This window comes from Aplidium turbinatum, chromosome 1, assembly GCF_918807975.1.
Source record: "Aplidium turbinatum chromosome 1, kaAplTurb1.1, whole genome shotgun sequence".
In the NCBI taxonomy this organism is placed as follows: domain Eukaryota; kingdom Metazoa; phylum Chordata; class Ascidiacea; order Aplousobranchia; family Polyclinidae; genus Aplidium; species Aplidium turbinatum.
This window is the reverse complement of record NC_137472.1, coordinates 11,438,730-11,510,818: the sequence shown is the minus strand read 5'-3', so window position 1 is coordinate 11,510,818 and position 72,089 is coordinate 11,438,730. Positions and strand designations below refer to the sequence as shown.

At 35.9% G+C, this 72,089-nt stretch overlaps 2 protein-coding genes, 1 long non-coding RNA gene and 1 other non-coding gene across 4 annotated transcripts in view; 2 read left to right on the top strand and 2 right to left on the bottom strand.

Moving 5' to 3' along the window:
• LOC145777438 (calcium channel flower homolog) overlaps window positions 1-5,300 on the bottom strand; it is a 7,000-nt gene extending 1,700 nt beyond the window's left edge. Inside the window, exons 1-4 of the mRNA XM_082588813.1 lie at window positions 5,134-5,300; window positions 4,161-4,236; window positions 3,351-3,476; window positions 1,011-1,118 (exon numbers count right to left, since the gene is read on the bottom strand). Coding sequence (XP_082444939.1) covers window positions 1,011-1,118; window positions 3,351-3,476; window positions 4,161-4,236; window positions 5,134-5,236 — 413 coding nt within the window. The 5' untranslated portion in view covers window positions 5,237-5,300. The remainder of the gene's footprint in view (window positions 1-1,010; window positions 1,119-3,350; window positions 3,477-4,160; window positions 4,237-5,133) is intronic.
• Window positions 5,301-14,241: 8,941 nt separating this feature from the next.
• LOC145775068 (uncharacterized) lies at window positions 14,242-56,401 on the bottom strand. Its single transcript, XM_082586266.1, has 39 exons — window positions 56,294-56,401; window positions 55,898-55,992; window positions 40,099-40,221; window positions 39,122-39,342; window positions 38,470-38,658; window positions 37,158-37,280; window positions 36,188-36,253; window positions 35,507-35,546; window positions 34,829-34,926; window positions 33,875-33,901; window positions 33,386-33,481; window positions 33,119-33,142; window positions 32,503-32,565; window positions 31,815-31,877; window positions 30,052-30,081; window positions 29,165-29,251; window positions 28,662-28,733; window positions 28,400-28,444; window positions 27,837-27,927; window positions 27,269-27,387; window positions 26,700-26,762; window positions 26,439-26,474; window positions 25,782-25,871; window positions 25,241-25,282; window positions 24,840-24,938; window positions 24,549-24,611; window positions 24,036-24,071; window positions 23,585-23,602; window positions 23,174-23,209; window positions 22,758-22,784; window positions 21,845-21,886; window positions 21,508-21,570; window positions 20,078-20,123; window positions 19,550-19,602; window positions 19,248-19,367; window positions 18,593-18,840; window positions 16,706-16,790; window positions 16,254-16,366; window positions 14,242-15,751 (listed from the first exon to the last, which is right to left on the bottom strand). The coding sequence occupies exons 2-39, from the start codon at window positions 55,977-55,979 to the stop codon at window positions 15,535-15,537; spliced, it is 3,156 nt and encodes a 1,051-aa protein (XP_082442392.1). The 5' UTR covers window positions 55,980-55,992; window positions 56,294-56,401; the 3' UTR covers window positions 14,242-15,534.
• On the top strand, window positions 50,269-52,738 carry LOC145777773 (uncharacterized). The gene is made up of 4 exons (XR_014290359.1): window positions 50,269-50,482; window positions 51,099-51,287; window positions 51,513-51,631; window positions 52,605-52,738. It is a non-coding gene; the product is annotated as an uncharacterized LOC145777773 (long non-coding RNA).
• A 9,648-nt stretch (window positions 56,402-66,049) lies between the features above and the next one.
• LOC145785095 (U6 spliceosomal RNA) lies at window positions 66,050-66,152 on the top strand. The gene has a single exon (XR_014291122.1). It is a non-coding gene; the product is annotated as a U6 spliceosomal RNA (small nuclear RNA).
• The last annotated feature ends 5,937 nt before the right edge of the window (window positions 66,153-72,089 follow it).

Sequence of the window (72,089 nt, the reverse complement as noted above, 5' to 3'; positions counted from 1 at the left end):
AGCAACACCACAACATTTTCGTTAAATTCCGTTTGAGTTCATTCATCTTTCTAACACAACATTATAGCTTTATTTGACGGAATGGCCCGTTTCGGCGAGTTCCCTATTCGGCGAGTTTTTCAAATTTTTAAAGGAAATTATCGGGCGATTTTTGAAAGGTTACCATTGCCGTATTTACATCGTTTTAACGTCGCTAAACGTTGAAATCGTGCAGAAAAAATTACAGTAAATGTTTGAACTATTAAATTAAAATTCGTCATGTTTATGTCATTCGTTTATGTCTATAGGTTAGTACTTTTGAATAGTTCAAATGATTACTTTGGATCAACAAATGTGTGGACAGGTTAGCTTGGATTGAAAGGAAATTATCGGGTACCGTAGCCTAGTTATCCCGACCAGCAAAAATTTGTTGCAAGAACCCAGTTAGCCTAACAGTTCATTTTTACAATGTAGTAACAGAATGAAAGTTAACCTAATGGTTCATTTTTACATTGTAGTAATAGAATAAAAAGGCTAACCAAATGTGTGGCCTACAGCTTGGATTGAAAGGAAATATCGGGTACCGCAGCCTAGTTATCCCGACCAGCAGAAATTGCCGTTTTTACATCGTTTTAACGTCGCTAAACGTTGAAATAGTATAAAAAAGAGAAATTTTGCTGACTAGGATACGTTGAAACTGAGAAACATTCACAGAAACCCTTCGATTTGTTCCAAGAACCCAGTTAGCTTAACAGTTCATTTTTACATATTGATCCAATGTCAATCGTTGGATTTGCAGAAAAGCGTCGTTGGATTTTCAAAAACTCGCCGAATAGGGCACTCGCCGAATAAGGCTCTCGCCAAATAGGGAACTTGCCGAATCGGACTCGCCGAATAGTAGCAGACCCTTATTTGAAGTTAATATAGATCCGTAGATGAGGATTTCAGCATAAAGAGATCATTCCATGGGCGTACGTGGGAATTAAAAATGCATGAAATTTTACATATTATATATATCATACTGCACATACTTTCTGCCAAGTGACATCAAACCATAGATAACTCCGGTGGCAAACGGACAAATGCAACCGATGAACGTCGTTACGCTGATGCACATCACCACAGGAACAATGGATATCCTGAAAATAATAAACAAAACTTTGTTAGTTTGTTTGAAGCGGCCAGGTATGAACTTAACATCGACATTTCGCACATAAAATGCCTAAGTGTACCAGTACTGTACATAAAAGTAATTTTCAAGTGAATGCATGTAAAAATATTGAGAAAGGTAATATAATGCAAGAGAACAACTGCACGCCCAGCAAGCTGGTGCTAGAGAAAAGCCCAATCACGGATCCATTGAATGCACTACCTGATAATTATATATTCAAGAAAAATGTACGACGAGTCCAAATTATATCAAGTTATCTTGCTGGGCATTGCGATTTCGAATATTAAATTCTCTTCAGCACAACTTTATAACACTCAATCATAGCAAAATCTTCAGTAGGTCAGTTCAAGGATACAGCAGTTAAGTTTAGAAAGAAATCAACAATAGTGTTTTTCGGTAGTTAATGCATGTAACCATGTCCCTTGGGTTTGGGATTTGTGCTAAACATTGTTTGCGTTTGTCTTTTATGACGTGACCTGCCTGTGGTCCATAGGCATTTTCACTGTATAATCGCTTCTGCTGCCTACCAAAGGCCATTGTGTTGAAACCATGTATCTTTTCGTGTTGGAAAACCAGTACTATTTGTTAACAAGCAAGAGGATGATAAGCCGTCTTCCCAGACATTTGTGATATTAGTTTGATTTATATTGTATCATAACTATATATATATAAAGAGTAAAGTCCTTATAAAATGTGTGAAAAAATAAAGTTTTTATTCCTAATCGCAGACTCAAGTAAACTAAAACATAAAGGATTCGAAGTTATGTGTGTGGCAGTAGAGCGAGCGAGGGAGAGATTGTAGAAAGGCATCAAGTCCCTACTCTTTATAAGAATCAAGAATAGTCCTACTCATTGAGTTAGCTGCTCTTAATTGTTGTGGCATGGCATTAAGCGGCTTGCGGAGACGCAGCGGTGTTAAACATACGTTCTTTCCAGTGCATGCAGACATGGCTCAACACTCGGCAATGCAGCTAAAATAAGTTGATCAGCTTGTCTTCTTGGTGCAACATAATATAGTTTGGTTTGTTTTTAATTCTGACCATCACAACGAAAAACAATTCAGATGTCTAAAAAAAGGTAGAAGCGACAAAACGCGGACGTTATAATGTGCATGATACCAAAACAGGCCAATCAGTTTAAAATATGGCACGGTCACAACACCTTAGTAGAAGTTTAAAATTCAGAAAAAGAGAAAAAAGAGCAGGTAAATTATCAAAATTTTGTATGAACAAAAAAATGAAAACAAGACAAAATAGATATATAATTGCTGTGTTGATCGGCCTTTCTTTTGGCTTTCCTTTAGCCGAATTTCCGGGTACACGACATTCTGTCGCAGCTGACCTGTCGCAAGGACATCTCAGCGCTAGACAACTTGTCGCGAATTGTACGTTATTCCTGCATTGAAAAGATATTTTATGCAACGTCTAGACCCGTTGGCCTTACCCATCCGATTAACGCTTTCTAATCACTGCATGCCAGTGGCTTGTTTGACCTGAACCTTTCACACATGTTGATTCATCCAAGAAAACAGCAACAGAGCAATTTCAAGCTTTGTCAATAAAAATTATTGTATTAAATAATTTTATTCCATTGTTCCTTTTACTTCAAAGATAGAAAATGCTTGATAATGTCCGATACAGAAACATCAATTCAATGCAAATAAAATGCGAACGCCATCCGTTGCGTTTGACCCGTAAGTCATTTCCATAAGAACAGGCACCTCGGATGGCTTACGATTTAAAAAAATATTTTTTTCTGATTAAAGACTTTTTGTACAAAACATGACAAGACATTTTAGAAGTGTTCACAAATATATTATACATGCCATATGTATCCGCATCGCCCAAACGCATCTTGTTTGCCTTTTGAAAAAAAAAATTTTTTTTAACTGTTTTTTGTTTCATATACATGTTGAATAATTTTTGTGTTGCAGCAAGTGCCAGGGAAAAAAATGTCATAGGAATTAACCATTGATAAACAAAAGTATCTGTGAAAGGCAAGATATGTCCAATGGATGAAGTAAAATTTGCGACAAGTACCGTAGTCTAGCAGTGAGATGTCCCTGCTGCAGGTCGGCCTCCACAAAATGTCCTGATCGCTGAACAAGGCAAAAGTACCCAGCCCTAAATTGTGCATTAAATGTATGGTGACGTCAGAATGCATATGACCTCAATGACAAGAAATTTCCAGTGCAACTTACACAACATAAAAAAGTCCCTTTTGCCAGTAACTTCTGTTTTCGATCCATGTTGATACACTTTTTGTACTTTCAAAGAACATACAGCATACTGGAGCTTCAAAGAGGAGCAAAATAAAGGAAATAAACCTAAAGTGAATAACAATGAGTAGAACACAATACATAATATGTATATTATAAATAATATATTATAATATATAATAGTTATACTACGGTTAAATCTTTGTAAAAATCGCTTTGTATATTAACACGATGAAAGACGAACTTCTTCAAAAGTCCAAATTCACAAAAATACAACATGCTTCTTGATAATTATCATTCATTTTGAAAGGGATATAATATTATGAGTTTACAGTATGCTGAAACCACATTCAGTTTAATATTGATCACAAGACATTTTATATTTAAGTAGCATTTAATCAAATGTGATGGCAGCCATTGCATTTGTACATTTGAACAGAAAGTTTAGCTTTGCTGTACAGAAACTAAAACAACAATGGTTCATATTAAAACTACGGTATCCGAATTTAATTTTACCATTTTATATTTGCGCAGTTGTTATGAAATTTGATGTGTCATCAATAAGAAAATATTAATACAGTAATTATCAAGTTACACTCCACGTTTTACAGACAATTAAACACAATATGAACTTTTATTGGCTCAGAATAGCTATTCAAGAGCAGAGAAACTTTACAAACTTTAGCAATACCATATCAGTATAACTAACATTTTTAATGCCACTCAATAAAGTGGAGACTTGACACTTATTAACTTAAGGGTGTTAAATTATAAATGAAACAGCTGACTTACAACATTATTGCTCCAGCACCAATGCATATTGGATGTAAAAGTGACAACAGACTAAAAATCCCACATATTGCACAAACTGCAAAACAACAATTAGAAGTCGTTGGTATGCACATAATAAAGCACAAATTGGCAAACACAAGTCAATGTTTGCTTCAAACACATACGGTACTTCATAAATACCATATAAATCAACCATTTTAAGCAGTACCGCAAACCAGTATGAATTTGCTGAGTGGATAACTTCGCCCAGAATTGTGAGTTAAAAGTCTGACCATAACGTCATGATTTTCATGTTTTACTGGGTTTGCCGAGTGGATGATATTGTTAAATATCATCTATTAGAGTTAGACAAACCCAGTAAAATATGCAGACCATGTTATGGTCAGACTTATAACTCACACAATCTGGACAAAGTTGTACTGCTTTATGGTACGATAGCATACTATATTTTGAGAAAGTGGTTATACCGGTACTGTATTTAAAGCACCTTTCATCATGGTGTGCAATCAAATAGCTTTGATTTCTGGCAGTGTTACACAATAAAAAATTCTTGTTCAAATTTGGACTTTTTAAAGCTGGAAAAATACCAAGGTTAGGCTAATAGGCTTAGTCTCTGCCCAGGGTTTCCAAATTCTCAAATTATTATAGAATTTCTTATCTGGCAACACTTATGGTGAAATGCATCGTAAATATAGCTATACATAGTGAGCGGACAACATAACATAAAATAAACGTAAGCTAATACAAATTCAACAAAAAGATGCCCCTATATACATATATTGTCAAAAGAGCATTGCCGAAAGCATGGAATATAAATAAAACAAACTGTAATTTTATGAACTGCTTTTATTTCACCTAAAAGGGCACATTTCGAAAGATTGTTCTGCAATGCAATGACAATTTCAGAATTGGTGCAGCTAACACACAGATGTTCATAATTCTAATATCATAGGATAGTTATTGAAAGCATTACCTATAGCGGAAATCACTCCAAGTCCTTTTGCAAATAACCTGCACCACCAGGTGGCTCCTTCCTGAGTTCTGTCTTGACTCTCAGCATCCACTACATTTGGCATTTTTTATGTTTTGTCTTATTCAAGTAAAAAATTAAATAACAAATTCACTGCAATAGTGCTTTTGAAGCTGGTGTATATAAGTCTTCACCCTGGTCAAAATACTATGATAAAACTGGAATTGACCAAGAAATATAGACTGAAGTGTGTGAATAGCATTGCCATTCAATAATGCAAAAACTGTTACATGCCTTCACTGCTTTACTTTTCCTTGGCCTTTTTTCTCTACCTAAACCTTCCGGGTTTAGGTCTAGAGAATAGGATGCAATAGTAAAGTGGTGATAAGTGACATTCACACACGTCATCATGTATTCTTTTGGTCGATTTCAATCTATATCAAGGCATATTTGTCCAAGGCATAGACTTAAATATCAACTCTGTAGTTTTATATTACTCTTGCACTTTAGAAAACAATTACGCACACAATCCAAAGTGCAAGGTGATCTATTTTTCTTCAACATATGAAAATTTAGTTTTTCTAGTGTTGTGCAAATACAAGCTTAGGGTAGGCTACCAGTATGCCCAAAATTTACTATTCCCTGAAATGATTCTAGCTAGAGATGTACCGATATATCGGTATCGGTGATACCGGCCATTTTTTGAGTATCGGTATCGGCATCGGCAAAATTTGGTTGATACTGTGGCCGATACTAAACATGTAAAAAAATGCGTTTGCTGCGGATTTTCTGCAGAAGCAAAGATATAGATTTTTTAAAGTAATAACTAACGTCACATTGATGTAGAAAAATAACAACCTGTTCAAATTTTTGATACCTCACACTCCCATGACTTTATGCGCGCACCTTTTGGCATTGTTTGCTTACAGTGATTCTTTCACTCAAACACAATGTTTTGTTTTAGCAGTTTTGCGTTGTTCGATTCTTAAGTTGTGAAGGAGACTCAATTTCTCCAATATTTATCATTTATGTTTCTTTTTTACTCTCAACAGAGGATAAAACCAGGCCAAGACTACCCAGGTAGCAAAAATGTATAATTTTGCATCGTTTTTACGTTGCTAAACGTTTAAAAAACTCGTGTAACTTGGTTGTTTTTAGTAAGCTGGTTCTTTCAGTTTGTGATTTAATTTCCACCTTTCGTTGTAATAAACTCACCAAGCTTAAACAATGTCATGGCAGAGTAAGTAGGCTCAAAATGAAAGCAATGGGACTACGAATCCTCACTAAACTAATCAATAAATGGTCTTGTTGCGCGTAAGATGACAACCTCATTGTGAAGACAGGAGCGTTCTTCCCGGCTATCAGCACATGGCTGAGCACTCACTAGTACAGCGAGCTGTTGCGATTTGCTAACCACAACGGTGTAGCTTCCACGCTAGCCATTTTGACCATCCAATCAACTACCGGTACTTATATGTTTCTCGGCAGCCGTGTTGTAGCAAGAATTGACATCAACAAGAATTGAAATGGCTAGTGTGGAAGCTACACCGTTGTAGTTAGCAAATCGCAACTGCTCGCTGTACTACAGTAGTGAGTGCTCAACCTTGTGCTGATAGCCGGGAAGAACGCTCCTTTCTTCACAATGAGGTTGTCATCTTAGGCGCAACAAGACCATTTTGATTAGTTTAGTGAGGATTCGTAGTCCCATTGCTTTCATGTTGAGCCTACTTATTCTGCCATGACATTGTTTAAGCTTGGTGAGTTTATTACAACGAAATTGGTGGAAATCAAATCACAGACTGATAGAACCAGCTTACTAAAAACAATCAAGTTACACGAGTTTTTTAAACGCTTAGCAAAGTAAAAACGATGCAAAATTATACATTTTTGCTACCTGGATAGTCTTGGCCTAGCAAAAGCTTTTCAACCAAACGACAAGCGCCCTTAGGTTGCACATTACTTGTCGAATAGTTTTTGTACGACTACACAAATGACTTGGTTTACATTTTACATCTTATTATTCATTATGATAGCCTATTTGGAGAGTTTGCGCAAACACTTTATTATCAATTTTTCAGAAACCCCAATTATGATGTAATGTTTCTTCCCTTATACCCCAGTCCTCAATTACAGTGGCCTTTCATTACTAAAACCTACTATTATGACACAACAATGCGGTTGAAATTGGATTCTTGAATCTTTAATAATTATGCCAATTGAAAGCTTTTTTTAATAGTTTTTATGCAAATAAGGTAAAACTTAGCATTTGATATAATTCCTTGCAAATACCAAAATTGCTTCTTTTTGTAACGCCAAAGTATCGGCCAAAATATCGGTATCAGTATCGGCTTAAAAAAGTGATATCGGGATCGGTATCGGCCAAAATATTGGTATCGGTACATCTCTAATTCTAGCTTATCTTAGTAATAAAAGATTAACTTACTTTGAGTTAGTGACTTATAATAGACCTAGTACGGTATATAAAACTTTAAATTAGACACTTTTAAAGTATAATATATAGGCTACTCTGCGACAACTAGGAAAGTGTTACAAAAACACATCTTTGATGTTACAAGTAATGAGCTTCACACATCATAGCCGGAAAAAGGCTTCTTCCTAAATTATGACAACTTGTTGGCCAGTTGAAAGTTTATATAGAGTGGGGTAGTACGGTACCAACAACTTTTTGGTTGACATCTGATGGGAGATACAATTAACTAGCCTAAACATTACAATTAAGTCAAAATGTTTCTTCTGGTGCATTGATAAAGAAACGCACCTTTATTTTTTGCTTTAAAAACAATTTTCCAATTTGGGTATGTTAATGCCATTGCCAGTAGGGTATTTAAGGGGGAGGATAAAGGGCGATGACCCCCTAATGACCAGGTAAAAAAATACAAACTATGCAAAAAAAGTTGTAGCACAAGAGGTAATTGCTTGGATGATTCATCTTAGCGCAAGAGGGGTATGCTTTTTGCAATGTAATTTGTCAATAATATTCTGAGTTTCCAAATCAACTTCTAGTGTAATCTTGATTACAGTAAGCTAAAAATATTTAATTAAGCAAGCAATCACTAGTACATATACTTATACACTGCAGTGCATACATACGTTGAATTCTGCGGGTGCAACCTAGTTCGTACCCTGAAAAGATCAAAAGAAAAAATTAAAAAAAGTCGAAGTCGCTGATTGCAGTTTCCGGAAACATTTTAAAATTTTCTCCCTGAAAAGATAGAGATAAAAAATAGCACAAAGCAGAAGTCGTTGATTGGAGTTTCCGTTATTCTGCAAACATTTTAAAATTTCCCATAATGATCCTAAAGTTTGCCAAAGTCACTGATTGCAGTTTCAGCAAACATTTTTAAAGGGTTAGGGTTAGGAAAAGATCGAGAAAAATTAAAAAATAGCTGAAGTCGCTGATTGGAGTTTCCGCAAACAAACAAACTGAAAAGATTGAGAGAAAAAATAGAACAAAGCCGAAGTCGCTCATCGCAGTTTCCATTTTTCCGCAAACATTTTAAAATTTAAAGTAATGATCCTAAGAGTTTGCAGAAGTTGCTGATCGCAGTTTCCGCAAACATTTTAAAAGGGGGTAGGGTTAGGAAACGATCGAGAGAAAAAAATTAAAAAAAGCAAAAGTTGCTGATTGGAGTTTCCGCAAACAAACAAACTGTAAAGATCGAGAGAAAAAATAGAGCCATTTTTCCACAATTTCCGCAAACATTTTAAACTTTCCAACTGGTATGATTCTAAGAGTTTGCCGAAGTCGCTGATTGCAGTTTCTGCAAACATTTTAAAAGGGTCAGGGTTGATCGGAGTTTCCGCAAACATTTTAAAATTTCCGGTAATGATCCTAAGAGTTTTTGTTTGTTTGCGGAAACTGTGATTAGCGACTTCGGCTTTTTTTAATTATTTCTCTCAATCTTTTCAGGGTACGAACTAGGTTGCATCCGAATTCTGCAATGATAAATGTTAGAAGCTGCTCAACTGTGTTGCAAGACCTAAAAAAAGGGCGATAATAGGCTTTTTCACCATCTGTTTGGCAAGGCTTGCTCAGTTTTTGGCGAAGAAATCCAAATGCCCCGAAGAGCACCTAGACAACAACACTGACCTAACATTCTAGCTGAAACTGCAAAGATCTCTTTCAAACGAACAGTTTTTCTTTTTTTCTTCCATTTCTTACAATTGCATGGCACAAATTCACGAGAGATTCAATGAGCACTGCTCGCTAGCTTTTAAAGTCAGCACATTTCTGCCTTCATTGATTTATGAAGATGAGAACTGTTCGTGAACAACTCTGCCACTGCTCAAGCTGCTGTTGATTATCTATAAATTACTTCGAATCTTTGCTACGCTTCCAGTTACAACTGCCTCCAATGAGCGATGTTTCAGTTCACTAAAGTAGGCTACCTGAAAAATTATTACCGCACGACCATGACCGAACCACGTTTGAATGCTCTAGCTCAGAATCAGATGTATTGATATTGTACTCGAGTATGATGCAGTCATTGATATGTTTGCCAAGCGTAGCCATCGCATTAAACAGTCAATTGTCATTGCAAATCGCCAAGAATGTTCAAAAGGTATTCGAGGTCGGAAGGACTAACTTATTGTTTATGTTCTGAAGTGTTTGATATCTTTTGTTGGTTCATTGATTGGAACAATAACTTAGGCTACTTCTGCTGATTCTTTCTTAATTTTGGACCCCCTATCTGACGGTAGGCTATTCTGAGGATTTCAGCTAACCCCCTCCTACCCTTTCTGACGCATCATATGACATTTTGGTATACCACCCCTATTTAAAGAGTCAAACAAGTCTAATTTTAACCCAAGTAAAAAAAATTTGAACCAATTAACAGCCATTTTCACCAAATTTGAGCTTTCTGTGTACCGGTACGTACTACCGTTGAGACTATCCCGTGTGTAGCCTACGGTACTACCCCAGACCCCCATTGGCTTCCAGCCGCCGAGTCAGCCACTAGCCATTGCATATATTATTTCCCATTGGAAGCTGCAAAGATATGAACATTGAACAGCAAAACAAAAAGACTGTCTGACATGAACAATTGAACCTCAGGCTCAGGTTGTATCCAAGTGTCTGTCTCAATAGTTGACATCATAACTAAATTACTACCTCAACTTTTAATAAAAAAAAATTAACCTTAAAAATGCTACTTCAGCTCTAACGTATTCGTTTAAGCAAAACGTTTCAAGGACAACACTCTATTCCAGCCACACGAAATAAGCCAGATGGAATAATTCATAAACAGCGATACCAGTAGCTCCAATCCCCCAGGCCTAAATTTCAAAGCATGGAAAACTAAGAAGATTTAATTGCCAAGGAAGCGTTCTCATCATCAACCATTACCTCCACACATTTCCTTTTACAGCACCTTGCAGATCAAACATCAAAACACCCCCAGGCCCCAGCACCAGTCATTGCTGGCGCTGGCCCAGTGTTGCCAACCACACTTAATGAATGGGTACCAATTTTTTTCTAAATGAGTACCAAATTGATAACCAGAGTACCAAATTTTTTTCACCTTTAAAAATAACAAATTTTTATCCACTTCATTAGCGCAGAACAAAATTATGACCATAATTCTTTCCATCGAGTTTTTTTTCTTTCAGACAAAATTTAACTTTTTCCGTGCAATTCGCTACAGGAGCGGAAATCTTTTTGTCTTTGTTATTTACCAGGCTAGATTCAGGTGGGCTGCACGACCAAGTAAATTCAACTTCCCATGTTTGAAATGCCTACGATTTTTATGATAACATTTGGTTGCTTTAACATTTGCCAATTGCCATACACCATACAGCAAAACAAATTTGAAGAAATGACACTGTCATTGTCAGGTTGTCAAACTTTTCCAATATTGAAAAAAAGTACAATACGAATGATAAAAACCAAAAATTAAAAATGGTACCAAATGTTATGCAGAGTACCAAATCATTTTTTAGGGTACCAATGCAACCAAAATAGTACCAATTGTTTTACTTTTTGGTACTCCAGAGTACCAATCGGCAACACTGCGCTGGCCTTGTTTTTGCGGTAGCCACTTTAACAAGTCGAAATTCTGCCACTGAAATTGATTAGAATGCAATCGCCAACCAATCATAAGCTACGGTTTCAGTGACGTAAAAAATGGCGAAAAGAAGATCATAGAAAGCAAATTAAGTGATGGATTTTTTGTCAGCTGGTTGGCTTAGGGGTTAGGGTTAGGGATAGAAAGTAGTCATTTCATTGACGCGTGTTCGATTCTCACTACTGCTATTGCTCTTTTTCTTCTGTAATTACCAAATAAAGTTCAAAACAAGCATTAACTCTCTGGATGAGTGCTAGAAGGGTCACAATTGGACGGTAGCCTCTTATAACACGTTCTGATTGGTTGGCGGTTGCATTGTAGTCAATTTCAGTGGCAGAATTTCGACTTGTTAAAGTGGCTACCTGTTTTTGCAAATGACCAGAAATAGGGTTGCCAGACTATGAAAAGGTCTTAAAGTCAAAATATTACAAAAAAAAGCAAAAACAAGGAAAATATCAGATAAAAAAGGCCAAATGGATATTTACCTTTAGTCCGCTCCGCTAACTCAGTGGTTACGCGCCCGGCTCAAGATCAAGCGGCGCAAGTCTGACTCTCGGGGTGTGCGCTTGAGCAACGCATTTCAGGACTGCTCTCCATTCAGCGGCACCGAGTGAATGGAATAATTCCCTGGCAGCAACACTTCAACAATCGAAAAACTTCACTCTGCGAATCTCGGTAACCGGCCCTGTGTCAAGAGCCTCTACAAGTATGACTGTATGCGAAACTACCAGGAATAACTTATCAAGGCTTTGCCAGTGCGAGGATAAAGATTCAAAACCAAACCTGGCAATTTCATCCTCTCATGTTTTTGTTTCGCAGGAAACATTATCGCGATTTTATTCATGGTGCTCATGCTAGATCCAAAGGAGTTGCAAATGTTTCAGGATGTGGGCTTTGAAGGACGATAATTTTTTTAGAGTAGACCTACTGTATGACAAATAATTTGCAAGTTCTATTAAATCACTGCAAAAATCTGTAACCTATTACATATTTTGGACAACCATATTTCTCATCTTCACTTAGGCTACCCGTGATAATATTTTGCCCAGGAAATTAGCCTACATCATACCTTTATCCATCCCTCCTTAGCCTACTCGTCCTATAAACTAGATCCTTAGATCGAGCAATTTTTGGACCTTTTAAAACTAATTCCGAAAAAGATTTCATATCTGGTCAAAAAATAAAACAAAAAAGCGGGGAAGACCGATGACGATTTACGATGTGTTAATTTTATAATCGCCTTGAATATCAAGTCAAGTATTTGCCGAATAAGCGATGCTTGTCCTTGTTGTGCCTAAGAAAACCACAAAAAGCCAACCGTGTGTTTGTGTTAGTAGATTATTACGTTACTTTTACAGACATAAAGCTTGCGTTTACTTGAATTCACATCCCTCTTTGGTGGTCCATTGCATTGTACAAAAACAATTGCATTTGAGCAATCCTTTATTCTTTCCAAAAAATAAGTTTTAATAATACATTTCTGTCCGTTTTTAGACAAAAAACTGGGTTTGCAAAAGACTGACTCATAAAAAGGCACCAGAAATTGTATTTTGTTGCTTCAGAAACGCTATTTTTTAACTTTTACTTCTTTAAAAAACAATTTTATGTCATCTTGTGGCCGGAGAATTAATTGGTGCCTTCATCATTCATTTGAACGTTGGCATAGCATGGTCAACGTTATTTCAACGTCTAAATGACATTTGTCTGTCTGCGACTGCCTAGCCTAGCCTATGGTGTAGTGTATTATTTCTTTAAAGCTTATTATCCGCTTGCTTGCTTCAATCAAGGCATATTATTTGAAGTTATTTTTTCTTCACTTTGTCTTTAAATAGGCTACCGTAGGCCTAACGCACCTTCTCTGTGTTTTGCTTCATCAGCATAGCCTAATAGTTTAGCAAAGTGAACGTTTGTTTACTCACGAAAGCATAGACGATAAATTCTCTTGAGTTTATATTAACTGCATTTTTTAAAGCGAGCTGTTCAACGTTAATTCTGCATAAACTGAGAAAGGTTATGTTAAATATTTCTTGACCATTTACTAATTGTAAATTTTGTATTCTATTTGAACAAGATGCACTAGTAGAATCAATTGCTGTATGACTGTTATGACTTTATTATCATTTGTACGGATTTATCACTTCAAGCCCTGCTGCCTCGGTGAGTTGACTGAACTATCTACACCAGCTCTACATAGGATTGAATCATATCTGTGCACTAAATTTGTTAAACAAACTTGTGACCTTGTGGCCAAACTAGTAGCCTATAGGCTACTTGTGACCTTGCAACCTTTCTGCCACAATAAACCAACAGAACTAAGACCGTGTTCAGATTCAATTTACTTGGCTTGTTTCTCTGTCTGTTGGAGGTCTCAAACCGTAGACTATAACTAAACGACGCATATAATAATAATCCGATCTACTGATGGCGCCAGTGAGAAAGATATTCTCTAACGTAGAATTTGCGCCAAAATTCTACACGATGTAGGCTACCTACTGGGTATAAAAAAATATATATTTATTTCTATATGAAATAGCTCTGTTTCAACTTTCTCTTGTAGTTTAACAACTTACCTTACTAGCAAGGCAAAAACTTAAAAACAACACCTTGATTTCAATGGTAGTTTCCAAACAAAGTAGCCTACGATATTCAATGTTTTGAAAAATAGTTTTGAAAATCAACAAATGATGCAATAAAACTCTGACTGAGGCCCAACAGGTAAATTTTGTTGAAATCGACGCCATAGTTTGACCAAGAGATGAAAAAGAAACCGTTTTTTGTCGCTTTACTTCAGGTTAGGCTATTGCACAATCGCTAAAACGACAAAAATTGCAAAGACTTATGTGTACCGTATTGTAGATTCTAAGCATCTTTGTCGTATTCAGTGTTCTATGTCTTATGAGTGTTCTGTTAAAAACACTGCAACAGCCCCTAAGCGTTGTCGAACTGTCGCTATTTAGAGATTTGGACCAGGGCTCACTACTCTTACCCCTTCAAAAGCTCAATTTGGACCTTAATAACATAAAGCTACTGTCAAAGAATTTATTTTATGTAAAAATACATAAAGTGAAAACAATAAAAAAACATTGAGACAAAACATGATTAGCTACTGTATAAACATCGTTGATCTGTGGTAGAGTGTAGCACTTGGCGGATTGAGTGTCCCAAAAACCTGCCAACCTATGAGCCAAAAACCTACCAATCTGCTTTAAAGTTATCGGCAAGTCAGTCAGCCTACGATACTTTATAACACCAGCCAAAATTTAACTTTTGTTCACTTGTGACTATTGTTTGCCAATAAAGCTGTTTCGCGACATGAGATTAGTTTCGATACCAAGTTATATTGACACACGGTGGCAGTGTCATAGGCCTACAAAAGATATCTTTTAAAATTCGTGGCACTGTGGCAGGCTACAGTCCTTTTGTTAAAAAACCTGCTAAGAAGCATTAAGATCAAAAAACAACATATTATCGATTCACAATAATGAGGTGGAAAAAAATGCATTGCGGATGACGTTAGCTGCAACAATATTTCATATTTGTCGATTGCAAGCATAGACAATTTTGGATTTGAAAAGTTACTTAGGTTTCTTCAGCCAGTATTAATGACAGTTATTCGTATTCCATGCATCCTTGACACAGATGTAGAAATCAATGAATATGTTCAAAAGAATAACTTTGCTGTTCAATTTAACGTTATATAACATTGATATAACACACAACTTACGATTGTGATATTCACCAACCTACCCAGAAAATCTGTTGGCCTATTATTTTTATATTTAAGAAATGTAAAACAATAAGTTACCAATTTGCAAGCTCGGCAAAAATTGTGAAAAACTTAATTGTCTGTAGACTTAACAGAAAAATTGGCAATTAAATTAGTTGCTAAATAGACATAGCCTACTTTCTGGAGTAGCCTACAAACCTTTTAAACGGTTAACAATAACAGTTTTGACCATTAAATGAACCGTTCTTCCTTGAAATGAAAGGCTCTTAAATATATTTTGCCTTTATGTTAGTATACTACATCAAAAACCGAAACAAAAACCACTTATTAGTAAAATGAAAAACTTACTTTTGTTACGAAAGTAAACTACAATGAACGATTTGAATGCACAAAATTGAATTTAACAGAATTGTAACATCTAAAAACTCAAAAATGTTTAAATTACCGGTAGCCTACTTACAAAGACTTAAAAAATAGCAAAAAAATGAAACCCGACGTTTTGACACTCTGCATGACAGAAAGGAATTGATGGTCAAGAAAGATACGGTTTGAAAACAATTGCAGATTTACTTGCTTCCTTGTTTCCTGGAACTATTTCTTGTACCTAAGTGTACGTGTGTTGCTTTCAATGCACAAGACTACAAAACTGTTTCGGCAACCGTAAGGGCTTTGGCCCAACAGAATTCCTTCTGATAGTTCTGACGCTTGTCCTGTGACAGCCTTGCTATTTGTATACCATGACACGCAATGATGCATTTGATTCATCCCACCATCTGCGTAAGATCCATGCCACAATACTTTATGAGGCCTAAAACAAAAACAAGTTATATTCAACTGTCATAATCTTGCATGAATGTGGTTTTCAAATAACTACGTTTTTTTTTGGGACTAGCCTACTAGGTTTGCTAAAAAAAATGAAAAAAAAACTGTAGCCTACACATTCTTCTGCAAAGTGTTGAAATCTACAATAGCTTATGCATTATAAATAACGAATGCAAAAAGATTAGGCCACTTGTGGTTAATAGTTATAATAAATGATGATATTCTTTTTAATGTTTTGAACGAATTTTATCTGTCCAATAAAGCTATCGCATAGTAGCCTAGGCTTACATAAATAGGCTAAATGTAAAAGTTGTCGATCTAATCTAAACGGCTTTAATTAATCACACACTAAGCCATCTCTGGGTGCATGGTAGGCTATAGTAGTAGGCTAATGAATGAAGTAAGCTAATTTGGAGGCTTTGAATGTAGAAGAATCTGTCTTTTATGAAAAAAGACATAAGTATCAAATCAAACTAATAGATCTTCACCATCTAGCATCTGCTGTTACTCGTCTTTGTTCAAACGATAAAATCTTCGAAGGATCCATTTTTCCTCCGTCTCCATTGAAAATCTCGTTCCAATTGTGGAATAGAATTTCGCCCTGTGACACAATGATACTTGTTAAATGAAAACATTTTACTAGTAGCCTACTAGTCTATTTATTCAAATTTTTCCATGAACACCAAAAATATGCCACGTTAGAAATGGTTATGGTGTCTATAAGAAGAGACTTAGCCTAACCAAAACTAAACCAGACCACTACCTACAAACACTTAATCAAAGATGAGCTTTGTCTCTCAAAAACGCAAACTAAAGTTGTTGTTTCATTGTAGGCTATTATTTTTAATAAGAAAGTACAGTGCAGATAAAGTGAAGAGGCAGCCAAGAAGACGACGAAAGAAAACTTCTATTGATAAAAATCAAGTCTTCAGCTGCTTACAGCTGCATTGACAATCGGTACGTTTGCTCTGTCTTGACTCCTGACGATTGAACGGACATCTTGATCACGTGTTGATAAGAAAGCTCTAAAACAAAAAGCATTTTTGTTTATTTTATGGATCATTTCAACGTAGCAAATGATTCACTGACATTACGGCTGACATTGATGACTGATTTTAATTTAGAGCCATCAATTGCTTCTTCATTAAGACTAGTTACAACTACAATACACGCAAACTTTTTCCTTGGCACAAGGATAGGCTAGGTTTTATTGGTATGTAGGCTAGGCCTACGTAGCCTAAGGAACCTGTAGGCTACTCTTTAAAATGTCAACGATAAATGATGATAAATGCGGTAAGTCACATGAAAAGAGAGTTAGGCTACTTAATTTTTCAAATGGGTTTCCTTTACTGAGGTTGTAGGCCTAAGTTCGATACCCTGTCTGGCCATACAGAAGATTTTTTAAATGTGCCACTGAATTTTATTCCTGCTTGGCAGTCAGCAAAGAAAGGATTGCGGTATAGGCTCATAATTAGAGCAATTTTTTGTTACTAAAGTTACTTTTTTTTAGTTGTACCATGGCCACCTAAAGATACGGCCTGATTTGTCACATTTTGCAGAAATTTTCAGGTTTTTCTAACTTTAGGCGAACGTTTAAATAAATTTTTCTAAAAATTAGATTTTTACGCTTTCTTTTCTCTTTTTCCCAGATGACACAATAGGTTTTAACATCCTCACATGTTGAAAAACAAAGAAAATTTGATTTCGAAGATTTTAGTCAGACTGTTAATTTTTCAATAACAGTCTGATTTAGCGTTTTTCAACTTACTTTTTTCATTTGCTACTGCTTCCCCAAGGCAACAAAAAAGTTTTATGTCATTAGGAAACCGCAAAAAGTAAAAACATCTCAAAAAATATCAGTCAAGCACTAGCAGTAGCTGTAATCAAAATCTGCAAAATGTGACAAATCAGGCCAGATCTCCAGGTGGCCATGGTTGTACTAATTAACAAAAAAAATGTAGAACCAAAATTTCATGGTTATGGAGTCAATATTTAAGAAGTTATAAAGTCACCAAAAATCACTTTTTGTGTTTTTAGGTTACTTTTCATTTGTTAGGCCACTTTATTTTGCATACTTTTTTGCCTAAATCCCTTGTTTATTTATCATTCATTGCTGCTGGAGAGATAAATTTACATTCTATGTAGGCTTCATGTCAAGACTTTTAATATATCTTCTACTGTGGTTAGGACTTTAGGTTTGTGCGAGCCGTCCATGCTTGTTCGTATCGCGTGTATTCCCGAAAACTTGTAAAGTATTTTTTTCGATGAAACAAATTGTGTTAACTATATCTATCCACTTGTTTTCCCTGCAACAGCTAAAGTGTTTGATTGACAGAAAGTTTCTGCCAGAGAGTGTAAACATTACATATGTGTAATTTGAATGTACAACTATAATTTGAGCACAAATTAAAGCTAAATTAATTATTTTTTTTATGTTGAATTACTGCTTTTTCTTTCGCTTTCTTGTTTTCGTTGAATAAAGTTACTTTTTGGTTACTTTTTGCAAAAATAAAGTCACTTTCTTGAATTTTTTAGGTTACAAAAAATCGCCCTACTCATAATATACTTGGGTGCGCTCTTTTATTTGTTTTTGTTTTTTGCTTACGGGAAACCGTATTTTAAACTTACGGGAAACCATCAATCGGAATTGTTTTATAACTGCTAATGTTCTTGCACAAACCTTAAAAGGGCTTCTTAGAGACTCTTATTTTGTACCAGGGTAAAACTTGTTGCTTGGTTGTATTTTGGTCTTATATTTTAAGGTGCAGCAATCGTAGCCTAGGTTGTCTTTTTCTAAACAAAATGGTAGTAGTTAAAGAAGCGATACCTATAGGTTCCAGGTAACCCAGCTCTTCTCGCCTGTATGAAGCATTTTGTATCAGCTCCTCCGATTCCTCTCATTCCACCGCTGAGGGGAGAGTTGAGGGCAATTAAATGAAGCTGTTTAAAAGAGGGTGAGAGAATTTTCACTGGCTCAGGAGTAGCCCTTCTTGTAGTGGTAGTTTGTCTTGTAGTTGTTGTTGTGGTAGTTGGAACAGATGTGGTAGTTGAAGACTCAGTTGTCGAAGTCGGATTCTACGTATACACGATGGGTACCGTTAAATGAGCAGGTTTAACTTTTTCTCCGAAACGTCAGTGAAGAGATAATGTTATCGAACATCACAACGAAGATTATCAACTATTTTTTGAAACAAATACGCAAAAAGTGACATAGCCTGTTTACACTATATCGCAATGCAGGCTACATACGATAACCGAAAAAAAGAGGCCACACAGAAAACGCTGAAAAGATTATCTCAGTTCAGTTTGTTTTTATTTTTGACCATCACAACAACAAAAATATATATTCCAAACATAGCAGAGGTCTAGAAAAAGACAGAAGCGACAAAACGCAGACGTTATAACGTGCATGATACCAAAGCAGAACAATCAGTTTAAAATATGGCACGGTCGCAACACCTCAGTTATTTCATTGCACGTACCTTTTCCTTGCCAACTGGGGGTATAGGGGTGGATAAGACCAGTCTACTCCAGCCACGACTAGTTTTGACATACATGTCTTCTCTATCTTTCACAAATGCAAACGCTCCTAATGGTGCCAACTGCGGAAATTTTAATCGTATATCAGGTTAAACGTTCTGTGTGATAAAACATTGACAGTTTAAGTTTGAAATGATTTCTTGTTTTGTAATGTAATATTTGATAGAAGTAGGCTGTTGTAACACTTGTCAAAAAGAGTATAAAATTGTAACCTAGTGAAATCATATTTACAAGCTTTTCTAACCTTGTAATTATCTTGCATGTTTTGAACAGAGGAATACTTTCTTGTTGAAGAATCTGGAAATGTGATGTGCATGTGCATAATGTTAAATACTGAAAAGTTTGGGTGTTCATCAGGACAATTATCGTTTCTAGCACTAGTTGCTACACGGAAATATTCGTGTAAGAGGGAATATAATAGAGTTGAGCATGAAGTAGAGTGGGTGAGCAGTGAAGAGGAAGTTTGCCCAGTTTTTAGAAAATGAAGTGGATTCGAAGTTTCATTTATCAAAAACGTTTCGGAGTGGAGAATATTCGGAGTCTAAAATGTATAAAAATTTTTTGAAGTCGGATTAAATTGGAGTCTGGTTTTATGGAATAAGAGTGAGGTATCAAAATCACTTCCCGCTTAATTCTAATATATACCGACATGTGACAAAACGTACAGAGGTAAAATTAAGTGAAAGGAAAACACAAGGTAAGAAATATCGGTTCTGAATGGTCACCTGAAGAAAAAAAAAAAAAAACAGAAACCTAGAGATGGATGAATTACCTTCTCCACGATCATTTCCTGGCTCCCCTTTTTGGCCAGAAGTACCCTGTTGAAGAAAATAAATAAAAAAGTTAAATCAGAAAACTTAAAATTTGATAAAAAGTTATTGAAATTAAACGTAAAGAAAAACAGGTCAACTTTAAAATTGTTTTATTTCACAATCCTGGATACTGTAAGTTATAGGTTATTTCCCAATCAAATAGAACCTCCCTTATATACCGTATCTTCGATTTTATTTTTATCACGAAGAGCACAAACGCTAGGTTACATTATTTTATTTTGAGCTGTATAGAAATAAAAGCCATTTGCAAATATTTTTAAAGGGGTATTAAAGGAAAAACCTGACTTGACGATTTTCCACGTTCTTTGTGTTTAACATGCTACCATAAAACGATTTTCAATAAAATTTTGCCCCATTGCGGTCTGACCACCATTGTGCGCGTGCTTTTGTCAGAGCTTTCAAAACGAAATTGGCCTGAGCAACGAAGCGTGCGACTGTAAAGAACGTCATAAAGTCTACGTCATAAAGTCTAGCAATCAACCGATCACGCAATAATTGTTACTGCGGGCGATTTGACTGTAGACTATGTATGTATTTACATCAAAACAGCACATTTTAACATCAAAACAGCAGACAGTTTGCTCAAAACATCAGATTGGTAACGTGGCTTTTGTTATTGCTGGACTTTATGACGTATTCTTGAGCTGTGTTTGCACGTTTTGGTCATTTTGAAAAAAATGAAAATAAATGAAACACTGGACTTTGGGCCTTTCCAGCGCCATTGAAAACAAATTTTTTTGGGTAATTGTTTTTGAAATGTATTCTTGAATGTTCAGTTTACTCATTTTAATGCTTAATTCCGGTTTGAAATTTTCCTTTAGTATGCCTTTAAGTGTTGTTGGAATAATATTATATCGCGCTAAATAGGAAGTCGTCAGCTGTATCGTAGATGGATAAAAACGCTATAGATCAGCGGTTCTCAACAGGAGCTCAGCGTACCGCCAAAGGGTCCCCGGAGCGTTGTCAGGGAGTCCGTGAAAGTTTCCGAGTTTGCAGCATGATTGATAAGTTACGACTTTCAGTTTCAGAGTGTCGGTTTCAAAAGAATCGCATGAAACAACGACACACTGACTTCAAGACTATTTGTCATAGCATATGACTAAGGAATTGTGTTCGAAAGCCAATGCAAACTGCTACTACGACAGCAAACTCGCAGTATCAGGCTAAAACAGGTCGTTTGTATCTACATTGTGAAGTAAGCAACAATCATGCTGCTAATAGCGAAACTCAATCTATTACATAAAGTGTTGATATTTTATCAACTTCAAAATTCTTAATAAATTATATATATCAATATATATACAGACAAATACTTGCGTCAGGGTAGCGATAGAGTACAATGGTCGCATAAACGAGATAACAAATTTACCGGAATTCCGGGTAAACCAGTTCCACCACGTGGTCCAGGGCGTCCAGGCATACCTCTGTCACCCTAGGTGCAACAACAATAACATTTTACCTTTTTATTATGAAGATCATTTGTGTTCTAGTGTTGTTAAAAGTGTTTGGATGAAGTTTTAAAAAAGTTTTGGTTTCTGTAATCATTCTTAAAATTTGAGAAGAAGGTTTGCACAATGATAATAATGCAACAACATCACAACATTTAAAAGCACGATAAAACAGCCAGCAATGACCACTTAGCGCAGATATTTTTTCTTTGATAAAAGAAAAATAATAATAATACAAAACGTACAAATTTTATCTACCTTTTCTCCACTTGAGCCTCCGAAAAATGATCCACCAGACGCCTGGAGTCAATGAAATAGCTTTATATTCAGAATCATTAAGTAAATCAATAACTTGGCATTCAGTCTGATTACATCTATGGCAAATAAAACCATTGCTCATTACGCCGATGATGATTAGGGCACAGTTCAAAACCCAAGTCTAGCATCTAAGGATACTAGTCATCATTTTACTGGGTAGATAGGTGGCTGAAATGATGATTGGAACTACCATAGGCTACCGCAACAATCGATATGGTAAAATTGATTTTGCGACCATATTAATGATACAACCATTCTTAAGTCGGTATGAAAAACCAAATTTAATAACGAGGATAAAAATGGTGAATGCAAAAGTCAACATTTCAGAAAGATGCCTAGTCACAACAATAACCTAGGGTGGCATCCCAGACAGAAAAATACGTTACTTTTGCATTGATTCGGAATGAAAAAATGACGGAGTTTTCTGTCTGGGATTATCATAATAAGAAAAAGTGAGAGAGTGTAGGCTATACTCGACGACTTCTAACACCTTTTTAGGGTCACAGTCTTTTGCACTCTCTCATTGGATGCTCACTGTAGCCTACGTTTTCAAATATATGTTACATAATTGAAATTCATGTTCGGCTTATGTTTTTCCGAACACAAATAGATTAACTATAATAACTAATGACGATAAATCAGCAAGCACGCGATGGAAGAGCGCAGATTATTACTTGAAACCGTATCCTTTGTGTGGGCTACAGAAAAAAAATCACAACGACCATTGTCAGACAGAAGTAATGTTAAAAAAACTACACGCTAAATTACTGAATGGGCTGTTCGAGCACAAAACGTTTTATTCACCCCGGCGAAGGTAAACACATTCATATTTCAAGTAACTTTCACCACTTACAGGAGGCCCAGGCGGTCCAGGTTCACCCTAAAACAGCGAAAACAAAGTTACCTTAACTTGTGAATTATCACATATGTAGGTTATATAAAATAGCATGTAGTGTATATAATATTCACATTATAGAATATACATGTAATAAAATCCTCGTTAATTTGAAAAGAACACTACGGAAGAAAAGAGAAATTTCACCAAGTCATATCATAAATGCAATGCTAGGGAAGAGCCACTAAAAAATTTAAATACAATAATGACGTAAAACTAAACACAATCGATTAAACCATGTAAAAAATCTGATAACAGAAGTTTTGTGACTTCAAAACAAATTTTTGTTAGAATTCTAAGTGTGCGTTTTGAAGAACAGAGTAAAAGTTAATTTAGAAAATTTAAGTTTTACTTCATATACCTAATTGACTTACATTTATTCCTGGTAATCCATCCTGACCTGCTTCGCCCTGCAAGAGAAGAGGTTATTTGTGTATTGTGTTATTCAACAAGTATATGGCCCAGAAATTACTGTGATCCAAAGTTATAATTAATTACCAGAGTTAACAAACAAAACAAGCACTGATACACCTTTACTGGAAATTGAAAGCATTGTAAGCTACAATGATATAGGCAATACCACATAGATATTTGTCTACTAATTTTATTGTAGCCTAAATACAAAATTGTATTGATTCGCTGCGTGTGGTGAAAGATGATTTGCGATATATAAAGATAATTTAAAACTACCATGAAAACACTGCGGGTAGAACCGAGCTATCTCAAGTTTATCGATATATAATTAAATTGGCATGCAAAAAATACAAACTTTCCACAGGACTTACTGGAAATCCACGAGGACCCTGGAATGTAAGAATTGTACATCAATATAAACTTCGTAAGATGACTTTCGTAGTACCGTAGCCGCATCCAGACTTATGTCAGGTGATTGATTAAAATTAGCTTCTTATTTTATTTAAGAAATCAATTACAAGTAACTTCCTAATGAATTGAATTATGTTTGGTAAAAGAAACTATTCATTTTGTCGGGTCTGATAACGTGTTTAGTTTTTCAGTGTCATAGCGTAGAAGGACAGACCAATTTGGCAAAATCATCCAGCCATGTGTTGTGAATCGTAATACGTGCAATTGCACAAAATGTGTAAACGATCTAGCAGTATCCAATAGGTACAAATATATAAATTTTTACTGTGACCAAAGGGTTCTAAATGTTTAAAAACCAAAAATTATTGATTAAAACTGTAGGTTACCAAAGTAGACAACATTTTTGCTTACCATTTGTCCTGCTGGGCCGACTCGCCCTCGAGAACCCTAAATATATCATGGCAATTAGTTAAAATTTTATGGAAGAAAACACTTCTACAAAACACTGACAAACGGGTAAAGCAAACTGTCTTGCTAGACTTAGACACTTGTCATCTAGGTATTTTTTGGTCTCGAATTTTTTCTTGATATTCTGTTTGGAAGACATATCTGAACATCGCACATTAATTTTTAATAAGTGCACTCAAAGGGAATTAAAAACATTTCGTACCTGAGCCAACGCGTTGTTCTTTTGCTGCAATTGTTGCTATATTGTAGTTACACAATTTATTGGTTATAAGCAGCTGTATGATTTGTTGTATGTATGTCGGTTATTTGTGAAAGAAAGTTATTGACCCGTTTGATGTGCTTTCTCTACCATAAAGTAACATGCAGCCCCTTGAAAAGTTTGATTATTGGCATGAAGGCTACAGTAATGTTGTATCATTACAAGCTCGTGTAGGTTCAAGTAGGAATATTTTTTACCCGGCGTCCTGGCATTCCCATTTCTCCTTTCTCTCCTGCAATTCCAGGTAGTCCGTTTAGACCCTGTGAAAATTTTAACAAAGAGTTTTTAAACAAAATTAAACGTTACTACGAATTTTAAATAATAAAACTTTCTTATTTGCCATAAGTTGTTGCTGTGACATGAAAACGCATTGAGAAATGTGAAAAATGGTAATGATACAGTCACTACAAAACCAGCATATATTTTTTTTATCTTAAAACAACAATTAAATGTAATCAGCGCAATATCTAACTTTTAAAGATGCTTACCCTCAACCCGGGTAACCCTGGTTCGCCCTTTTGCTGACCTAACATGCTTCCGTCAGGTCCAATGATAGCTCCGGATTCTCCCTTTTCACCTTTTTGTCCCTGATGATAAGTAATAAAATGTTTCATGTTCTGCGAGGCCAAGAGCTAGATTAACAATTATAGATAATAAAACTTCAAGTTTGCAGAAAACGTAGCAGCAATTTTTATTTTAGGCCTCATTTAGTAAATACTGTGCAAGGCAAAACTTTGCAACATATACAGCATAAGTTATAAGAAACACTCTGCAGAAGCGCTTAGATTTTATGATTACCAAATCATCGGAAACGAAGTCCAAAATAAATTTGGTCTTGTCTACATTCCAAGCAACTTTGCTAAAAAATAATTTGGAAAATTACTTTTACCTGTTGACCATCAGACAAAGATATCGTTGCCCCTGGAGGTCCCTGTGGTAACAAAATTTGTAATTAAAATCTAACAGCAATTTTTCTCAAAATTTTTAATTTCAAATCGTCACCCAACTCCGATGCTATATGTTATATAGCCTAAAACCTGGAATACAAAACCTGGATTCAACTGAAATAAAAAAAAAAACGTGCTTAAAAGTTTAGAAACTGTGTGTCACTGGCTCACTGCTGGTACAGTAGTAGCAAAAGTTCGATATTGGTGTTAGCACATATACAGTATTTAGTGTGATCTGTTACTGGAAGCCCACACCTCAAACAAGTGCACTTACTAAATCATTGTGGCCTAAGTTTGTAGCTCATCTTAAAAAAAAACTATTTTATAAAAATTTGTTGAAGCAAACCTTGGAACTTCATAGAGACAAAATAATTGTTTAAATAAAATAAAAAAATGAAAAACTTGGTGAAGCAAAAAAGCCGGTAAGATTTTATTACAGCAGTAAATATAAAAAGAAAACATAATAATTAATATCCGACTAACTGGTGGCCCCACTGGACCGACGTCGCCTCTCGGTCCGATTGGCCCAACGTCTCCATTTCTTCCATCAAACCCATCTTTCCCATGTGGTCCCTATATCATTGAAGTGAAATAAAAGCTTATGTTGTAAAATACTAATTTTTGAAATTACAGGACGTTGAATGATTGATGGACCAGTATGCTCTTTAGCAGGGTCGGTAATAGAATAGTTTCTAAACTATTGCTCATAACGTCATACCTTAAAATATCCTTCTCGCAACTATTTTTTTATAAAAAGTATAAAAGCTAGAGTCTACTTAGATTCACTCATAAAGAAGTATTTATATCAATGTATGATCGCATAGCTTTGTTGACCAATGACTTGTTTAACGATACCAACAGAGCAGGTTTTGTAGACATTTTTTTTCTGACATTTTTAGATTAACAAAAGTCTATGAGCAGGAATTCGAAGCATTCTGTTTGCTCAAGGCTTGCCTTTAAACGTTTAGCGGTTCAAAACCACTCTTTGCACTTGCAGTTGCTTCCTTTTTACAGAATTTTTCAGATAGGCCTCACCACACATTCTTGCTAGCGAAGCCATGGCTTTTATTCACTAAAGTAAACGGAAAGACTACTGTATTTTCTTAATGTAAACAACAAACTACAATGTACGTAGATTACCTGAATTCCAGGTATTCCTGGTAATCCACTGCGGCCCTGAAGCGAAACATGATTATTTACTGCGTGATAATACAGAAAGTAATGGCGATCGAACTTAACAATCCACGTTTTTTGTAAGCTAAAGGTTTAGAGATTTATAATAACACAAAATTTAGTTGACTACTTAACAAAAGTTATTAGTTGAAATTTTTTTTATTTGTCTATCTTTACAAATTAAATTTCAAGATGCAGCAATAACATATATTAACGTAGACACTACACCTGTGGTCCCTCTGCTCCCCTGTCTCCCTTGCTTCCGATTCTGCCAGGCATGCCAATCTCTCCCTGAAATAAAACCAGTCAGTAACTAGGCCAGTTCCTAAAATGAATAAGGCATTTTCTAACCCGCTGGTGTAGTAATAACAAATTGTCAATTAAGTTTTACATCGGGTGTTTTAATATTGAGATTGTATTGGGATTTTATAACGACGGCAATACCTTTCAGTGTGTCCAAATATATGAAAATGGTACAAAATCATTCATATTTATCTCTATTTGTGTAATCTTTCTGTTTAGGCGGTGTTGAAGACGTTAGTCGTAGCATGTAATAAGTGACATTTCTATCTACTGTAATTGTTAATAAAGTAAATCACTCAGCCAACCAAAGAAAACTTTGGGGCACTGCATGACACAGGGAATGCTGGCAAAATCTGAGAGCTCACTATTTCGTTGATTAAAGGTCGTATCGTCAATAATTGAAAAATAAAAGAAAAAGAAGTTTTTCGACCTGCATACTTCTTTTAAAGCTTCAGAAAAACCACACCCGGTGTTTAATGCGTCTGTCTACACACCTGTGGACCGGGTAAACCCGGCTTTCCTGCTGCTCCAGTGGGACCTCTGGGACACCCAGAGGGCTTCAATACGGGTAATAATTCGTCACCACTCGCCTCAGCTAGTTCATCATCGTCATCTGAACAATAAAATGGATAAATGAAGTAAAATAGAAATTTAAATATTATAAATAAACAGTGTAATGCTTCTTGTCTTATTTTTAAACATTTTAGCATAAGGTTATTTGCTTTTTAAACTGATTTTGGTTTATTTAATTTACTGTAGCTCTTTGCACAAGTATGATTAGAAGAAATATTAAAGTGAACATCAAGAAGACATACTGTATAATGTTTATTTTAATATACGTCATACCTACATATCTACGTATGTTCATTTTATGCTTAACTTTAATACAATAACGCAATACAATTAAAAACGACATAAAATAATATATTGAAAATAAATTGTTTATTTATGTAAAAATAAAGTTAAAGTGTAAGCAACTTTTATTTCTTACCCAACTCTAACGATAGGGCTAATGCTACAATGACATCACAAATAAGATTACTTGGATGATTTTGTACTAACCCAATAAATATGTACGTGATGACATGTCGCATACACCTGGCGGACCGGGTGGACCAGATATTCCTGGCAATCCATTCTGTCCAGGGTCACCCTATAAACAAATAATAGACTCATGATTTCGCTGATTTTGCTGATTTCGAAGTAATTATTGACTGTTAAATGTATTTTCTTTGCTGTTTTGTTTTTCTTTTAAATTATAATATGCACATTCGTAGTCTCATCCATCAGTGTAATGTAATAGTAGTCCAGTTTTAATCCGGTGATGTCCAGTTACCGAGGGGAGCCAGATCCACTTCCACCTGCCGCAATTGTCTTCACATCCTGCTTTCACATCAACCTGTCTAAAGCATCCTCTCTTGTCAAACTGATGTTGCTGCTTTTCTCCTCAACTTGCCTTTTCACATTTTTGGGTCTTCCTTGTTTCGTAAAATCCTCCAATCGCAACTCCAGCGCTCTTTTCAAAACATGCTCATACAACCTCACTCCATTCGCCTTCGCCAAATTATTATCAATGTAAGCTGCGTTTTCGAAAAGTATTGTAACAAAAAATAAAGCAAAATTACCTTTTCTCCTGTTTCACCGATTGGCCCTGCTGGTCCAGGTTCACCCTATAAAAAATAAAACAACATTTTATACATATTCGTACTTCATTCTAGTAGTTAATGCTATTAGTGTTGTATTAATAATTGGATAGGTAGTTTGACTATATTATCGTTATTTGCATATACAATTATACAGTACATGAAAAATATGTTTAGATAATTATTTTTTTAAACGCAAGATGTGTAAAACCAAAAACATGAGACTTGGATGCAATTTACAAACCGTTTTTCCGTCAATTCCGTCTCTTCCGTTAATCCCGTCTACACCATCTCTTCCATCTATTCCACCCATACCCTATAATACATATGAAAATTACTCGTTCTATGTTGCAAAGTTAAACAAATATTTCATTCATACAGTAAATTTTCTACAAATGACACATTTGCATTCACGTCTTGTTTACTCATTACTGGGGATATGACATTACGGAACGCGTAGCTCCGCTTTTCCCGTAACATTAAAAGGGCCAATTTCCAATTCGACAGTTTTTTTATGCTTTGCTACAAGCTTGCGTTCAACAAAAAACTTAAGTTATTTAAAAACAGATAAGCGAAAGCAGTTGTTTCGCACCCCCTTGCTTTAAAATCTCTAATTGTTTGTAAAGGCAAATCATTCATTATTGAAGGAATTTTGAAAATATCCATCACTTAATAAAACTGTTACTGTACGTCTTTACACAATCAAGTTATTTACAAAAAAACGTAGCTGGAGTTACTAGCACGTACCGGGTTTCCCTTGTCTCCCTTTTCACCTGAAATACTGAGGCCAGGTGCTCCTTTTGGTCCTTGAGGTCCTGGGGGACCTTGAATGCCCTGATATAAAAACGCAACTTTTGATTGATACTGTAAGTTCAAAAGACTTGGTTTAGTCCTTGGATTAAAATTGTTTGTTACAGAAGAAGTAATATCTTTTGAATAATATGCATGCTTATGTAATAGATAAACTATTATAATTATAGTCAATTTTGTGTGATCATAAGTAGGCCTACACATAAAAAATAACCTGACTGTAAAATTTAATATAACACCCTGTAACGTTTTCGTACTGGCTCAATATTCGGAATGCAGTCGCATTGGACGTGATGTGAAGCTAATGTAAGATTTAAAACTAAAGAATGTCTGGTATGCCACACCATCGTTATAATAGTTTATTGCTTTGAAAATAATATATAAAACATATATATATGTATCAACTGGGATAGAAATTCAAGTCAAAACAAGGTCACATCTTTTTCAATACTGATCAATACTATATCAATAATGACGATCAATACTGAGGCTATAACTGTATCAATAAATATCCGATGCAAATATTTTTTTTCCAGAACATAAAATTACTTTTGGCACTCATAGAACTAGACATCAACCTTTTAAAACTCCGACTAATTTGCACCACATCCAATAAACAAATCGACTATCGTGGTATACGCTTTCAATGTAGTTGTTTGCAAGAAAATATTCATTGTCATTTACTGGCTTTTTAAACAAATGGATCATTATATTACTGTAACTACACGACATTTGTGTTGTTACAACATCACTAAAATATTTTACTTGTGCTAGTAATAGTAATAGATGCATATAATAATTAGGACCAAAAACAAATAAGTTACCTCAAAAGTTGATCCTTCTTCGTCAAAAGGCTGCATAAAAGTAACAAACGGAGTTGTAGATATATTGATCAAATGCAGATATCTTGTAAATCTATAGTAGGCTACATATTAGGGCATGAATTCAACTTTGGCAAAAAGTATAACTTTAACTCTTTTTCGCCCAATACCCTATCATTTTACAATGACTTGTGGTTGGATGTGATACGCCCGGGGTCAGTTTTAAAAGAATGCCTATGAATGCGTGGCACAAAGCTTTGTTTCGTAACAAAAAAATACTATAAATACAGCATATTGATCGCTTTGAAAAATGTGTGTCGCTGGATAGGAATTATCAAGGTTTGGGGACAAAAAATTTGAAATTGGAGAGAATTTTAGGCTTTAGGATACTCTGTCAGAATGCGAGCCCTGCAAGGAAGCCCGGTAGTACCGCGAGGTTTTTTCTATCAAACTGCATAAAACGCTGGACTACAGTAGAAAGAAATGTACACCCAATAATATACCCCTATAATGTATCCCCAAAATAAAGATATCAGTTTGTATTGATCCGTTCGCTATGAAGAAGTTTTGTTGTTGTAACCAGGTGACTAAAGATTTAAAATAGTGGTCGAGTGCCAATGAAGCCGTTATTAGGCCTATATACTGTATATTCAAAAGTGCCATAAGCTGTTTTGCCTAAACAAAGCATAGGGTACTCAGCATGAGTAACAAACATACTCATGGTAATTATTATCCTCACCAGTCGTAAAGGACAGCAGTATTCTGCCAGGGAAGAAACAGACTTGGGTTCTAGCCTTATTTTTCAACTACAAATGGCTTTTGGTAAGCAGGTTCAAACCTAGCGTTATATAGTTTCGAAAATAACCTAATTAGTTTCTCGTCATCATAGCTCAGTGAATGTACAAATTTTATTGTACTGTCGTTTGAAAATAACTTTTTCATTGGTTTCAACAGTAACAAACTCAACCTCGTGTAATTTTTGTCATGATTTACTGTTGTTGTGTCCAGAAAACAAGTAGTGGTCTATCGATGCAAGAATATTGATATTTACTAGTCTACATTTAACATTACGAAGCGGTGTGACGGAAGGCCTACAAGTTGAATTATACTTTGACATTGTTAATAGAGTATCTGTTTCCGTGAAAACTATGTTGGTGTGCTGTCATATACACTGCCAAGCTTCGTCGTTTGTTTATTTGTGTTTTGCAAGTTTTTCTGTACAGTTCATCTACAGAAGCTTATAATTTTGTCAGTTATAATGCGCTATCTACGTAACGATACTCCAATAATAATAATCTGTGATCATGCACACAAAGTCCTCCAAGATGTGCGTTCAATGCGAAAGGTGAGAGATAAACCTAATAAAGCAATAGTTAGTCACACTTCTACATCTAACAAGAAAGGACAGCACAGATAGCAATTGGCATTGGAATTGCCTAAGGAAGGATCATGTGCTAGGTGATAAAATCAACATTTGATAAAATACCAAGGCTTGATAAGTTATTTACTGGTGTTACTTTGAGTGGGTAGAAAGAACATTTATGATGTCGCAATTTTGTGTTGATGTGATTAAATCACGTTTGACCAGTTCATGTAGCAAAACAATATGGGCATATTATCAAACCATTCAAAAAAGGTAAAATGCAGCAAAGAATATCGATCATTTAGCCATACACCAGTACAAACTAAACTGGAATTACCAGGAATTTTTAATTGGAAGGTTTTACACATAGTTATGCGCATAAATCCATTTTGCTTCCACTTACCATGGCTTTGCCTGGAGGCCCAGGGGGTCCAGGGATACCTTTTCCTTGTTCTCCGCGTTCACCCTAAAATAAAACTTAAATAACTGATTCGTCCGATAAATTTTAAATGTTGTTTGACTGATTTGTGTCGATTTAAAGATTATGTGAAGAACTTGACGTCGTAAATTCAAATCATTGTTATTATCAGATTCGTAGGCGGTTTCATGTCAGAAATGATAAAATCTATTGCTAGTTGTTTTTTGGAAATCTTTTCATGTAGTCCTGGTTGACATGTTTGCCCTTAGGGAACGTATAGACATTAAAAGACTCTATAATATTGATCAAGCTCATGCAAATATAATGGTATTGTACTGTATAGTTAACTAAACTAATGCAATAAAGTTTAAACATTTGCTTCTGTGGTTTAATTAGCAACATTTTCATTTAGATAATTTCCTGACCTGAAAAATAACGGCCGTATAATTAAATAGAATGAAAACTAGTACTGTAGCTTACTTTGCACATTTCATTAACGCTTCTTAGATATGTTACATCGAAGATACAACGTGTATTATACAGTAGCTTACTGCAGTTGAAAAAATAAAATTCTGTGAAAAAAAAGTGAGAAGAATGTGTTTTGGGTTTATTTAACTTCAAATCACTACCAATGTTACACCGTGGTAACTTTTAATCAAATTTATCTTCTTACTTTCATTCCGTCTTCTCCATCTTCTCCGTCATTTCCGTCATCTCCGTCTTCACCTGGTTCTCCCTGGGTTTGTAAAATGACATCGTCACTCTTAACACTCATAATCTTTTAAATGGTAATTGTTTAATAATGGCCCATGAGGTGAGTGAATAAAACAAGCAATAGAAGACGACCTGCAAAGATCTACTGCTTTTTGGCTTGTTTGGATTTATTGTTTCAAAAGAAAAAGTAATCATACTTTGGTAAAAAGTGTATAAACAGAATAATTATGGTGCATGTTAAAAGTTTTTAATTCAGTGACGCTATTGAAAACAATGATTAAAACTAAGAGCATAGTCATCAAGGTTAATTAATTTGCATAGCTTTAAAGCTGGTGATGAGAAATATTTTATGATATTTTCGGTGTCATTTTAAAACGATAACGTTGTAAATTTATATATCTCCCTGATTAAAATCACAGCCAAAGGTAAGTTATTTACGGAAGATGGGAAGTCAAAATGAAACGTTTTTTTCAAAAACAAAATTTTGTGAGACAATCAAACTAAAAGCAGACAGCAATTCATTTGTTAACTAATAAAAAAATTAATACAATTTGATATGAACGCGACCTTCTTACCTTTTCCCCTGCAGGACCAGGAAGCTGAAAGATACAAATCAATTAAAAGAATTGCAGGCTTACATGTAAAGATTTTAAAGTTATTAAAACATGAATTGAACTAATAACTATAAACAACTTTCAGCTTTCACAATATTTAGTTTGGATACTGATAACAATAAAAATGCAGGTTGTCAGTTGTTAGCGAGTAGGCTACTCAAAGTAGGTCTACTAGAGTAGTTAGATACTCTATCAACAAAATAGATATTCCAATTCTAAATTAAATACCCCTGTAACTGGAACCGCGTCTTCTCCTGGTTCACCCCTTTCACCGCGGGGTCCTGGTTCACCTTTCTGACCTTGTTTGTCTAAACCAGGTTCACCCTAAAACGTGAAGTAAATTAACTCTATTATTATGACACTGAATACCAAACTTAGACTTTGCGAACCGCTGTTGTAAAATATATTTTCTGTTTCTTTTACGCGAAAAAAAATGTCACAAATCTTAGGCTACTTGTAACCTACTCACAAAACATATCAATTTAGAAATCAGCTTATAGATAGCAGAAGAACATGCAACAAGGTATTATGCTTGTCCCTTCGACAACAATGCAGAATCATGTGTTTATGTCTTAGAGGGCTTAGATTGTAAAAAAATAAAGATTGTTAAAGAAATGTCACTTCCGTGTTTCATAAAAATGTGCAGAAGATGTTTTGAAACCGCATCCGAGCATTTTCTAAGCAGTTTGTTTGAATAAGCAATGACGAAAGACTCACCATTTCTCCTTTATCACCATTAGCACCCTAAAAACAAAATTTACAACTTTTTCATCCAGTCAAGAAAAGTGCGGATTTCGTGAACGAAGAAGCTTGAAGCTCAAGCAGCGTTGGTTCGAATCTCGGGGTGTGCGCTTGAGCAACGCATTTCAGGACTGCTCTCCATTCAGCGGCATCTAATGAATGGGATAATTTCTTGGCAACAACACTTCAACAATCGGAAAACTGCACTCTGTCAATCTCGGTAACCGGCCCTGCGTCAAGAGCCTCTACAAGTATGCGAAACTACCAGGAAGAACCTATCAAGGCTTTGTGAGTCCGAGGATAAATATTCAAAACTAACCAACCAGCAGAATTTCATGTTTATTTGGTTTATGATTGCAAATAGTTTAAGGCATATCTTGTTTTTGTAGTTGTGTATTCAAATTTGACATGTCATCCCACATGATTAACACACATTAACAATGCGGTGTGGTTTTTGAATCTTTATCCTCGGACTGACAAAGCCTTGTTATTACTGGTAGTTTCGTATACTTGTAGAGGCTCTTGACGCAGGGCCGGTTACCGAGATTGGCAGAGTGCAGTTTTCCGATTGTTGAAGTGTTGTTGCCGGAGAATTATTCCATTCACTGGGTGCCTCTGAATGGAGAATAGTCCTACAAGTATGTGCTCAAGCGCACACCCCAAGAGTCGAACCAGCGCCAGCGGGTGATCTTGAGACCGGCGCGTAACCACTGAGCTAACGGGGCGGACAACAATTAGTAGGACAATGGAGCGGACAAGAATTAGTAGGCTCATAATACAAAAACATACTAAATAAGTTCAAAGATATCGCAGCTTACGTGATAAAAAAGTGACTTCTACTGTTTAAAAGCACATAACCAAGCCTCTTTCTACTGTAGATCTGATATTACAAACATTACCAACACGAATGTTAGACTAAAACTAACTCACGTTGAATCCTGGCTTTCCATCCTGACCATCTTGTCCTTGACTGCCTGTTGCTCCTTTCATGCCATCCATTCCAGGATCACCTTTCATTCCAGGTTCTCCTAAAATAAAAAATAAAACGGCAAAAATGTTACAATGCAAGTACAAAATAACAATGTTACAGTAAAACTACGTTATGTTGAATAAAAAGAAAAACGTCTGCTTCAGAGAATCAATTAATCAACAGTGCAGTCTAAGCAATGAAAAGATAATAAGTTCAAACGACACTGGTTCAAATCTTGTTAAGGGCAGTTCAACCACTGGTACTTTAAAAGCAAATTTCCATGAAGTAAATACGCGCACCAGTGGATGAAATAGATTATAAAAAAATACTACGAACAGCAAGAATTAGCTTACATATCTTTTTCATCATAATGAAGGAGTAAAAAGCAGAAAGAAAATATTTCCTCGTTTAATTGATCAGAGAGCTATAAGTGACGTGTATTGCTTTGCTACAATGAATGAGCTGTGAATGCAAATCTTGTTTAAAAAGGCTTGTTGTTGTCATCTCGGTTTGTTCTCAACGACACGTAGGCTAGAAGGTCTACACAGTAGGCTACCATGATCCGCGTAAGTAAAATCGTGGAACGATTTGTTACAACTATCCAAAGTCAATGCAACGAAATACAGTAGGCTAGTTACCTTTTGGTCCTACGACAGTAACTGGTGGTTGAATCGGAGTCTGCAAAGTAGAAACCAGTAAAAAGGTAGTAAATATATAACTTGAATGGAAATCGATTTAAAACAGGTCGGCCATGCTGAAATAATCTGCTTATTTTACAGTACAGTCTGCATACAATCATTACTTATTTCTTAACGAACATAAACTACAGTTGTTTTTTTCAAGTTTATTCTGAGTTTGAGGTAATCGGTGCTGTTATATTGGGTTTGCAATGATTGGGTAGATGTATAGACACATACTGCACACACACACTCACACACACGCACTGACACACACACATATATAGACAGTAATTCTGGAGGAAACCGATTCTGGCAGCTTCGGATACTTGAAGAAGTTTTAAATCAGTAACATCTGAAGTTAGTAGTGTGTTGCTGAGGATAATAGTGTAAAGTTTTCGTTTGTAAACACAGAGAAGTTATCTAATATCTTATCCATTTATTTACTAGATTTAGGCTTCTCGGAGTGGAAAAGTAGAGTTGAACGTGTGTTACTTAGTTATTTAGTTAATTAGTTACTCAAAAGCAAAGAAAAATCACAGTTTGCTAATATTTCAATCGTTGTCTTACACGTCTTCTAGTTGCATAGCCGGCGTTTGTACTGACTGGGAAAAAATCAATATAATCTAACTACAGCCTTACTTCGTCTAATGGAGAGACATCTTCTTCATCTTTGACAAGAGTGTCTTCATCTTCGTCTGAAGGCACCTGAGATAATCAGCAAGATGAAATCTCACCTGCTTAACGTATTCAAGTAACAGAAACTAAAGATTTTAGTTTGAGCTATAAATAACCTGCAGTTATACAAATACGAAGTTAAAGATTACACTAATCAATTGAAAAGACAGTCTTTCAGAAGAAAGTCTGAAGCAAATGTAAAATTTGTAGTCAAAAATGACTTTACAATCAGTGGCTATAAAATAAACGAAACAAAGCTGTAAAATTTTTGATATACTGTAAACAATAAGAAAAGTAACGTCGTCATACGTTTGCTATGTGTTCGAGAACAACGTTATCAGCTTTATAATTATCACTAATGTCCACCTCATCTCATCACAATATGGATATGAGCCACCCTAATGAGCGAAACACATGTCTACAGTATAGCTGTCAACTCCTGTCACACTCAACTGCTGACAAAGAAATGCTTGTGCTGTACTTGTCCTGTACGCCGTACGTTGTTAATATTGTTATTGTCATTATTACAATTATTGGTATTATGACTAATTTTATTCATCTTAACCATTCGTTCAAACGATTTCGATTCTCAGTCACTATAAATATTTTTCGCTCCACAGTTCTTGATTCCTCACAACCTGCTACAGCTCTTTCATGTTCATCCCGCTGTCATTTGTTACTGTATCGTGCAATCTCGTTTTGGAACGGCCCTTTCTTTTTCCTCCGCAGACGCTAGTTTTATTTTGATTTAACGACTGCAGGTTTTTTCCAAGACACTCTCTATCGACCGTTTGGTCTGGATAAGTAGCACCCATCATTGTAAAAACATCTTTTTATATTCTCAGTGAAAAATTTACGTATTTTGTCGTTAATGCAAAATCAAACAAGAGGATGGCACAGAAAATTTTGTTCCTATTATAACGCGGGAACTTACGATTCCTTCTTTGCTTCCGTCTCCGCTTTCTTCTCCACTGGCTTCAATATCCTCATCTTCGTCATCACAGTAGTTTTCAGCCTTGGTCGGGTCAGTTGCAACAAATAGCTCTTGCAGTAAACCCTGAAAAAGCATCAATTGTAGATGGTTACTCTGTTTAGTTATTGACTCAAAACATTACATCTTTAGATGGGATATCCCGACCATTGGCGATTGGGGCGATCGCACTTGTTTAAAACACAGAAAAGTTACTTTGTTCCTGGTTTATTTGCAAGGTCGGATTAACGTAGACCTGCACAATGCACATCATCGCGGTGGGATGGCGCAACGGATAAGGCGTTGGCTTTGCAATTATGGACACCTGGTTCAACTCCCGGCTTCAGGTGGCTGTTGAAAAACACCGCTCACCTCTACCCAGGGTGTAATAAATTGGGTGGGCATAGTTGCTGAAGTAAAGGCGGCCGAGAGAAAGGAACTGGCCACCCTACTCTCCTTAGTGCCGAAGGCTTAGTATAATGAGAACACTATCTTCTCATTTCCCAAAGCTCAGTAACTGAGTATGGGACCTTTACTTTTGCACATCACCGTGTTTTGTTGAAATCCTCACTCCCCCACCCCCCAAGGCTACTTGCTGGATCCACCCCTGGTCTGGACAACATCATGGAAATGCATTTTCACACAATATTTCTACACAAGTTCATTTCTAAAATTATAATGACTACTATCAAAATAATCATTTGATCATCTCCATTGCAGTTTGCAGTTTCTGATCGATAAATTGACCGATCGATCAATTTTAACAAGACGTTGTTTTTCTTTTGGCAGACAGTAACTATCCAAGCGTGAAAGTGCGTCAGAAAATGGTAAAACGCCAAGAACAGTTACATACTCAGTTACTAAAACTTGGATGTGTTGATTTCAGGTAAAAAAATCATATTTTGAAAGATGGGTAACCAGTTGATAGCACAGAAAAGTTTCGATTAGGTTATGTTCTGTCACTAAGCTATCGGTTTCTATGAACAGACGACAAAATGTGCATCCACCATTTAACACAAACCTCTCAAACATTTATTCAAAGCGGATTGTTATAACTATTATCAATCTCATTATCAATAACTATTATATCAATCTCTTTTTCTATCTCAAGTGTCCAAGCCCAGACAACAAATCAGTCATTTTTTACGTTGAATCAATGTAAAAAATGACTGATGTGTTTACTGGGAAGTAGTCTAAGTGCAAGGTAAGTCATGCATAATTTATCAATAAGTTAGTTAAACGCAAAGCTATAAGAAAATCTGTACAACTCAAATACCTGATACTTTTTGTCAGAGCTGTCTTGAATTCCTCCAATCTGGAGCACATCAGCGCTCAGAATGCTAAGAAAACCGTTTTCTTTCCACCCAAGGTTTTCAGCTACTTTTTTGCAGTTGAGATACAACGTCACTTTACCGTCCGACACATCCAAGGAAAACCGTGTCCATTGGTCAACAAATGACGGTACCTATAAAACCAAGCGTGTACTGTTACTGTATACCGTACACTTTATGAATGCTTAGTATTGCAATAGATTGTTATAATAACCTCATGTATATGTTTACGTGAAGCGTTAGTGAAGGCCAAACAGGGAACAGTTTATACGTTTAGTTAAATGCTCAAACGCACGTAAGAAATATAGATGAACTTTTACAAGATTCATTTATCAATGATTTGTTAGAAGCTTGACAATTTCTTCTCTTTTCAGGTAGTCAAAAGTTTATTTTTTATTATAGTTTCGGGAGAGAGTTTGCTTTTTTATACCAAAGACAGGCAAGACACAACAATGCCACAGGGTTGAGCATTACAACAGTATACTTTTTACATATTTACAAATTTTTATTGTAAGAAGTTGAGAGCAACGCTCATCTGCGCAAGAAAGCCTACAGCGTTAGGCTCTATCTAAAAAAAAACATTTCATTATTACTTACAGCAAACGATACAGGCGCTCTTGATTTCCAATGTAGTGTGATGAACGACTTTGATGCGTCTGTAGGGGCAGCTCCAATTTCAAGTCCGAACTTGACGTTTTTCCTTCCTTTATCAGTGACAGCAAAAAGGTACCCACCTTCTTCACTCTTAGATTTGATGGTTCCACGAATAGAAAACTGAGATGGGAATTGGCTGGGGAAATATTCTTCCGCTACCGCCTCTGTCGAACGCAAATAAACTCTTTCAATGAGGAATATTTTCGTCATGTTACGTTTCATTTGGTGCAGAATTTCTAACGTGATGAAGTGAATTAAATTTAATAGCATACGTCATTCTTGAAGTTTTACTGGAATAAAAATTGTTTGCATCTTATACGATGCTTTGTGAATACGTAGTTGCAAGACAGGAACATTGGGAAATGAAAACAATTTTTCAAAAACGTATCTGCTAAGACACAAGGTGAGGGAAGGAGATAACAAAAAACTTTGATGCTTACAAATTAAATTACAAAGCGATAAAAGTATGTTTGCCTAACCATAAACATTCAAAAAGGTAAGACTGCAATTGACCGATAGAAGTGATAGTCAAGGGCTTTGTGATAAAATCAATGAAACCTCGCTAAAGAAACATTTTTAGTAAAGGAGGAAACTTTCCATTAATTAATGTAAAAGATTACGTCACTGAGCACCAATACGTTACAAAATTAATTAAAATTGAAATATTATTATACTGCTTATGATGCTTTTGTTTATAAATACAATAATCTAACAACAAACTGGCAACACATGGACCTAAACTTTGTTAAGCATGTATTTCCATTCTGCGATACAATACCACTTGATATCTGCTTCAAACCAAGCAAAAACATTTTGGAAATTGGGATTATCAGAAACAGGCTATGAAGATTTGAAGCAAACTGTCAATTTTATTACAAAGTTATTCTATTAAAAAACCTCGTCCTAGAATACCGACTTACTTATGTCAGCGGTTCCATCCAAGTAGAATGAAGGATAGTTTTTGAATCCTCTGGCAAAAGAGACTCCGGCTGGAAGAGGAGTTGAGAAAGCAGTAATCAAATTAATTGATGTTTTCAAACGATCTAAAAAAGATAAAAATAAACTATTGAATTGTACATATTGTTTATTCAAGAGGGTGCAGTGTGTGTTGTTTATTCAGTGGTGTTTGCAGATGGTGTTGAGCCGAAACCAATATTCAAATATAAATGCAAGTGTCAATAAAACTCTATAAAAGTTTACTTCGTTGTAGCAATATATATCACGTACATATTATTCATTACACTTTATCCTCTAACAATATGTGCATTTTATACAGTATAAGCATAAGGTTAGCCCGATATAGGTTATAAGCAAATTCAATGAGATTTCAAGTATAACATCATTTTGTCTTATCTCTCATCCATTAAATTATCTCATTTTAAAAAACTTTTTTGCTTTCTATTTCAATCTCAGCGATCAAACTCTCTTCAATACTATTGAGCCCCAAAAAAAATAAAAACAAAAAACAAATGATGAAAATACAAGATCAAAAGTTAAACATATTGACCAGATGTTTTGTTAAAATTGGTCACATTATTACACTTTTTTTTCTATGCAGTTTTAATTGAAGAAATGATTTAAAGAACTATTTACTGCAAGTTATCACATTAATTTTTTGAGTGACGGTGCTGGTCAAAACAGCGTCTGGTCTGCACTTTTTTTTGGAAAAGCAAATTGATTTTTGTCACATTAATCAATACAATAGCCAATTACCCAACACGCGGTATCTATAGCTTTTCAAAATTTTAAATTCCATTTTCTCAAACTCAAGTACGATATGTAGATAGATCTTGAATTCAAATCTTCAACTTACGGCACTTGTAGTCAATGCAAATCCACTGCAACCAAACGCAAGAAATTGAAAACCACAACAATCAACGACTAGTTTTCATTATCACAGAATAGTTTTCAGCACGGAAGATAATGTTAGCATGTAAATAATGGATTTTGAAATTTTTGTTCAGTGACTAATACGTTTCCTACACACTCGAATTGCTAATTGTTTAAAAATCTGCTTTTGGTAAAGCTTTTTTGAAAACTTAACTTCTTTCTCATAGCTAAAAAGCAGTTTATATCTCCACAACAAACATTTCAATTATATATCACACGATTTGCATAGTTGTCCTGCAGTTATCATGCCGCATCAGATGGAGTGTTTTGGCCGGTAGATAACTTAAAATGGGACAATTTTTTTCTATAAACCAGCTTACTGCAGTCCTTGTGACCCTTCTAGCGCACAGACAGAGAACTAATTCTTGCTTTGATCTTTGTTTAGTAATTAAAGAAAATGAAAGTATTGGCAGCGGTGTGAATCGAACCCACGTCACCAATGCCAGTCTACGTCTACTGAAACGTTTTGATATCAGAAAGGTTCAAAAGACGCTCACAATTATATCACGTGGTTGCTGCAGCGACTTGCAGATTATAAATAGTAGTATTGTGACCGTATTGTGACTCAAACTGCAGCAAAAATGTCAAAGAAAACACATGAAACCAGAAAACACAGCATTTGAAGTCAATAGGCTCCAGCGACAATAAATCATTTCCCATACAGAAAATCAATCAATGCAAAAAACGATTGACTCGATTTCTGGGTTAAGACCCACAATTTTGTTTCCAAGTCAAGCCGCTGCAAGCATTGGAAGAAACAGTGAATTTGTGTTCTCACAGGTGATTAAACAAAAACTAATACTGTTTGTTTGTAGATAATATACTTGTCCCAGCCTTGAAAACAGACTGTAAATTAAAAACGTAATTTATGGTTTGTATCTATGGAAACACGGAGAAGCTTTTGATGTGAGTTGAGCAAAGTTACACGAGCTACGATTGTTTTTGCATGAGTGAAATGTTAAATTTGATTGATATACTATACTGCTTGTCATCGTTATATTATTACACAACAATAGTTGGAAATGCACACCAATAACAAAAACAAAGAAATCTCCTACAAAGCCGATGAAAACAACACACCCAAGACACACGTGAGTTGCACCTGTAACGCCACATTTAAACTCCTTGATTGATTGCCTTCTTTTCATGTCAATGTAAATATAGCGCAGGTCTTCAGTTGCACAGACATTCGGTCTCTCCAGCATGCAAGAATGCAAAAAGAGTAAGGCATGACAGCGGTAAAACGAATCAATGGACGGATTCACAGCTGACTGATATTGAATCAAGCAGTCTTCTACAGCGCATTGTCTCATTTTTGGTCGCTCAGTTGTTCCTGTTGGTTTTGTTGATGGAGGTGATTGACGAGAGGAAGTGGAAGAAACCGGAACAGCCACTGAATCTAAATTCCATTTCAACTTTCTCAAAAAGGTTTGTCGTCATCATTATGTTCCTTCTTCGTAAAGAAGGTTGGATACAATGCGCCATTGGTATAGGTTTATAAACACTTATAGGCTACATACTGTAATATAGCCTACTGGTGAGGAAACCATGAAATTGTTACTACAATGGGAAATGGAGTATGATGCCAGAAATTATTTTGCGATATTTTATTTGGTACCACTGATCGAATAACATGGAAATCACCTAACACAGCATATTCAAGCTCGAATCAAGATTTTTAGTGGGCCGAATTTCAATTTGGTGAAAAATAAACAAGCCATTTTAATTCCGAGTGGTATCGCTTTGCTTTGGTATCGCTCCCATCATTATCAGCAAACAACCTCGCTCCCATTATAATCTTGTATTGTTTTCATAGGCGTAGCCAGGGGGTGGGGGGGCGAACGGGGCCATGGCCCCCCCCCAAATTTTCAAAGTTTGGATTCCGAAGTTGAACCCTTTGTTGAAAATATAATATAATTTGTATAAATTTATATTGTTTTCCAAGACATCTGGCTATTAACACCCCCCAGGACTTGTTTTAGACACACAGAAAGACACCAATAAATTTTGCAAATCGTAAATCGCGCAAAGTTTACGCGATTTACGCTTCTTTTAACTAATCTGTGGAAGCAATTTCAGAATCGCTTACTCTGTAGGGTTTTTGTGTAGCTGAGTTTTTTGTGTTCTCTAATTTTAGCCGCAGTTTTTGCCCGTTTGTGTGTAGATAAGAGCTACCTTTAATAAGTTAATAGCTGTTTATCTGCTAATAAGTTTCATACAAATATTACCCTGAAAGTGTTTCCAGAAAGCGTTATAATCCATTATTTAAGTGTAATTTTGCAAAAATTTTCCGGGGGTGCATGCCCCCGGACTCCCCTAGAATACGCGTGCCTTCGGCACGCTCTAACCCCCACCAGCTTTATTGCTTCCCTTGCTTAACCCACCAGGATGCGCCACTGCACATCAGGTGGCGATGTCTTAAATCAAACATTTTGTCGTTCTCTTCAATTCATCAAATATTTGGCCCTCCCCAAAAATTTTTTCTGGCTACGCCACTGATTGTTTTGTTTTTGTTTCACATGTGCTGATGATGCAAAATAAAAGAACTTCTTATTTGTACTACCAATAATATACTGAATAAAAAAAAACACCTTTTTTACAATTTGTAAATGAAATAAAACTATGTAGCCTCAACGCACTTCATCACTACAACATACCCAGAATTCAAATTCAAAGTAAATGCATAAATTGAGAAAGAAAGGGGAAACGCTGGCGTATATTAGCATTTGGCATATATTGTTATTCATAATTTTGGCCCGACTGTACATTTTTATTTCATGCATCACCCAGCTATGAGATATGCAGAAGTGAAACAGCCTAGACCAAATTGGGTCACGATCAACTGACTATGAATGGGGGCACTTCTATTCCAGCATGGGAATTGTAGGCTACAGTGGCTTGGTTTCCTGAGCCTCTTGTGAATATGGCGTCGAGGAGCAAACTGCTTTGGATATCACGTCTATGAGACACCAAAAAAGATGCAAAGTATAACCATCAGCCTGACCAACCTTTCCAACATCAGTTTCAAACATTGAAAAGTTTGTTATACAAAAGGAGATATACAAGGCGATACGTCACCTTATGTAAAAGACGTTACGACGTTAGACAAAACGTAACGACTTTACGTAAACGTCATCGGTGGATAGTAATCCTTGATCACACTTTTGTGACAACTGCGGAATCATAGAAACGTCAAAATCTTTCAGATTTAAAATCAGGCGCTCCAAATGAGATCTAGGTTATTCCAAATGAGAATAAGCGTTACCGATATTCATGGGCGCGAAAAAATTATCTTAAATTTTTAAGCTAATACGTGGACAGCATAATTATTTCAGGGTTAGCCTGACGTCTCTGTTCTCAACAAGAGAACTTGAAATGTTTTTGTTAAACTTTACTGTCTTGGTTATAATTAGCGGCAGTGCTGTTTTGATCTCCAATTTTGAGTCTTTTTAGCTTAAAAGTGCGTACAGTTCCTGGTTGGTCAAACTGACTCAGTTGAAGCAAAAAAATACGTATATTCAACTTGATCGGATGTTGAATGAATGAAATTATTCAATTTAAAATCACGTAGGCATCTTAAGGTTTAAGAGCTCAAAGCTGAAGCAACTTGTCTTGCTTGTACAACAATATCAAGTAACACTTGGAAAAACAAGTCAACCACATTACCAACGGCTTCTCAAAACAGTAAAATTCACAAAAATTGAACGTTGAAAAAGGGTTTTTAAATGCAAATTAAGTAAAGCTCTAATATTCGTTATCCTTGATGACGTTTGAGCTCACATGTCAATTTTTAGTTCGTTTATCTTGCCTCTTAATTGTTGGGGAATAAAGTGAGGAAAAGTTGGTCACAGTTGGTTGCGATGTTCAAGGTTATGCAACAGATCATCAACACCAACCCAGTTACTGGTTAATATTTTCGCACCAAATTATGGTAGGGATTGGTTCGATTCCAGGCTGGGTCGTACTAAAGATTTAGGAAATGGTGCCATTTGCCATCTAGCCAGCAAATCAGTTACACTGATTAACATTTGCAGACGTTGAATGAATGTAATAAATTGCCGATATTCTAGCTGGACGGTTACGTTTGTTCTTGAGTAAACCGTCAATACCCAACAGACAGCAAAATCCGTCATTTTTACATTGATTCAACGTGATACGGTTGGTGCTTTCTTAGTGAATACGACACAAATGGAAACAATAATAGTGGTTGAAGACACGTAGCGTTTGCAGCGCAGAAAATAAGCTCCCCAAATGCTCAAAACTGACGTTTGCTTATTTTCACACAGATTTTAAAAAGTTAAAACGTTTCAGGAAACACGATTTTAACATTGATTAACATCTCAGATAATAAGTCCGATGCGAAACGAGTTAGGTAATTTTTTCCTAGATTTATTGTTTTTTGATGCAACAACCTACACTCCGAAATGAGACAATGACAAAATAAACAACGTTGCAATACTAGAACATTTCAAACACTGCTTTCATTTTAAAGCAATCTGACCCAATCTTTATCCATAGGCTCAATAATCGTTTTTAATCTAAAGTAATAAGTTCAAATACTTCTAAAAATTTTCGACAACTTTGTTTTTTTTTTTAATTAGTGTAGTAACCCTGAACTTGGGAGTGGTAATTTTTTTGTATTTTATTGTTTGTTCTTTTCAAATTTTTAATGTTTTTCAAATGCGCCTAATGTTTTATGCGCAATGTGTACGTCCATGACCATAACGAAGTAGGTTGAAGGATAATGCGTTTCTTGCTCATTTATAAATCCAGCATTCACTGCTGTATGCACTTGTTAAGATAGCAAATATGCTCGTTTAACCCCCCAAAAAAAATTAGTTGAACAATCTTGAAAATCCACAATGGATAAAGCGATCAACGGTTGGTAGTTGAATATATTTTGCTTTTATAAATATGATGTAGAAACAATCCTTGTTCCTTCAGTCTCTTACATTAGGCTGTTGTTGATTTTATCCCAACAAACAACTCTCTCTAAACACACAGAAACTATTGTTTCGTGTATGAGTCACAAAAAGCCTTGACAAGCTTATCAACGATTTTACAGCATTGCAACATCATATGACGACGTTATATCAATGTAAAAAACAATTGCTTTAGTTGGCCAAAAGAAAGAAATTTCAAAGGCCGGTTAAATAAACAATCACTGATTGTCCGTAACTTGTAGGGAACAGATTAGAAAAATAACACCTGTCGTCACAAGCCATGTAGGAAGTCACGGGGTAATTTAAGTCTGCACTGTCTGACTTTTGGGTTTTAAACGGATGAGATTTATTTAATTGGTGCTGAAATAATTCAGTGGAATGAAACTTTTAAACGGATCAACATTTGAACCACGGTAAATTGTGCTATGAAAGTTTTAAAGTCAAGCAAATTACAAACCAGTAAAACATATACAGCAACTGTGAGCTCACGGTAAAATCTCGAACGAAAATAAAATGCTTTTATTATTAATTTAGAAAGAACTGCGTTGATAAAGTGACTTCCATGACACATAAGGATGTTTTCATTGCAATCAACGTTTTTATACGTTTATATTGTTTCTTCTTATTTTATTGTGGTACTTGATTCCAAGCATTGACTGCCTCTTGCATGTAAAGTTTCCAAGCTCCTCTGTTGTTTGCTGTGTATATTAGGTGTATGTTGGTGTTGATTTTGTCGGTTTGTTGGTTTACGTACGTTAATCTTTATCTGCCTTGGGCACGCTTCCCTTCAATATTAGATGTTATGCACAGTTATTTTCTGGTTGCAATTTAAAAACATTGAATTGCCGCATGGGGTTTCTCAGACATCGATTCTGCAGACGTTGCATCACTGTGAATATGACGGATTTTTCTAAATGGATTGTGGTTTGCAACAGAATTCGCCGAATAAAAATCTTGGCAATGTTGCAACTACAACAAGCAGGAATACTAAAACTTCAAGCGAAAAAGTTAGGCCTGTCAACCAGGATAACCACTAATCAGGTTTATGTCGGCAAACCACATGAGCTTTGTTTTTAGGTGATGCTGCAATGCCAGCAATTTTCGATAAAACACATTGTTGCATTGTAAATGAAAGTTAAATCACTTCGCAAAATATTCAATTTGCAGCTATTGGAATTTATTGACTCCAATCAAATTATTACATCACTTTTACATATTCATTGCAGTTTGTTACATTAAACTTCGTCACCAGACACTTTTAAACTGTAAACAAACGTCCGTAACGCACCGCCGAAACAAGAAAAGTGCAATGCACAGCTGCACCACAGTAATAATAACCCAGCAAACATTGATTGCTGGGCCAGCGTCGGCTATATGCTGGGTATGTTGGCACAAGGCTGGCAATTTTGTCCAACATTTTGCCAACATTGCCAACATTACGCCAACAATTTCAATACTTCTTATTATGCGTTCAAAAAGGTCTTAAAGATTTTGTTTCAGGTTTATTTGTTTTAAACTGTAAAAATACTAACACAAACCTCTTTTCATGTGGTATTGCTTCAAAACACAGTTGTGTGATTGGCTGACATCGGTCAGAAGCATTGCCAGTGTTGTGCCAATTCATAACAATTTCGGTGTTTTCTTCAAAATTATGCAAATGTAATACCATCATTTTGCTACAATTTTACATTTTAATAATAGGCTATCAATGCTGTTATTATTTTCTGATACCGTACAAGTATACTATGAATACTTAAGACCAGCGTTGGTCAGAAGGGTAGCCAACAGTTTGCCAACAAAGTAGTTTCATTTTAGTTTGTTTATGTCAAACTGAGCAGAGGTCTAGAAAAAGGCTGGAGCAACAAAACGCGAACGCGATAACGTGCTTGATACCGAACCAGTTTAAACTTTCCATTAGCCTTACACGTTTCCACAAAATAAACAATTGCAATGTCGGCTATATGCTGGATGTGAGGGCACAAGATTGGCAATTATGTCCAACATTTTGCCAACAATACGCCATCAATTTCAATAACTTATTTCTTATCATGCGTTCAAAAAGGTCTCAAAGATTTTATTTCAGGTTTATTTGTTTTAATCTTTAAAATTACTAACACAAACTTCTTTTCATGTGGTATTGCTTCAAAACACAGTTGTGTGGTTGGCTAACATCGGTCAGAAGCATTGCCAGCGTTGTGCCAATTTATAACAATTTCGGTGTTTTCTTTAAAATTATGCAAATGTATACCATGATTTTGCTACAATTTTACATTTTAATAATAGGCTATCAATGCTGTTATTATTTTCTGATACCGTACAAGTATACTATGAATATTTAAGACCAGCGTTGGTCAGAAGTGTAGCCAACAGTTTGCCAAGTTTGTTTATGCCAAACGGAGCAGAGGTCTAGAAAAAGGTAGGAGCAACAGAAACGCGAACGTGATTCCGTGCTTGATACTGAAACAGTTTAAGTTTCCATTTGCCCTACACGTTTCCACAAAATAAACAATTGCAATGTCGGCTATATGCTGGATGTGAGGGCACAAGATTGGCAATTATGTCCAACATGTTGCCAACAATACGCCATCAATTTCAATAACTTATTTCTTATCATGCGTTCAAAAAGGTCTCAAAGATTTTATTTCAGGTTTATTTGTTTTAATCTTTAAAATTACTAACACAAACCTCTTTTCATGTGGTATTGCTTCAAAACACAGTTGTGTGGTTGGCTAACATCGGTCAGAAGCATTGCCAGCGTTGTGCCAATTCATAACAATTTCGGTGTTTTCTTTAAAATTATGCAAATGTATACCATGATTTTGCTACAATTTTACATTTTTATAATAGGCTATCAATGCTGTTATTATTTTTTGATACCGTACAAGTATACTATGAATACTTAAGACCAGAGTTGGTCAGAAGTGTAGCCAACAGTTTGCCAAGTTTGTTTATGCCAAACGGAGCAGAGGTCTAGAAAAAGGTAGGAGCAACAAAACGCGAACGCGATAACGTGCTTGATACCGAACCAGTTTAAAGTTTCCATTCGCCCTACGCGTTTCTACAAAATAAACAATTGCAACGTTGGCTACTTTATTTCAGCTTCACTGGATTTATTCTTTGAAAATATTAATAGCCAACAATAAAATGACTCTTTAACTAAATGACTCATGTGGTTTAGTGGAAAAACACAGTTTCTTTCGCATACCGTATTCTTGTACCAACAACGCCATGATAAAAATCGTTTGTTCATATTCAATTGCTTCAGATAATTTAGTGCAATAAATGTCTTGTGATTCAGAGAACACTTCCAGAAAGTTTAGGCTTTGGTGCCTCCAATACCCAACTAGCATAATCCGTTCTGTTTACATTGATTCAACGTCTGCAGACGTTGGTAAGGTAACTAACAAGCGATAAACTTAAAAACGTGGTTGATAATTCAAGTTGCCAGGTCTTCATTTTTTTCTTATGTTCAACAAAAGCTTTTTTAATTTTCAAGTTTAACTATACTAAAATGTTTTGTAATATTTTTGAAAACATTTTTTCAGGACTAACCTCAAAATTTGCGTGCAGTTCAAGAAAATTTAAAACAACTTGTAAGCTTAATCGAATTCACTTGTTGATGTTTAGTAGCGCTCGACACAGCAGCATGATTGTGGTGATCATGTAATCATTGAGTTGCGGCTGCACTGCCGCCGCGCTGCTGACCTGTCTGCAGACGCTGAATCAATGTAAAAAAAAATCGATTGATGCAGTATCACTTGTTGATTTTGTTCTGAGAGCAGTCGCTCACTGTCTGATTTTGACCACGTGGGTGAGATTCTCGTGTCGCCAACAAAGGGGCGTCTTTACTTTAAATGTAGCAAAGCTTGCACAATAGGCCAGCTTCAGGAGCAGTCATGTTGCGTCGAAATCTCTCCTCAATTTCTTGAAGCGAGATTTCACAAAACGATTGCTACTTTTACTTTCAACGATCCGGCAAATCGTTTTTTCTTCTCCCGCGGTGCATAGAACAATGCTGCAGGCACAATAATTGTTGTGAAAACTCCATTATGACGTCACTACTTAAACTTTGACTGGGCAATATGACGCGTTGAAGTGAAAGAGGCAACAAAGCTTTAGAATGCGGCGATGTGTTATATCAATGTGAGGAGATGCAATTTAGCAGAAGAACTTGGTTTGTTTTGATGAAGGAAGACAGAGGCCATGACTTAATCCTTTGCTAAAGGGATTATGACGTCACTCGATTCACTTCGACTGTTCAAGCATGGCGGTTGTGCTCAATACACAATTACGTGGAGAGCCGAAAGCACAATGCTTATGTGAACAGCGCTAAGAGGAATTTTCGCTTCTTGCATCGAAAATATAAAAAATCGAATTCAATTGAGATAGGCCTATTACGGCCGAAAGAAGTTTTAGAAATGATCAAAATGAAACTATAAGAATGACTTACGACAATGTTTATGAAAACCTGGTAAGTGAATGTCTTTTATTCATTGAACCTGAAATAATTGTGTAAAGTCGTTTTTGTCACTAGGCTACGTTTACACAATTTAAAGAAAGTTATAAAACTCAATTTAGAGAAAGTTATAAAACTCAATGACCAATGGAAAACTTTCATATGAAATATTCTCGTGACAAATTTAGTGCCAGTGCTTCTAGATGAGTGCTAAGAAGATATCAGCAAAGTAGCAGAGCTTGTGATGTCCCACAACATGTGTAGGGTTCTGCTCAATCTTTGATTTTGCTGCTCCGGCAGTGTTTGCCTGACTGCTTGAATGTGTTTGTATTTTTATGTCGTGTGGATAGGTCTGTGATGGTTGTAGAGTATTTGCAAATGTAGCTTTCATTGCCGTCAACTGAATAATAATAATAATAACATGTTTTATTTTGCGCCCATTGCGACAACATAGCCTACAGTAGCCTACACTGCGACCTACATACGCAACAAAACAGACGACTGGAATCCCAAAATAAACTTTAAACGTTGGCTGTCATTTGTAACAGTCGAAAATGTCTGTAACAAGTGCTGAAGCTTTTTAATATGATGGATGAAACCCCTGTCATTACATTCGATTTACATTTTGCAGGTAGCAAATTTAAGTCAAGCTGTTGGCAAAAATGCAAGCGATTGTATCAGTGGACTTATTACCAATTATTATTATCGAACACAACACAGTTCAAAGCATGTCGAGAAAAAAGAAAGGAAAAAAAAAACGTCGTGAAGTCTAAGCACTCGTTTGATTGTTTAAAAAAGAATCTGAAAAAGATTGTTCTTGGTGAGTACGGATAAATGTTTTTACTACGACTAAATGATTATGTCATAACTATGCCATTTTGTTCTTTTGATTAATGTATGATGTAATTGTGAAGAGTATTGAGTAATGTATGAAAATGTTTTAGTGGTGTATTCGCAGTGATGTGAACAACGAACATGGTGGTTAGTAGGCTATGTCGGCATTTATATACTGATTTAACACTTCTTTTTTTACTTTCATGATTAGACATGGTGATGGCGCACGACAAAGCTGCTGCCGTGCAGCAAATTGATGAAGAGTTTCAGAGTGATTTCGAAATTGGAAGGACAGGCAAGGTGGCTGAAAACGGCAAAAACTAACTTTTGGTGAGCTTGTTATATGTTTGAAAGACAACAGCGCATGTGTTGCTTTAGTTGTTGAATAACTACTGTACACGCAATTAGAATGTATTGGAACTTGATTATTGCTCTGCGTGGCGCAGAATCGAATGATAAGTTTTTTGTCACGCACGTTGGAGAGAGGGATATTACATTGATATTGCAGATTGTCAATTAACTTCGTAGTATCCTGAACGACAACTGATCAAAATCCTACACAGTGGCGTAGCCAGAAAAATGTTTTGGGGGGGCCAAATATTTGATGAATTGAAGAGAACAACAAAGTGTTTGATTTAAAGCCATCGCCACTTGATGTGCAGTGGCGTATCCTGGTGGGTTGAAGCAATAAAACTGGTAGCGGGGTTAGAGCTTGCCCAAGGCACGCGTATTCTAAGGGGGTCCGGGGGCATGTTCCCCCGGAAAATTTTTGAAAAATTACACTCAAATAATGGATTATAGCGCTTTCTGAAAACACTTTTAGGGTAATATTTGTATGAAATTTATTAGCAGATAAACAGCTATTAACTTATTAAAGATAGCTCTTACACACGAACTGGCAAAAACTGCGGCTAAATTAGAGAACACCAAAAACACAGCTAAACAAAAACTCAATAACTACACAAAAGCCCAACAGAGTAAGCCATTCTGAAATTGCTTCCACAAATTAGTTCAAAGAAATGTAAATCGCGTAAATTTTGGGCGATTTACGATTTGGAAAATTTATTGGTGTCTTTCTGTGTGTCTAAAACAAGTCCTTGGGGGTGTTAATAGCCAGATCTCTTGGAAAACGATATAAATTTCTACAAACTTTATTGCATTTTCAACAAAGGGCTCAACTTCGGAATCCAAAGTTTGAAAATTTGGGGGGGCATGGCCCCTTTTGCCCCCCTGGTTACGCCTATGATTCCTACACTGTTGCCAAACAGCCCTCTTGATTTAAATATTTTTGTTTCATTCGCAGGAATTCACAATGATAAAGATACACAAGAAAAAGCTGCTGATGTGCAATGAATCTCCATCTGTCAATACGATTTGATGTGGCTTGTTTCTAATAAATGTGAAAATATACGAAGCTCGGCTGTTACTTTGCTTTGTCACAAAGGGAGAAGTGTTGCTTATAAATCCGCGTTGCTGCTGTTCTTTCGCCCAAGGATTAGCTAGGTTCAACAATAAACTTTTGGTGATGAGCGAGGTTTAAGTACAGAGACGTTTGGCAAATGTAGATGCCAATGCTGTTCAGATGTTTTATGCACCAGCTTGCTTTGCATGGCCAACCTTGGTCAAAGCGCGGGCATCACAATAGTCAATAGATCAGATGAAGCAGCATCATGGTGCATAAAAGTCAACCAGAATTTAGGCGCCAGATGAAGCAAAATGGTGCACAAGCCATCTTGCCAACGTTGGCCAGATACAAATGCCAACGTTGGCAAGATGAAGCAAAATGGTGCATAAAACATTTTGCCAACGTTGGCAAGATACAGAAGCCAACGTTGGCTAGATGCAGAAGTCGACGTTGGCTAGATGCAGACGCCAACGGTGGCAAGATGCATACGCCAACGCTGGCCAGATGCATCCAAATGGTGCATAAAACATTTTGCCAATGTTGGTAAGATGCAGAAGCCAATGTTGGCTAGATGCAGAAGCCAACGTTGGCAAGATGCAGAAGCCAGCATTGGCAAGATGCAGACGCCAACGCTGGCCAGATGCATCCAAATGGTGCATAAAACATTTTGCCACCGTTGGCAAGATGCAGAAGCCAATGTTGGCAAGATGCAGAAGCCAGCGTTGGCAAGATGCATAATCCAATGTTGGCAAGATGCAGAAGCCAACGATGGCAAGATGCAGACGCCAACGCTGGCCAGATGCATCCAAATGGTGCATAAAACATCTTGCCAATGTTGGCGTCTGCATCTTGCCAATGTTGCGGCCAACTTCTTGCCAATGTTGCCCCAACAATCAATGTTTACTGGGAATGGCATGGTTTATTTATTTATTTATTGTCGCTTTAGAACAGCTAATATCGTTTACCAACTGTCCGTTTTTAATTAGTAAGTTTGCTAACTTTAAATAAACGTCAAACAAAATTGCTTTGTTGACTGAAAATTTTGTCGTACCTTGCAGGCTCAATATCATTCCAACATATCCTCACCACATTTCCCAACAACCCAGACAGAAAAAAAATTGTCATTTTATATTGATTCAACGTCTACAGACGTTTTGTGTGGGAAAACATACAATCGGTAGTATTTAAGTGGTTATGACCGAGCTAAAGCCGAACCACAGTCTCTTAGAAGCAGCGTTAGAGACAACAATCTGCAGGTAAATATTAGGGTAGCAGCAGACCCAGACAGCAAAATTCGTCATTTTTAAATTGATTTAACGTCTGCAGATGCCATTGCCATTTTTCACGCGTGTTTTAGCACAATAGCAATATTGCTGAAGCATTAACGCACTTTCATTGCTGTCAGACCTAAAAGTGTTGTTAGACCTAAAAATAACGTCAATTCAACAACCTTTCTCACTGCTTTATCAAAAATATTCTATATTAATCATTTGAGCAAACTACCAATGAAAACATCTCAAAATGAAACAAGCACTTTGTTATCGATCAAATAATCAAGATTGAGGCAATGGCATGTTTTTGTTTATTTTGCATCAAAATGCGTCAAAACGATGCAGCTAAACTACGTGAAAGTATTAAACCAAGAAGACGAAAGCTTGCATCACTTGAAGCGAAACGGACTTTTGTTTGGCTTCATTTTTGCAGCTTTTTTCACAAAAGAAAATTTTTTGGTTTGTTGAATTTTGTCAAAGCTCAAACCGGTCAACTTTCACGTGTTGGCTCAACGTCGGTCTACGTTGCTACACAAAATGACGCATTTTTCAAAAGTGGTTCTCACAATGACCTCACCAATGACGCCTTCATAAAAAATTTAGAATGTGGCTCTATTGAAAAAGTGTAAAAAGCCGAACCTGAAAGAAAATAAGTCCTTTTTTTTCATTGATTCAACGTCAGCAGACATCAAATTAACTTATAAAAAACTGATTTGTTTGCTGGGAACGTCCATGCTTTTTGTAAAGTGTTGCTGCAGCGGAGCTTCTGTTTTCGTCAATATGGTCTAGTTAAAATTTAAAATTGCAACCGATAAGAAGGTTCCACTTTGATTATTTAGCGCTTTGGGGGATGTAGAGTTACCCGTTAACCCTCATTAATCCCAAGGCTTCCCCAGCTAGGAGCAGTATCATCTATCAAGGTCTCAGCCATGGGTAGAATACCCGAAGACTTAGCTTTGTTATGTGCGCTGTGTAGGCATACTACATAAGCGTTCACATTCAAACATTCTCAAATCAAACATCTAACACTGGGTCAAAACGCTCCCGTGTTTCCGAAAAAGGTTCTGGAACCAAAAGCTATGACAACTGAGTCAAGTTATGCTAGGGCAGCTGAATCTTGGGTTAAAAAAGGGGGACCAAGATTATGTATATAGTAGGTACTTCAACTAAAAACAATATTAAAAAATGAATTTATTAAATTTATTGGACAAAATAAATATTTGTGTCTTACATTGATGTTATCTGAATGCTGAACGACGTAAAAATGACACCAATCAAACAAAAAATGATATTGAAGTGTGATTGCTTTGTTAAAGTCTTACAAACTATCACAAACACAAATCTTCATAAAATTGTAATTCTGATAGTGTTCAATTCATAATTATCACAAGTATATAACGTTTCAATAACTACAGTACAACCAAAGCAAAACATATTCTGCAAGTAATTGTGGTAAGTCAATAATCAATTTGAAAACGATTGTTCAAGAATGTTTGAAGCTCACTAAAAAGCATATGCTGAAGTCAACTTGTGAAAATGTAACTTTGCAGTTTTTCTCTATAAAAATGAGAGCAAGTAAAATACAGCAGACAGATCAACCCACAATGGCTTGGACATACACTAGAAACAAAAGTAACTTCAAATTTACGACATTTTGATCAAAATTTGTTTAATTGTCTTGTAACGAATAGTGTTTAAAACCTCAGTGGCATGACTTGGGTGTGATATTGATGGGGCTGGCGCAAAGGCCAAAATAACGATGTCCATCGCTCTCACTTATTGCTTCACTTGCAGCCCAAGAGTAAAATTACCTTACCTGCCAGCGCATGTCATTTTTATATCTATTCTGCGTTTATAGAGGTAAATCAATTTAAAAAGAGTAGTTAGCTGGCTACAACGTCTCGCTACTAACAAACCTACCTTCAACTGAAAACGATCCTTCGTTTTGGGCTGATGCTTGCATCCCCATCAAAAGAGCAATAGCCAAGCAACGGACCAACATCCTTTAATGCCTCCTTTAATGATGGAATAAGTTTTTGTGTATAAGAGTTAAAAATCTAACAAAGTTTGTAGAAGACAAAGAACTTGTTATGTGGTGCTTATAAGAGAATTGGATGTAACAATTACGCCCTTAGAATAATTACTAACGTTCAACAAGCATATATCATAGTTAATATGAGCCAATGCATTGAACATTAATTATCCATATCGATATCAAAAGCATGTTATCAACTCGTCACTCTATTCTCAAGTTTTATTTCTTTAACGTTATTTGATGTTACTAACACTTTAACACAATTAACATTTGACACTCACTTTGTATCCAGAGGAGGTAAACACAATGTTGAATATTAATCCAGAGCAAACGATCTACTTATATTCAATTAAGAAGAAATTCGTTTGAAAGTAACTCAATACTGTGCTGTGAAAATAAAAGTGATTCAATTATCCACTTCAACATGTGGCTACGAAGGAAACTTGTACATTTTCCGTCCGTGACTAAATTGTAGGTTATAGGAGTCACAGGTGCTATCATGTCTATGCGCCTTTGAAGGTGCATCAAGCTGAATTGATACAAAAGTTTTTTCGTTTCGAAGCATTTAACTTTCTCAAAATTGAACTTAAATGACAATCTAATAACTTACTGTTCGGTTGCTGCCGCTTACCTTCAACCTTGTTAGTTGTCGGAAAACGTTATTTAGCAGTAAGCCTTGTGTTAAGGCCAAGCACACAATACTTTTTCATTGTTTTATACACTATGAATCAACTACTTTTGATTTGATTTATAAACTCAGCCGTAAAAAAATGGAAACAAAATGCATGTCAGTTTTAGGTATTTGGAGATCGGGAGTAAATCGCTCTCCAAATGTCTGCTAAAGTCATAGGTTGGAACCATATTTTAGGATAGTCAAGGACTCTAATTAACATTTTGAGAACTACTGCATTATTCCGTTTAAAGACAGGTGCTTGAGAGAACGCAGTTTGTCTTCATCTGCAGTATAGTAGCCTACTATAATCTGTCAAGAAAAATTAACAAGCTAAACCATCTAAACGGTGAAACAAATAAACAGTCAAACAAGTGTTCAATCTAAACAAGCTGTTTTTATGTCGACAGTTCATAAAAGCGCACGAAATGTTGTTTTCATTTGAACCAAGCCTGAAAATTATTTTTACGTTTCTAACATCTTTTGCTTTTTTACGGTTTACAAACTAAAAGTAAAAGTGAACAAACAAATTTAAAAGAAATTTTTCTCCTAATAGGAAGTTAAAGTTTGCTGGCTATTTTCGCAGTCATTTCTACAGAGCGTGAATAGCCAGTGTTTACCAAGGGGCTATTAGGGTAAGTACCAATTGGCTTTTAAAATTAAACGTATGTTTTGTTCCCGGGTCTTTGCGGATCACATATGAATGAACCGAGATCTTTCACCTTTCATTCACAAGGTCAAACACCATGAAAAGTAATCCAACGATTTACCTGATTATAAGTCTCAAAAACATTTAAAAGACAGCAAGAAATCGCTTTGCATACGATTTTTAGACGTTAAAACCCTCTTAATCTTTCCTAGGATACATCTGAACATAGAAAACAATACTTAAAGTAATAACGTTTTATGTATGGTAGGAAAAAATTGTTTTAAACCTCTCCGTGTACAGTATAAAAATAGCATGTCATGACATCAATAAACTACATGCCGCTTTGTTACCATCATTTACTTCATCTTTGTATACTACAGATCCTGGACAGCGGTAAGCAGGTAACGTCTGCTTGTGTCAACTTGTTTTACACCTGTTCCTTGTTTTTATGTAATTAGAGAGTAAACCCTCACAACCATCAACCTTGCCAATTAGGTTTGAGACCCAGCATGGTTAAAATGTTGGAAAACCAAGCAAATGATCTTAAGTTGCACTTGCATAGACGACCGTGGCCCTTTAATGTGTTTTTATGAACATTTCCTGTTGAAATCTTGGCACTTATTTTCACAGTTTTGTGCATGCTATAAAAATGCTGCATATAATAATTTGCAGCATTTATTCTTTCCAGAAATGATATAACCCTTTTCAAAACCTACAACATACATTTCATCCATGCTCATCTCGCTCGCAGGTTGCTCACTTGAAGTGCCGTCGTATTTGTATTTGTTGCGACGCCATCTTATACAAACATAGATGTTCGGAACTTGGACAAACAAAAGAAGGTTATTTTCTTATCATGTTCACCGTGCCAGTTTTGCCCAACAACTGATGGGACGAACTACGCAAGCAACAGATGATTTCTTATCTTTGCTTCAAAACGCACAAATACCTTTGCACTGGTGCTATGTCAACATCAGTACCACCAACCACATATTATGAGTTAAATTGGTTCATAGAGAAAGTGCGGAGATTTGCTATGGGTCATGAAGCAATACTCCGCTTGCAACATATTGCACTTCGTATCAATCAAGCCTGCAAATTTATTACAAATAAAACTTAATTTTTGCTCTGACATGTATTGCGAATTAGCATCGTGCAAGAAATCAAAATTTTAAAAAATGACGAAATCTATGTTTCTCGAATGTTTCCATGGCTATTTTTTAAATAAGAAACTGTCGGTGGTATCAACGTTGCAATGCGTATGCGATTGACCATAGACGTAGCGGCTGATCTAGGGGTACGATTGGGGCAATTATCCCCCTAAAACAATATTTTCAGTGTATTTGAAAGGTTGGAGTAATATACATCACTTGCACATCACAAGTAATATACATCACTTGTGGTAGTTTAGCTTAATTTGCACCAGTAGAACGCCTCATATTATTTAATTAAATGCCTGGTGAACAGCCTCATTCAATTTTCTCTTGTACATCATTGTGTTTTGTTGGAATCGCCCCCTCCCTCCCCTTAAGACTACCTGTTAGGTCCACCCCTGCACGGTCTTGTGCTTGTTCCAATGAAAAAAATATATGATAAAGATTAGCTTCCTGGATGCAATTTTAATTCAAATAATACGTCAACAAAGGCTGATTTAAACCGTACTCATAGCCTGAAAAATGTAACCATAAACATAAGCTCCAATGGGTGATTTTAAATTAAGGAAAACATTTCCTGTAAAACCTTTTGGTGCTAATTCTTTGATGAATCTTATTTACAACTTCTCGTAATCTGGCCCAATATACAGTACATCATACTTGTACTTTTGTGGATCATGTAGCCTGCAATTGAGTCCACATTAAATATCTAAAGTTGTTTTTTAAAAATAAGTTCTTCTACTTTTAATCCTCAGAACATTTCATTATAATGTAATGTTAAATTAAGAAAAAAAAATGAAACTATGTTGTTTGATAACATATGGTTAAGGAATAACTTTTCTTGCGACATTTTTTGTCTGATATGAACTTTGCTTTTGGATCAAAATAATAGGCATACATTTATTCAGAAGGAAGCACAATTGTAGGCCTACGTTAATTTGCGTAGGTCGGCTTACAAGATTAAATCTACTTCTCTTTCCTGTGCAGACAAAGAAACTTTTCGCTGTTGTGCTGTAATGTTACTAAACATTACATTAACGTAAAACTATTTGATTTGTTACTTTGTTGAATTCTCACCCCAGGCAAGCGAGATCATGTATGTTTTTTCTCCGATTAAATTGTATTTTGATCGATCTATTGTGGAGGCGGTTATGTTGCTGAGCGTTTAATAAAAGGAATAAAAGGCGAAATGGCTTGCCGATTTAGAGCGCTGAGCAGAAAACGATGAAATTGAGTCATGCAATTATAGTTTTACATTAGCAATGGAATGTGACAGCCGTCAATGCTATTTCATGGTTTTGTGCTGTGGAACCGATTCCTCGTCATTTATGCTATTCAGTAGTGACCAAAACAACTTTGTAGACTTTCCCTTTCTTCTCATTACGAAAAAACTGCTGCAACAATTTGTCTCCTTGCACATCCTTTGCAGTGCAATTAATTCAAACAAAAATTAAGAGATAAATTAAACTTTGATAATAAAGTATACTGATTTCTCGCGCCCTCTGTTCCGTTCTCTTAATATTACAGAAAATTTCAAGTTATGCAATAATCCATCAACTGGTATGGAATGCAACCAAATGATTAACCATATCAAGTAATAAATTCAGCCAAGTTTGGTAACTAACAATCCATCAACTAGAATGCAACCAAACGATTAAGCATACAATAGGACATAAATTCATCTAGGTTAGATAACTTGAATGATACACTGGTAAAGCTTTCTCCACTGTAAAAGGTGGCTTCATCATCTTCATATCTTATTCAAATCGAATCAACGTTAGAACTTCTAGTTTTTTTTCCTTGATTGTCTTATCACAATCCAAACATAATGTCAATAGCAACCATAAATTTATTTCAGAATGAAATGAAAGAAAAATGGCACACGATGTAACTTGACTGCAAAGCAACATAATCCGACTCACAACTTCTCACCAAACTTTAGGTTTGTATGATCTACCTCAATGTATTCAAGAAACATGCATAAGCTAATCCTTTCACAAAAAAACTATGATTTCGTCATCTATTTTTACATTTAAATGCGGTTAAGTTGAATTTTAAACTGTGCCGAATGACAGCTAAAAAGGTTGTCTCGCGTTTAGCAGAGTTTTGCTCGAATTGCTTGAAACGTTTCTTTTTTTCTCTTTTGTTTCATATTCCATTTTTTCAGCAATTGTCTCAAGTTGTGATGTCATCATGAAGGAATGGGGTTTAATTCAGAGGCAGAATAATTATGAACTCGACGTCACTGAACGTTTAAAAGTCGTAGTTTAAAGGTGTTCAGATTGATTTCAAAAAATAAAACCATAAATAAAGTTTTGGCAGAGCTTTTGCGCAGCAATGAAATAGCTAACACACACTCCTTTGCTTTATGTTATCTTGAGGTCGTTGAAACAGCCTCAGAAATAACTGTTTTCAGCAAATAATTCTATGGCTAAAACGTCACATGCGACTTTTATTATCTTAGACTTTATTTATTTTATTTTTAGTAAATCACATGTCAATTTTACAGAAAATCTGAGCATAATTTGCTGGGCTGTTTGGCCTGCACCTTACGCTACATTTATATCTTTTTGTTTAAGAAGTATAAGCAAACCTTCCAGCTTTAAAATATCTTGAACCAAACATTTTTTTATCAAACCTTCTGAAAGCTGGTTAATTGTTTTTACAGCATGAAATTTTTTTTTTGGAACGTTCTATCATAAAAAGTGATTTGTGAAAAACATTCTTGAGCAGCAACACTTCAAACTATACTTTTTGCTCCAGTATCATACAAACAACAACGTAGCATCCATTCAATAACAACAACAAAAATGTTCAAATGATTGTTTCCTTTCCACCATTGAGTAACCACAGAGATGTGAATGTCGAGATAACATCGTTACTGTAACTCTATCGATAAACCATTGTGTTTATTCTATAGAAAGAGGCGTGGTTTCTGTAAGATAGTGTAAACTGTATCAAAGCAGCATTTTAACACGCAAATGACCATTGCATTAACTTTAAACAAAACAGTATCTATATAATATACCTCCTGGTATTAATTTTTAAACATTTTACGTTTTTGCAAAAATTAAGAACTGTTAAAACTTTGATGTAAAGAGAAGACGGAACTTACATTTTACGGTTTAGTCTCTAAAATTTAAAAGTAAGATGAAAGCCGTTGAAAAGCTGGTAAAGTCATCTGTTTGTTTCAAGATCAATTTATGAGTAATTAAGTTTTAGTAAGATAAATATCCATAATATTTTCAAACAAATATTTAAAAAAATTTTGTTATGGTTTGCTATAAAACTTGATTAATAATTCAGAGATATTAGGAACCAACATGGTATCAACAATCACTTCGCTAAAAATAATGATCAAGCACTTTTATGATGCATAAGTCGACTAGAGTCAAAAGACACCGCTTCGATACCTTTGTCAAGCACAGGACCTTGGTTTATTCTATTACGACAGCCTTCGAGTAATCGTGAGTGATTACAGTTTTCAAGTAATTCTATTCAGCAATTAAACAAGTAAGCCTACTAATCATTATGTAAATGTTCAATGAAAATATAATTAACAAATGAATAAAGAAATAACAGTTAACCTCTCAAGTACATGTAGCTTCACACAAAGTGAAATTTACATGACTCTTGACTCTTTTTTTATTTGTTTAAAAATAATGTCTAAAAAGATATTATTAAAAGATAACTACGGACAGCGGCCAGTGTTTCGATCTTCCGATCTCTTCAGCGTAGTAAAGTGAAAATGAAAAGTTGTCTTGAGAAGATGGTTTCTGAGAAGACATCTTTTAATTGGCAGTAAAATTACGTTTCGCTGGAGTCTGAAACAAAAATTAAATCAATTCTCATTGGCTTATTACATCACTCTCAGAAACTAACTTCTCAAGACAATATTTCACTTTCATTTTACTACGCTGAAGGGATCGGAAGATCGAAACACTGGCCGCTATCCGTAGTTATCTTATAATAATGTCTTTTTAGACATTATTTTTAAACAAACATAAAAAAGTTAAAATGTCTTTTTAGACGTTATTTTTAAACAAATAAAAAAAGAGTCAAAAGTCATATAAATTTCACTTTGTGTGGAGCTACATGTACGCCTACTTGAGAGGTTAACTGTTATTTCTTTATTCACTTGTTGATTTATGCATATCAGTTTGTATTCTCTATGGATCTTTCTCTTGTATCATGGGCCAATCCTATAGATGTTTGCTGGTAAACCCCTTCATTTAAAAAAAAATAATAATTTGTTTCCATTTTTCTGGTTTCACTTCTAATTCATTAGACTATTTTTCTTTTTTCCGATAGAATAAAAAAATGTTTCATCTATGTTCAATGTTTTTTTTTGGGGAAATTTAAACCAGCCTTGGTCAATTACGTCAGTGCTTCCCAACCTTTTTCAGTTCGCGACCCACTTTTAATGCAAGTTTTATTGTGCGACCCACAATGAGATATGACATCTTTATCATGGCATCTTTACTACTGGCGTACGTACTGAAATAGTTAATGCGACACAACACATTTAATTGTTAATATTTGTTACATTGTTGCATAATTGTTTTGTAACGATAATGCAATAATTTCTTGATCTAATAGAAAACAGGGTGCACAATTCGTGAAAATGGAAAGTCAACAAATGAAGTGAAGATAAGAGTAGCGATGGCGAAGACGCAGTACTGTTTAAGTGTTCAAGACCAAACTGCGGCTTGTGAGATCCATAGTAATGTCGGTATTTTTTTTAAAAATTTTAATAATCAGTAACATTTAAAAATGTTTCGCGACCCACCAACGGGTCGCGACCCATCGGTTGGGAAGCACTGAATTACGTAACCAGCAAATAGCTCTCATTGGTCACATTTAGGTTACGTAGTAGTTTAGCAAGCAAAAATTTAAACTAAATACATTTCCTATGTAATCTTTGTATTTTTACATCTTTGTAGCAAGACACTTCACGGACTTTTTTGTCGTACTTGGGCAAATGACCGATTGATGGAGCTTTTTAGACAAACCAGGATAAAAGCCAAGCATCATGTGACGTTGAGACAGGAACAAAAATGTTGTTGTTTGCATTCCCGCTCACTTATATCAAACCAGCGGATAAGGGATGCATCAAACATAAATATATCAAACCAGCGGATGCAACAGCATAAATAACTAAAAGTGTTTTCCCCGTTAGCTAAGTGGTTAAGCGCCCGACTCAAGATCTAGCGGTCCTGGTTCAGCTCTCGGGGTGTGCTCTTGAGTAACGAATTTCAGAACTGCTCTCCATTCAGCGCCATAGAACAACACTTTAAAAATTAAGGAAAGTTTACTCTGCCAATCTCTGTAACCGGCCCTGCGTCGGTAGTTTCTACAAGTATGTGAAATTGCCAGAATATGTGAAATTGCCAGAAACTAACTAACCGGAGAAAAGTTTTATAAAAATAATTTTTTTATCGTAATTGATAGGACGCGTAGTCGCGTATGAACTCAGCTCTCTCTGTTAAAAAGTGCTCACCATCACTTTGACCAGTAGCCTATAATGCGCTTAAAGAACATAAATCGCTACAAAAATAAAAGGATTGCCATTAGCTTTTGCCCATACGTTGCAAACGAAAAAGCAAGAAGGAAAAAATAATACTGTACAACGTGTCACTGGAATTTACGTAAATGAATACAAGACTTCAGTATTTGTGTTTTGGGAATTTAAACTTTGGGTATGCAGCAGTTGTGGGTTTTTGGCTGCTTCCGTTCTTCCAACTTGAACTATTATAGGACAAGCGTTTAGGCTATTAAAATGGAGCAAGATATCTTTTCCCGATTTATTGTCACTCATTTAGACAAAAATAACTTGAGCATTTTTATGCATTATTTAAGACAAAAGCTGTACAACATTGGTGATCTGCGTTTTATCAAAGGGGTAAATTAAGCAACAGCAAAATTCAAACAATGGGCGTATGATAATTGCCACCTGTTGCAAACTTCTGGCTTAACATATGTATTGTAGTTAAATTAGGTTTTATTGTATTTTTGCTCCCTGATTTGCATATATTTAACCGCAGCAAACACTCCTAAACCAATACTCAAATGGCAATGTACACAATTGTAACAACTTGTAACTGGTTGTTTTTTGTAACAACTTGTTTTTTGTCGTACTTAGGCAAATAACGGATTAATGAAGCTTTTTAAACAGAACAGGATAAAAACCAAGCATCATGTGAGGTTTAAGGTAAAGAACAAAAATGTTGTTCTTTGCATTCCAGCTCATTTATTTTAAACCAGCGAAAACAAGGGTGGATGCAACAGCATAAATAACTAAAGCTGTTTGCCTTGTTAGCTATGTGGTTAAGCGCCCAAGTCAAAATCAAGCGGTCCTGGTTCAGTTCTCGGGGTGTGCTCTTGAGCAACGAATTTCAGGACTGCTCTCCATTCAGCGCCATAGAACAACACTTTAAAAATTAAGGAAAGTTCACTCTGCCAATGAATCTCTGTAATCGGTCCTGTGTCAGTGGCTTCTGTGAAATTGCCAGAAACAGTACGAAGAAAAAAATTCAAAAACTAACTAACCGGAGAAAAGTTTTATAAAAATATTTTTTTTATTTTGATTGATCGGACTCGTATGAACTCAGCTCCCTCTGTTGAAAAGTTTTCGCCATCACTTTGACCGCGACAATGCGCTAAAGAACATAAATCGCTAAAAAAATAAAAGGATTGCCATTAGCTTTTGCACCTACGCTGCAAAAAAAAAGCAAGAACGAAAATAGTACACCGTGTCACTGGAATTTATGTAAATGAATACAAGACTTCAGTATTTGTGTTAAACTTTGGGTATGCAGCAGTTGTTGGTTTTTGGCTGTTTCCATTCTTCTAACTTGAACTATAGGACAAGCGTTTAGGCCAGGGGTCACCAACCTTTTTTGCATGCGGGCCACTTTGGCACTCAGGAGAGCTACGGCGGGCCGCACTAATAAAATGTTAGGTAGGTTGATTCTTATGCTAAAAAAGAACGCATTTTGTACCCAGTATCCAGCGTTACATGTTGTTCATATTTATGTTAGAATACCGCAGCAACAAAATTAATCGAACAACGCTACTGCCAGGCCAAGCTCCTTTTACAACACTTTTGACTTTTTTTAACAATGCCTAAACGAGGTCACTTGTTTTGCGCACTTATAGCAAATCGAGCGGTTTCATCAGAATATTCATCGCCAAGCAAGAGTGGTGTTGTCACTTCGCTTCGCAAAAGATATCTTGCAATTAACAATTTCAGTAAACAAGAAAATGTTTGACACATCGCAATACAGGCAACAATAGTGACCTACAAACATATCAGCAAAAAATAGGCTCCAATAACAGGGAAAAAGAAACCAGGCACCATGAAACAAATGCTTGTAGAAATCACCCAAAAGTCGTAATTCTATCGTAATTCATAAACAGTCTTCCCTTTAAAAAAGCAATGAGTTGGTTTTTCATCCTTTTTGTGAGAGTCTATAAAACTGTCTTTCTTTTGTTATAGACAACTGTCACTTGCGATGCTTATCAGCTTGGCAAGAATTTGTTGATTAACAACATTTTGCAGAACTTGCTTCGGCAGTAGATATACTAAAATTGGAACGATACAGAGAAGATTAGCATAGCCCCTGCGAAAGGATGACACGCGAAATCGTGAAGCGTTCCATATTTCTTTAAAAAAAGAAGAAAAAAAAATATTTTGCAGTACTAAGCTAAATATTTTCATAATAGCCTACAATCAGAAAATATCTTTAAATTTATATATAATGTTTTGACAATTTATTAAATTGAGTTGGCACACCGACCTATTTTGCCAACAAAAACTTGCATAAAGGGAACACTGGTCGTTTGTTTGTCGTATCCAGGCTTACGCCCGGTGGTTGAAGATTTAGATTAAGTAGATGAGAAGGTAAGGAAGCCAATCTTTGTGGACACCTTCAGGCATGCTTTTAAGTGTCCTGCCACAGACAGAGCCGCATGCTCTTGAGCGGTGTCGAACCCGCGCCCTTTCGATTGCTCGGTCGGTGGATTGGTCGGTCGGTGGAATCGTATACAAAGCGAAAATATGCTTCCCGGAAAGTATTTTTTGCCTTGGTGCTCTTTAACTCCTCAAGAAAAGTATTTTTGATTACACTTGTACGCTGATACCTTTCGCGGGCTGCAGCGATACAGCGTGGCAGGCCGCATGCTGCCGCGGGCCGCCCTTTGGTGACCCCTGGTTTAGGCTATTAAAATGGAGCAAGATATCTTTCCCCGATTTATTGCCACTCATTTAGACAAAAATAACTGGAGCATTTTTAAGCATCATTTAAGACAAAAGCTGTACAACATTGGTGATCTGCGTTTTATCAAAGGGGTAAGTTTAGCAACAGCAAAATTCAAACAATGGTCGTAAGATAATTGCCGAACACCTGTTGAAAACTTCTGGCTTTGCATAGGTATGTATTGTAGTTAAATTAGGTTTTATTGTACTTTTGCTCCCTGACTTGCATACATTTAGCGGCAGCAAACACTCCCAAACCAATACCCAAATGGCAATGTACACAAACACAACTGTGACAACTTGTAAATCAAACTGCATATGACCCAACAAATCAAACGCAGTGTTCTGTATCGTTGGCATAGAGTGAATTGGTACATTTTGACTCAGGCCAAGGGCAATTTTAGACACCCCGAAACATTTCAAAGGCTTTGGGAGCTTGAATAAAACACCGTGTGTTCTTTAGCATTGGAGCCTACATTTACACCCGTTTGCTATGTTTTGAAGACCACTCTGGGTGACCAAGACAAATAAACTGCCGAATTTTTCGATAATTGTTTGTCAGATTTCTTCTATGGTTGTCTTGTTTTTAGTGGAGTCGTGCTTTGGAGACCGGGGAATTTTATGGATATCAGGTCCAAGTTATCAACAGTACTGTCTATGGTTAACCCAGTTCGTGTACCCTAGCTCAAAACTCTAGCAAAATGCAATCCAGTCACTTCACAAAATGTAGGAATAGTAAGTTTTAATCAACATTGTCAGCATAACAAATAAGCCGACTTTGTGCCACTGTGGTAAAGTTTAAGCCACACACGCAGGCTACATTCGGGGTCAGATTAAGATTGCAGGAATGCAGGAGTTCAAAAACTTGCAAAGCATAATGCATTGTTCTTTAATCGTTTCAATGTTTGTGCGTCATGTATAATTCAAACCAAGGCTTACTGTTGATAAAAAAAACAAAGCAAAAATTTACTTTATCCACAAAATAAACAAAATTGTTCAATGTACTTCATTTAGGTAAAATTCTAGATGGAAGTAAAATGAAGAAAAAATTAATTCCTAAAAAAAGTTAAAGAAACATCAGCAAGCATGAAAGTAACACAATTGGGAAGCGCTGGTTGTAGTTTATTTATAAGAGCAGTTTTATTGCGTGAGTAGACACGTAGCGTTTTTACTTGAGCAATAAATGGAACATTCAAGTTCAAAAAGTTCAAAAATTTTATCATATTTGCTTCACATATTTTCAGATTCTTGATGAGAGGGAAATTAGCTGAAAACGTTCGACTGTCTAAATTACTTCTAATTTTTACATGTAATACATTATTTTAATGTGCAATCCTTTTAGTTTCTTGTGCCCTGCATTGATACAAGTCTCTCCCACTCCGAAAATTATAATGCAAAGACAACAAAGAATACATTGTCCAGAGTGTACTACGTAATTGGGTTTCTTGGAACTGTGTTTTGTTCTCCTTTTACAGTTCTCTGTTTGACGATGACAGGTTTCTATTTACATTGTTGACGTAAGCCTACAGTGCGTTTCATGGTCAGAACTTATTAAACCTTTGTCCCAGCTCCAATACGCAAATAAGGAACAACAACACTAAAAATAACGTGGAAGCTACATTGAGTTGTAACTTGTAGTGAACTTTTCGCAAAGTGGTTGCTACAAGTGTAGTGATTGCACCAAACGTGAAAAACTTTTGCTTTTTACGTTGATTCATCTTCTACAGACGTTGAACCAATGCCAAAAATATGAGTTTTGCTAGCTGGGCAATGCTTTTTGTTGTGATTTGCATTTTATTACTTGGTTATGACCATTTTCTATGCTAATGTGATTTCCTACCTCAGCTGTGGTGCTATATAACAAATCAGTGTCAAGAGCTTGCTCTGTGTAAATATTTTGCTTGTTTTGTTGTAATTTTACTGTAAAATGTATATATAAAAAAAATCTAATTTTCAACCTGTTACCAGCGAGGTTCTACAAGAGAAGGGAAAAAACTGCCCCGATAGCTACATTTACAAAAATGACATCTTACTTAGAAGCAATACAATAGAACTATCTACTCAACTAGTTCATTCTTGTTAGTTTAAATTAATTATTTATATCAGAACAAGTAATTCCGTGTCATAGAAGCAGCACACTGTCGTTGCGTCCAAAAATGCACCAAAGTAATGCTAGACTGCATGACAAGGAGACAAAGAAAATAAAGTTTTCCATCCTGCAGATTATTAACACGTTCTTTCATAAGATTGCATTCGTTATGACTGTGCAAACAAGCAAATAAGCTTGATTTTATCAAGAGCTGCTGGTATCCAGGTGGTATACGTATGTGATTGTTGTTACTTGGCAGGAATTACTTGTTTATCAAAGTGTTATCCAATTATTCAAATTAAAGAAAAGAAAAAAAACGAGCTTTTCTGATGAACAAGCTAAAAAAACGTTCTGCTGCAGGATGTAAGTTCCAAAGTACTTCCCGGAAAACAATTTCTCGCTACAGCCACAGACGCCAGTGGCGGCTGGTCTTATGGTGCTGTGGCGCTGCAGCACCACCAATTTTTTGGGCTCATTCTGCCCGTAAAACACGTCGTGAGTTATCATTATTTTTGTTAAATTTGTTTAAGTTTGCAGACCTTTCCAACTTTTTCGCTTTATTGACTGGAACGCCTTCTCAGAGAGGGAAACTACCTCTTTGTCACATGACTTCCACTCAAGCTTGACCGCTATGAATTCACTATGTGAGTTGCTGCAATTTTCCTTGAGCCAAAGCGCGAGCGTCATAAAAGCAAACAAACCAAATCAAAGTCAGTCTTGAACAGGTAGCCACTTTAACAAGTCGAAATTCTGCCACTGCGAATGACTACAATGCAACCGCCAACCAATCACAACATGTTATAAGAGGCTACCGTCCAATTGTGATCCTTCTAGCACTCATCCAGAGAGTTATTGCTTGTTTTGAACTTTATTTGGTAATTACAGAAGAAAAAGAGCAATAGCAGTAGTGGGAATCGAACCCGCGTCAATGAAATAACTACTTTCTAGCCCTAACCCTAACCCCTAAGCCAACCAGCTGACAAAAAATCCATCACTTAATTTGCTTTCTATCATCTTCTTTTCGCCATTTTTTACGTCACATAAACGGTAGTTTATGATTGGTTGGCGGTTTCATTCTAATCAATTTCAGTGGCAGAATTTCGACTTGTTAAAGTGGCTACCTCTTGAACAGCGCGCCTAGGGTTGCCATATTGGCGGTTTTATCGGCAAATTCAAAAAAATTGCCTATTTTCAAAGGTGTTTGTCTTCATATTTGGGGTTTGGTTATTTGGTTCTTTTCTATTTTTTAGAACCGATTTAGTTTAATTGATTGTTTTTGGCGATTCCCCAACCTACATTAACTTACTTGCAGAACAATACATTCAGTTGGTTGGTTAGCGCGTGACTTTGTGAACGAAGAAGCTTCAAGATCAAGTGGCGCTGGTTCGACTGTCGGGGTGTGCGCTTAAGCAACGCACATTGAGGACTGCTCTCCATTCCTTGTTTGCAATCAATATCCTTTGCAAAAGCTAAACCGGGTTCAACAATTGAGTAAGAGCCTGTGTGATGTTATGAAACAAGACCGTCCGATGCACAAATAAGAAACAAAATTCTTAAACTAAAGACACTTTGCTGGATTGAAATACGTATTTTGGTTGGTTTGGTTTTGAATCTTTATCTTCGGACTGACAAAGCCTTGATAGGTTATTCCTGGTAGTTTCGCATACTTGTAGAGGCTCTTGACGCAGGGCCGGTAACCGAGATTGACGGAGTGAAGTTTCCGATTGTGGAAGTCTTGTTGCTGGGGAATTATTCCATCCATTAGGCTAATTAAGTGCCGCTGAATGAAAAGCAATCCTAAACGTGCGTTGCTCAAGAGCACACCCAAAAAGTCGAACTAGCGCTGCTTGATGTTGAAGCTTCTTCGTTTACGAAATCACAGGTTAACCAACTGAGCTGTCGGGGTGGACTTTTTGTTTGTTTTTAATTTTAGATCAAAATTTTGTTTGTTTGACAAAAATAATAGTAAGACTTCAAACTAAAAAGAACGTACCGGTAGTCTTTCCTTTATTTGTGACATTTAAATAAGTCATGGTAAAATAGGAACTTCACCATACAAGAGTCATTTTGTGACCCGTGTTGACTTATCCTTTCACCCGGAAAGTTACAGATGATCAAGCATGTTAAATCAGCTAAAATTTCTGCAGCTTATACACGGTTTTGTTTGCAATGTTTATCTATATTTGGGTATGGGTGGTTTCTAATCGTTACAACTGAAGGTTTCCTCATTCAAACATTATTGGGGATTTTCAGTGAGATAATGCAACAAAAAGAATTGTGACGACAAGGAATGGAAGAAGATAGTTTAAAGCGTTTTGTCTGATTTCGATATGAGGAGATTTAATCGATGGTGGATTGGAGACAAGTATAGGCTACATTCAATACAGCATAACATTCAAAGTATCAGTTTGAACATTGTTTCCTTTTGTTACTACTGTACAGTTGAGAGGACGGATTCGCATAGATAACAGATAGCATGGCAAGGTCAGGTTAGCTGTATGGGAAAGGGGGGCGTCTATCCCGGGAACAGGATCCAGAGAATCTAGGGGTAACAAATTTACTTTAGAGCCGATAACAATGTTCTTGGCGGGACAACAAAGACCCACTCACATTTCTTTGGGTTATTGCACTCTTAGCCTTAGCGTAGCACAGGGAGTATCAGATATTTAAAAAAATGATAACACATTATAACAATCAGAATCTATGAACCAGGTACCTGCTAGGAAGTTTAGTTCAACTCAGAAAAGTTACAACCACTTTAACTTCTGATCCATTCTGAACAACCTTTGTATGTTGCTGGTTTGTAAGCATAGATGTTTTTTTTTTTTTTTTTTCTTGAACGAAAAACAAAATAGGTTACAATTTAATTAGCCATTGAAAATCTTACTTTTGTTGTTGAAAGTGCTCGATATGTTGCTATCTTAGAAGAAATAGTTACATTGAAAGACAATGTTTTTGTTCTAATATAATTATTCAGATTTTTTTAAGACAAACATCTTTTGAAATAAGAAGTAAAATGTAATAAAAGATTGAAGACTTGTGAAAATAGAAAACGTCAAACTATAAAAACGGAAAGCAAATAAACCATAGCAAGCAGTAAATAAAGATTAACAATAGAAAAGAAAGGGCTGGCTAACATCAAATCTGAATGGAAATGAGTGAATCTAGAGAAGGAAAACTGTTAATTTTAATGTTCAAAACTGAAAACCGCTAGATCGTTCACCAAAGGACTGTTAATTTTCAGTTTACTTAATGATA

Bases quoted from the DNA above. Each gene is read 5' to 3' on its own strand.
- LOC145775068 (XM_082586266.1), bottom strand. From the start codon at position 55,979: ATGTTGGTCCGTTGCTTGGCTATTGCTCTTTTGATGGGGATGCAAGCA. The intron at 36,254-37,157 runs GTAAGTTCCCGC...TGATTATCTCAG, and splicing joins ACGGAAGCAAAGAAGGAATC to GTGCCTTCAGACGAAGATGA. The intron at 26,475-26,699 runs GTGTAGTGTCTA...GTTTCGCTTCAG, and splicing joins GGGGAGCAGAGGGACCACAG to GGCCGCAGTGGATTACCAGG.